At 33.8% G+C, this 72089-nt stretch overlaps 6 protein-coding genes and 1 non-coding gene across 12 annotated transcripts; 4 read left to right on the forward strand and 3 right to left on the reverse strand.

Moving 5' to 3' along the window:
• Window positions 1-10971: 10971 nt before the first annotated feature.
• On the forward strand, window positions 10972-18660 carry LOC110716525 (probable inactive purple acid phosphatase 27). The gene is made up of 13 exons (XM_021895165.1): window positions 10972-11679; window positions 12404-12491; window positions 15297-15566; window positions 15804-15912; window positions 16014-16128; window positions 16236-16368; window positions 16628-16815; window positions 16919-17105; window positions 17221-17288; window positions 17473-17566; window positions 17675-17863; window positions 18045-18125; window positions 18260-18660. Exons 1-13 carry the CDS (start codon window positions 11315-11317, stop codon window positions 18314-18316), a joined length of 1944 nt encoding a protein of 647 aa, XP_021750857.1. The 5' UTR covers window positions 10972-11314; the 3' UTR covers window positions 18317-18660.
• LOC110716495 (pentatricopeptide repeat-containing protein At3g58590) lies at window positions 16744-23750 on the reverse strand. 5 transcript variants are annotated; one of them, XM_021895131.1, is made up of 4 exons: window positions 23626-23750; window positions 19760-22400; window positions 19353-19428; window positions 16760-16839 (listed from the first exon to the last, which is right to left on the reverse strand). In XM_021895131.1, exon 2 carries the CDS (start codon window positions 22391-22393, stop codon window positions 20087-20089), a length of 2307 nt encoding a protein of 768 aa, XP_021750823.1. In that variant the 5' UTR covers window positions 22394-22400; window positions 23626-23750; the 3' UTR covers window positions 16760-16839; window positions 19353-19428; window positions 19760-20086. The 5 variants fall into 5 exon arrangements, with proteins under 5 accessions (XP_021750848.1, XP_021750823.1, XP_021750835.1 ...); XM_021895143.1 differs by having other exon boundaries at window positions 19760-22403; window positions 23626-23744; XM_021895137.1 differs by lacking the exon at window positions 16760-16839 and adding an exon at window positions 17015-17097.
• An 11732-nt stretch (window positions 23751-35482) lies between these two features.
• On the reverse strand, window positions 35483-48077 carry LOC110716537 (crossover junction endonuclease MUS81-like). Of its 2 annotated transcripts, none has more exons than XM_021895169.1 (13): window positions 47157-48077; window positions 46343-46431; window positions 46124-46202; window positions 45468-45554; window positions 45191-45316; window positions 43925-44138; window positions 40695-40837; window positions 39707-39764; window positions 38769-38927; window positions 37480-37559; window positions 36447-36684; window positions 36220-36306; window positions 35483-35969 (listed from the first exon to the last, which is right to left on the reverse strand). In XM_021895169.1, exons 1-13 carry the CDS (start codon window positions 47351-47353, stop codon window positions 35859-35861), a joined length of 1668 nt encoding a protein of 555 aa, XP_021750861.1. In that variant the 5' UTR covers window positions 47354-48077; the 3' UTR covers window positions 35483-35858. The 2 variants fall into 2 exon arrangements, with proteins under 2 accessions (XP_021750861.1, XP_021750865.1); XM_021895173.1 differs by having other exon boundaries at window positions 46178-46202; window positions 47157-48076.
• On the forward strand, window positions 47557-47630 carry TRNAV-CAC. The gene has a single exon. It is a non-coding gene; the product is annotated as a tRNA-Val (tRNA).
• Window positions 48078-50577: 2500 nt separating the features above from the next.
• LOC110716121 (heavy metal-associated isoprenylated plant protein 47-like) lies at window positions 50578-53337 on the forward strand. Its single transcript, XM_021894756.1, has 3 exons — window positions 50578-50784; window positions 50910-50988; window positions 51076-53337. Exons 1-3 carry the CDS (start codon window positions 50779-50781, stop codon window positions 51324-51326), a joined length of 336 nt encoding a protein of 111 aa, XP_021750448.1. The 5' UTR covers window positions 50578-50778; the 3' UTR covers window positions 51327-53337.
• A 4166-nt stretch (window positions 53338-57503) lies between these two features.
• On the forward strand, window positions 57504-58551 carry LOC110716127. Its single transcript, XM_021894762.1, has 2 exons — window positions 57504-57969; window positions 58251-58551. The coding sequence occupies exons 1-2, from the start codon at window positions 57621-57623 to the stop codon at window positions 58274-58276; spliced, it is 375 nt and encodes a 124-aa protein (XP_021750454.1). The 5' UTR covers window positions 57504-57620; the 3' UTR covers window positions 58277-58551.
• A 9067-nt stretch (window positions 58552-67618) lies between these two features.
• LOC110716887 lies at window positions 67619-71212 on the reverse strand. The gene is made up of 4 exons (XM_021895540.1): window positions 71030-71212; window positions 69378-70942; window positions 68369-69080; window positions 67619-68062 (listed from the first exon to the last, which is right to left on the reverse strand). Exons 1-4 carry the CDS (start codon window positions 71210-71212, stop codon window positions 67619-67621), a joined length of 2904 nt encoding a protein of 967 aa, XP_021751232.1.
• Window positions 71213-72089: the final 877 nt, after the last annotated feature.

Genomic DNA, 72089 nt, shown 5'->3' on the forward strand with positions numbered 1-72089 from the left:
AGTTTTGGATAGAGTTTGACATTTTATTCATATCTTTTCCGTTATAGCTCGGAATTGATATTATAATATATAATTGGAAAGATAATTTCAAGGGATTTCCAACCATATAATATTTGGATAAAAATTGTGGGGTACGAAAATAATATCTGTCTATCTTTGAACGTCTTTCAATTCGAATAGAATTAGGACTTTCAAAAAGAAAAGTTTTATTGAATTTCAAATTCTTTAATCTTATATTTTCAAAAAGGATAATTAGGATCTTCTAGAAAATTATAGAAGTTTCTAATTAATCCTAATTGGTTTAGGAATTGGATTAAATCATTTGGACCCTCCACATGATCATTGGGTCGTAGGCAAGGTGGGCTTAGGTTCGGTTTGGGCTCAATTTAATATTTTGGCCATAACTTATTCGTTATAACCGGATTTGGGCTTATAATATATCGTTGGAAATCTCTTTTCGAACCCCATCCAATTATTCAATCATTCGACCCAGATTATGGACCAAAATAAACTGGATTAAACGTTTTTATAAAAAGGATACGAAATGAATGATTTTAAAGGACACGAAATTTGTTCATTATCGGGTTTGGTTTTGGGGAGACTTTTTAGGTATCTACAATATTGGTGTTGTAACACCCCGACCCCAAACAAATTAGGGAGGGGCCTATTGCCACAAAATGCGCATCAAGGGCCAACAATTGTCCTCACAAACCAACACGAGTCCTTTTGGCACATTTTGTCCTCACTCATGCGCGCCCCAGGAAAACTTTCCAGGAGGTCACCCATCCCAAGACTACTCCCAACCAAGCACGCTTAACTGTGGAGTATCTTAGCAAATGAGCTCCCTAAAAGGAAGATGCACCTTGTTGATATGAGTAATATATCAAATCCTTTTAAAGCAATCATGAGGGGTATTACATACACCCCCGCAACTGGGTAGCCAAAGTTTTACATCCAGTCTGGCTATGGCCATATGGCCCCAGAATTCTCCCCTGCTAGATGACTAACATAGGATTAATTATCCACGGTCAGCACGCGGTCGCAGGGTTGCTCTGATACCATTTGTAACACCCCGACCCCAAACAAATTAGGGAGGGTCCTATTGCCACGAAATGCACATCAAGGGCCAACAACTTTCCTCACAAACCAACACGAGTCCTTTCGGTACATTTTGTCCTCACTCATGCGCGCCATAGGAAAACTTCCCAGGATGTCACCCATCCCAAGACTACTCCCAACCAAGCACGCTTAACTGTGGAGTATCTTAGCAAATGAGCTCCCTAAAAGGAAGATGCACCATGTTGATATGAGTAGTATATCAAATCCTTTTAAAGCAATCATGAGGGGTATTACAGTTGTATACTGAAATGATTCAAAAGTAGTAATGAGTATACAACAATATTGATGCCAAAGTCAACTTTCGTATTTTTAGTTTTAAACCTACTTAATCCTAAAATCTATCAAGTAAAAGGAAAGGGAAAAAAATTAAAAAATAAATAAATTGATGACATCATAAGTGAATTTGGAGGGAAATTTTTTAATAAGATCTTGACATGTACGACACTTTAAGGAATTGATGAAATTGGCACGTTTTGTTTTAGTAATAATTAATAGATGAGTCAAAAGAGACAGACGTAAAAAAATACGGGTTGCTAGTAACCAAGGTATTTTAATTTGGCTCCCTTAAATTTTGTATTTAACCTTAGTCTTTTTTTTTGGAAAAATGGAAAAGAAAAATTCAACCTTTGAGCAGTCTTCTTATAAAAATCCAACCTTCCATTAATCTTATAAAAATTCAACATTTATAGCCCACCTTTTTTAACAGGTCCATTTGACCTTTAACCTGTTAAACAAGTTAATTATTTTTTAAAAAAAAATTCTCACTTTCCTTCTCACTCCTCTTCTTTCTCTCTCCTCTCTACACCACCACCAGGCCACCTCTGCCACCACTTACTGTAGGAGATTATAGGTACTAGATGCGGAATAAACATGAATCATATTCATATAGTACCTAATCCCAAGATCTAATGCATAACACATAAAGAACATATAATTGTACCTTTGAAGCGTGATTCCACGTGCGATCGAGCAAGAACAATGGGAGATAAAGAACCTCAAGTGTGATTCCTCTACTTGGTCCATGGGCAAAAGTTAAACCTCCACTAATGCTAGTTAGTCGTGATTGAACGCTTAAATCAACCTTCAACGGAGAAGTGAGACACGAGCTAACCACGAACCACCACGACGAACACCACGAGCCACCACGAGGGGGCGCCGGACGCACGGATGTGAAGGAAGAAGGGAGGGCCGTGAGGTGAGGAGAGTATTTAGGGTTTTGGGACTTGGTTGCTTGTTTCACAATCCACTGAATGTTGATTGTTATCTTCAACCTTAGGCATGGATCTTATTTATAGATCACATCTCTAAATAAGAGTTCATGTCAAGCCCAAACACCTTATCCTAAACACACTACTCTAGCCCAACACTCTAAATGGTATGTCATAATCTCATGAGGCCCATTAATGGGCCTCTTACTTGTTTAACCCTATACCCTTGTTGTGTGACCTTATAGGATCCATTCTATTGGGCTTTGGACTATTTAACTAGCACAAAGATCATTTGTCATATCTAGCAACAAACAATAACGATCCAAAAGAACGAACTTATTATCTCCATAATAGTGATCCTTGATATATCTAATAATTGCACTTGTCGAAGACACAATTCCTTCACTTACCCCACCCTACCCAAACCCCAAACCGAAACCCTCTTCCTCCTCCTCCTCCACTCTCTCCTTCCAAACCAACGCCCCACCCAGCCTCCTCCTACCTCCCCATCCCTCTTTTATGCCCGCCATAACCACCACCCCAACATCTCCCTCACCCAACCCCGACAACTGCATCTAAAGGGTTTTTGAAATTGGGGCCGAAAATATGCAATTGAGGGTTCTCTATTCGAATTGGTGGTGCGACAATGGAGAAGCACCATAGTGGAGCGGCACCGCCAAATTGGGTGGCTGGAATGTTGACGAATGCTTGCGGCCAATTAGGGCTGCTATGGTGGCTTAATTGTTGCAGGTAGTTGCTGGTGACTGGACGCAACTGTGATGGAGTATGCAAGAGAGGAGTTGCGGCGGTGGAATTGTTTGGTACAGGTTGAGTGAGGAGGTGGCTGCAACGCCGGCTAATTTGGGTGGAGATGGAGCCGGGAGTAGCAATCGGTGTGGGTTGGAGCAGGTGCAGCGGTAGTATAATTGGTTGTTGGTTTGGGATTTTGGGCTGCTACTATTGGTTGGCCGTGATTATGGCTGGGCGGTTTGGAGTCGGTGGTTGTGGTTTGCGAGGTTGCTGCAATGGAGGGTGGAAATGGAGATATTGGGCGGTGGTGTGAGCTGGAATTTTTGATTGGTGGCTGTGACCGTTGTGGCGCGGCAGTGTGATTGTGTTGCTGGTGTCTTTGGGTTACGGTGGGCGGTGGGGATGGGGTGGTCAGGGACCGTGGGGATGGGTAGTTAGGGAAGAAGGTGGGGTTGGCTTTTCTGATTTTATTTTGTTTAATTTTTAATTATTTTATTTTGTTTTAGAATGATTAAAAAAATAATTGACCAATTAATGACTGACAAGTGACACATAACTTATAAAAATCGGTCATCAACAGATAATGAATCTGTTAGAGAAGGTGGGGTATAAAAGTTGGATTTTTATGAAATTAATGGAAGGTTGGATTTTTATGAGAAGACCGCTCAAAGGTTGGATTTTTGTTTTCCATTTTTTTTTTTAATCCACAATAATGTTACGAATGGTTAACCTTAGTCTTGTTGCATGTTATCCAATCAATTGTACGTGGTGGTGTGTAAATGTGTAATCTTGTGTAGTGTCAATAGTATACAAAATAAATTAATTGCTTGCTTTTTCGGATAGAGTATGAAAATGTAACCATTGATGTTAGACCTTTCATATCGTTGAAATGTTGCAATCATACGAAGGGCAAGAGTTTGAGCTAATTAAGGATAATGATCCAAGAAAAGGACCACCAAAAAAATCAAATTGATTTATGATATTATTGTCATTTGTACCTATTGATTAATATGTCTAAATTGGGGTGCTAGAACCTAGAAGTACTTGCCGACTACTAGGTGTTTATTTCATTTTTAATCTTCAATAACTCTATACGTATTATTACTAGAGTAATAGAAGTACTTATTGTAAATTTGTAAAGATGGCGTGATTGTCATAAAAGACAAACGTTCAAGAATTAAATTGACCAAGATTACATGATTTTCTTATTTTATTTATAATGTGAATAATAAGAGGCAATGATATAAACGACAATCAATCACTAGTATTGTTCACTAGTATTACTAGTGTGGCCACGGATTTGCCTATTAGTTGTATAATACTCCGTATGTGACTATGTACGGCTATATAAGTGGGAGTTGTGAATATGATTAATTTCAAAGTAGATGCTAATTACAAAATTTTTGGTGCATTCGGGTAAACCATACACATACATCGTTCCTAGAGCACAAATCGATCTAGGCCTATGCACATTATAGTAATATTAGTAATAGTAACATTATAGTATAATTAAGTACAAAATAAGAAGCTAAGGTTGGTGTGGCAAATATTAACACGTAACGTTTGCCTCCAAGAATTAATGAATTTATAAAAGCTGCCGTATTTAGTTTAGCAAGTTTATAGTAGTATATTGCTTAGGAGTTAGGACATCCTCAAGGCCTGCTGTCACCGTTGACTTTTATTTTTTATTTTTATTTTTATTTTTTTGTGTCTTTTTTCTTGGTTTACCTTTTGGACTACTCTGAATTTGAAGGTCAGTTTTGGATGGTTAGGTTCCAATCCCCAATCAATTATTGTTATTGCAAGGAATAAAAAGCACAATCCTCCCTACTAAATACAGTCCTAATCACAACTGCACCAAAAACCAATTGGTTAACGTGTTGAGATACTTTCAACTTAGCTTGCTTCCAAGTGCACGACTTAGTTCATAATTAATAATATAAAGTTTTTAATCCATAATATTTCCTCCATTCTTTTTTAGTGTAATTGATGTGCGTTAAATTTTGATATTAATTGCAAATTATACTTTGACTAATCATTGTGATTTATAAATGCGATAAAATTTTATCCTATGACATCTTATTTAAAATGTCTCTGTTTTTGTCCCAAAAAAAAAAGTCTCAATATAAATTTAATTAACATCAATTTTTTTTAATTAACCTTTAAATGTTCATATTTAAAAGATATTAGTCGTTAAAATTATGTATTAACATATAAAAGAAACGTATCAACTAAAATAGAATGAAGTATAAGAAAATCAGTTTGGAAAAATTGACAGGAATATTATGACCTTTACCCGGTCCGCCAAAAATAAAACCACCTTTTGATAATCTCCCAATAAAACGACCTTTGACATGCATCTTCCAAAAATAGAACGAAATTGGTTAGTAACCTGTTTAATAGGTTTCGTGTGACATGTGTCATTTTGTAATTGGTAGATTGGTTTTTTTTTCACAATTTTTTTATACCAAAAAAATTGATTTTAATTTTTTTTTTAAAAAAAAACCCCAAAACATCCCTCACCCATCAGCAACTACCACTCGACCACCAGTCCACCCCAACCAGCCCTGAACCTTATCACCGGCCCCACCATCACCTTTCTCCGGCAATCCTACCCTACGCTCACCAGCCTAAAACCCCCACCTCACTATCGGCCCGAAACCAAACCCACCATCCACCATAATCGAAACCCCTCAAAAAGGAGCCAGATGGTTTGGGATTGAGCAATTGAGCGAGGGTCAGGGCGGAGTGGTTTAGGGATCTAGCGCGAGGGTTAGGGCGGGATGGTTTAGGGTCTAGCCGAGTAGCCAAGGGTCAAGGAGAGGATGGTTTGTTGTGTGTTCTGGCGATTTGGCGAGGATCGAAATTGGGGTCAAGGTCGGAGAAGGGGATGTTTGCGTGGTTTGGCAAGGGTCGCAAAGGTCGGGACGGTGCACTTTGGTGGCGCTGTGAGGGGGCTGACCGAGGGTAGTGGTGGTGTTGTGCGGTGGATGGTGTCATGGTGGTGGCTGCTGCAAGCGAGGCTGAGATCAGGGATGGAGATTGGAGGGATGAGTTGTTTTAATTAAGTTTTTTTCAAAAAAATAAAAATTAGTTTTTAAAAAGAATATTTTTAAAAAGATATATGTTAAAATTAAAATTAAAAAATCCAAACCAATCAACCTAAGAAACATGTTACCGGTCATTTATCCTATTTTTGGAAGATGCATGTTAAAGGTCGTTTTATTGGGGGATTATCAAAAGGTGATTTTATTTTTGGCGAACCGAGCAAAGGTCATAATATTCATGTCAATTTTTCTAATCAGTTTTCAAACTTGTAATTATCCCTACAATTTTTCAAATCCTTAATCTTTAGTAATAAATAAATAATTTCTCATTATTAAGCTTCCAACATTATTTCTTGGTGCAGTGATGTATTGGCGCTGGTGTATTATAGTCTGTTCTAACCAATTAATAAGATTTATCATTTTTTTTTGGTGTTTCACCCGGTTTATCCTTTGGGCTAATCTGAATTTAGAGATTAGTTTTGGATGGTTGGGTTCCAGTCCCCTCCCAATTATTGTTGTCGGAGATTGAACGCAAATCCTTCCTACCAAGTGTACATAGTCTCAATCACTATTACACCAACATCCAATTGGTAGATTTATCAATATTGTGAATCTATAGTGAATCAAAATGGGCATTTCAATTGTAATAGTGTAACATGCATAATCAAGAAGTTCTTGTCAAATTTCATTAAATTGTATTAAAAGTTAAAAGTCTAATCTATTAACTATTACAAAAACAGACTATGCTGACGTCACCGCTGCATATATGTCACTTCCTTACTAAAATAATTTCCCGCCTAAAATGCAAGGATGATGTCTTCTTCTTCTTCTTCTTCTTCTTCTTCTTCTTCTTCTTCTTCTTCTTCTTCTTTTTTCCCTCTTTTTTTGTTTGTTTGTTTGTTTGTTTGTTTGTTTGTTTGTTTTGCAGAGCTATCATGTTTTGCAATTTTGAAATTTAAATGTTGGAACTTTTCACATTTCAACTAAAACCTATCAATTTATCCTAAGAATTTTAAATATAATACTAATAAATTACCTCCAACGTTTTTTTTAGGCCAACATTAAAATGTATATTAGGTGACGTTGAACCGATAATATTTAATTTCATAATTTTGATGAAAATTTAAAATTTTAAAATTTTAAAATTACTTTTTTTTTTTGTTTAAGGTGCATAATTCTTATATAGGTTTTATATAAACCATGCATCGCACATGTTTCAATTAACCTAGTTATATTGATAGAAGATAGTTATATATCTATTCTGTTTACCTTTTTACTTATTTCAGGTCTAATAAGTTCTGATAAATTCAATTAAGTTCTGATAAATTCAATTAAGTTCAAATAAGTTTAGTTCAGGAAATATAAAATTTAAGAAGGGCTACCAAGTACAAATTAAAATTAAAATAAGTTTTAATAATAAGTCTGATCTAGATAAGTTAAGTTTAGTTAAATTCAAATAAGTGAAAATTAGGTAAATTGAACACACCTTAATGGTCGATTGACAATTATTATTTTTCTTTTTGTGTTCCACCCGGTTCACTCTTTGAGTTAATCCATATTCAAGGATTAGTTTTGCCGATTGATGACAATATATATTAATACGGAAATTTTGCCAACAACTACCATTTAAATGACCATTTTTGAAAACAATTGCCATTTAAATAACCACTTTTGATAACAACTACCACTAAAGTTTTTTTTTTTTTTTTTTGAAAAAACTACCACAAAAACACAAAAGGTTTGAGTAGCACTACCACATTTATTATTGTCGGGAAAAATCTCTATTTTAGGGGCATATTTAATAAAATTACCCTAAAAAAATCCAAATTAAATGAAAAATATTGCTCTACATTAAAACTAAATTGGATAATACCCACTTCAATTGCTCAAAATCCCCCAATTTCGTGAATCCCTTAATTCAAATTTTTTACCATGCATAAACCCAAATTGTAAGATTTAAGTGCGAAATCAATCAATTATAATGCGAAATTAAAGATAATTGACCTACAATTGTGTTAGACTAGAAAAATCTCATGCACAATTGATTGAAATTTTATAAGCTAGACTCTCTCAACCGGAAATATTCTTGCAGAAAACTAAACATGATAGTGCTACTCAAAGCTTTTTGTGACTTTGTGGTAGTTTTTTTTTTTATATAAGAAAATTTTCAAAAGTGGTCATTAAAACATGGTAGTCGTTCTCGAAAGTGGTCTTTAAAATGGTAGTATTAACAAAATTTTATTTTAATAACTTTGTAGACTCGTATGATATAATCAAATTTGTATGGTATACAAGAAGGTTGGGTCTAGACCCGGTCTATTCTAGTCTTTGTATGTGAGATTTTAAGTTTTTAACTAATTAAGATAAATATGTAAAATCATATAGAATCATAGATCTAAATATCTAATCGTATGGCTTACATAAATCCGATAAGTAAGATCTCAAGATTTGAGTTGTGATTTTGATCCATAACTATGGTTTTCAATCAATGGCTTTCAAGGCCTTAATTATTCCTCTACCTTGCCTTAATTGCCATTAATTAACTTGAAAATTATTTTTCTCTACCTTGCCTTAACATCCATTAATTAATTTGAAAAGTATTACTCCCTCCGTCTCCAAAACTTTGACCCTTTTGGAATAATTTTAGTCCCAAAACGATCGACTCATTTGCATTAAAATACCCACCAATTTACAACAATATTTAAGAAAAATTAGTTTTCCCATAAAAATTTTATTTTTTCATATATTTTTAATATCTTATCTCTCTACTTTTTTACAAACCCCACGTGAATTTATCCTTTCAATATGTTTTTTATTTCTTTTTATTTAAGTTTCTTAATAACCACGAAATCAACCCAAAAGGGGTCAAAGTTTTGGGGACGGAGGGAGTATCTATTATAGTACTTATTTTATATTTAAACTTAGGTTGAGTATATTTAGGGTTGAAAATTAAGGTTGTCCGTGATTTAATTTAATAAGTGAATAGAGAAAGTTTTTTTTTTTTTTTTTTTTTTGACGAGAAATAGAGAAAGCCTTACTCAGCCTAAAAAAAAAAGGGTAGCCTTACTCAAAATAAAAAATAAAAAATAATAATAATAAAAAAAAAAGGTTAAGGTAGCCATGTGGTGGATTATAATACGTAGTATTATTTTACCGAGAATGTCCTTTTATATAATGTTGTTGGTACTACGTATATTATTAGTACGCATTCGTGGATCAACTCTCGGTATTATCTAACAATTTCCGTTTGACAATAAAAGGTTACAATAAATTTCGTCCAAAAAAAAAAGGGGGGTTTAATAGATCAATAATATAATTGAGTAAATTTGAGACTTTGAGTTACGTAATTTAATGAAGATGAGATGATCTCATAGTCATGACGTATAAAAGCTAATTCTCCACATTTCTTTTTAAAGCTAAACTTTTAGTCAGGTCACGAGACAACGATATTTGGCATTCCAACTTTTCGCCAAGTGTCGCACCACGTTGGATGTACTTAGATAATACCAATACCTGCTAGAATCGGGACATGGGTGAGAATTGATCCCAAGACCTGCTAGAATCGGGAGGGAAGCTCTAACCACTTGAGCTATCCCTCACTCTCATAAAATACCAATATTATTATTAGTCATTTATGCCTACTACATAGTTTAAATCGTTACAAAAACACATCAATTCCTAACTAATTGTGTATTAAACATATATTTTGAAATTTGACATTTTGATTAAAAATTTATTTCAAAATTTAAAAAACAACTCAGGCATCGCATGGGACACAAAACTAGTTTTAAATAAATCAATTCAAGCCCGTATAAATTTAACCCTTCTCTTACTAAACAATGATGAAGCTAGACTTAATTAAGGACAGGGGCCAGTCTAATAAAAATATAGGGACAATAGGGTCATATATGAGCCAATTCAATTGGCTCGAGTAGCGCAAAGCACCAATTAGGGGCCATGGCTCTCATAGGACCCAACTAAGCATCGCCCCTGTTATTAAACCCCATAAGGCCATAACTAAGCAAGGCTTGTTCTCATGTGCTCACATTAAACCCTATTTTGTGATTAATAGATCAAGACTTTAGCAGTTTACTCCCAAATACCATCTCCTTGCCTAATCTTAACATGGTATTAGAGTTACTCTAAATTAGGGTTCTAACATTTAACAATTTAGAAACTTTACTTTTTCATGATACAAGGCTGACCAATATGATGTGCAACAATGTATGTTGTGATCAATTATTTAATTGTATGCCGATGAAGGCGTTGTAAAATAAATTATATAACAATGCAAGGCTAACCAATATAATAATGTGCAACAATATACAATATATGTTGTAATCAATTACTCCGTATTATTTAATTGTATGCGATCAAGGCATGCAATGTAAAATAAATTATAAGTTTACAATTGCAAATTAAAAAAAAAAGTATATTGTTGCCAAAATAAATAAGATAGGAAGAAAATTCCACGATATTAAAAATTTAGTGTTTCATTATGTGAAATCTTAATAATCTTTTTTTATTCTCATGTTTCTTTTTGTATGTTTCTTTTTACAAAAATATCAATACACACGCATAAATATGAAAAGACAAGTAAACTAGTTAGGACCCTCAATTTAATACTTCGTATGTGATTTCTGTCCGTTAATAATTTCGAATTTGTGAGTATTCACATTTAGTATACATTGCCAAAACTAATTTCAACCAAATTTAGTTTTTACTTTATTTTTTAAAAGAAAATTTTATCTAATCAATATTATTACACTGAGTAATAATACTAGAGAACATATAAATAATTGAATATACTGTATGATAATCAACATTGCCACGGTATCGTTTGAAAATCCAAAGGAATATTTCCCATATATACACTATAAAAATCAAATTGGATAATCCCCATCAATTATGATTTCCTTATTTATTGTTGACTATAGACATATAAAAATAAATTGTGAATAAACTATACCAACAAAAAAAAAATGGTGTGAACATAAAATTATGTAAAAAGAGGTTTTCAAAAAAAGAAAAAAAAAAATATCTAAAAAGTGTTTCAAGGTTTATCACAAGCCACATCATAAAAAGGCAAATCAAATTACAACTTTACACATCACTACTCTTATAAATACTCATCATATAATTAATCTAATTACAATTTGCAAATCATTTACAAAAATAAGTGACACATACATGAAAAGAACGAGTAAAACCATGTCACTCCCTACATTTTTCAACCCCAAATTTCTTATAATTTTCACCATCAAAATCTACATTCTTAGCTCAACAATTTCTAATGCACTTCCAACATCATCTTCTCTTTCAAATGTCCAATTCGAGGCCGAAAATTCGCATAATAATGAGCATGAAATACCCCTTTTTCGAAAACTTAATAGACGACATTTGATTGATTGTCTTTCTTCTAACCCTTATCTTCAAATTAGTGTCAATACTTCTTCACGTCTCTCTAATGAGCAATACATCAATGTCACCGTCTCCGGTATATCGCGACCGTCCGATAAGTATTGGGTTGCCATGGTTTCTCCTTCTCATTCTAGGTACGTACATAATTAAGCTCGTTCTTATTTTATGTCATCACGCCATTTTCTTGTTCATGAGGTTAATTTTCTCACAAAAAATGTTAAAGAGTAACAAAATTAACCGAGTTTTTCTCTCAAAAAGAAGAAATTTTCAACATTACAACAAACTACTTATAATTTTCTTTTTGTATACCACATATAATCATTTGATTTTCCAAAAAATAATTACCAAGAGAACGTTAATTAGTTTCAACTCCATATTAGTTATGTACCACTTCGTACTTGTTTAATAACTAATACATAACATTTTAACTACTCTCTTCATTTTATTTTTTTTTAGTTCTACTCATGTTTTATTTTAAATAATCTATTAATTCTTTTTTGTCCTATTCACTCTGCTTTACCTTATTTTTGACATATTTCTTTTACTTTTTTTTTCGATCCTTTGATTTTACTTAATTACACATTTCTACACTCATTCTTTTATTTTATTCGGCTTTTTCTTACATAAACGCACACTTTTACATTTGATATTCAAACTGGATATAGACTATAGTGAAGTTAAAATAAAATTATTTATATGTTAACAATTAATTGTATTGAAAAGTATCAACCAAATTATTATACACGAAAAATTGAAAATTTATATGAATTTATGTTGTTGTTACACTTCTTGAAAGCTAAATTTATTTAAAAGAATATTGTAATAATTTGTTTTAACATTTACATTGATATTTTCCAGTGTGAAATACTGCCCTCTTAACACTTTGTTGTATAAACAAACGGGGGATTTGAGTAATCTTCCTCTTCTTTGCCATTATCCTGTCAAGGTATCACTTATTTATTTATTTACTTATTTATTTACATATTTTTCATGTTAATAATATTTGTTAGAAATGTTGAATATATCAAGGTTGCATTCATATTAACAAATTATTTATGTTGTCTATTATTCTTTCAATTATTAGAGTATATGATGCAATGTTGAAAGTTGTGGTAACCATCTTATAGATGATATATGCGTTATTTATGGATCGAACATAGTATAGAATAAAGTATTTTATGCGAATATAAATTAAATAAAGTATAACGGTTCAATGATTAAATAATTTGAGTTGCGGAATGTAGAAGTTAAGATGATATCATGTATGTGGTATGTCATGGAAAATGCCTAAATTTTATTGAAAAGGAGAGAAAGATATAAGTTAAGTTGTTTATATCCACATACATCTAAATGGGAGGCCCCCTAAAATGGTACTTGAATTACTTTTTAACTAAAAATTACGAAAGAATTGCCTAAACTTTTAGTTATTACTTACCTTAATTGGTTATAATTAGTAAGGTATAATTTAGTTTAGTGGATGAAGTTTCTTAAGTTAAGGTTTATTATATCATGTCATCATGGTTCACACGGTACGTAACATGTTTGTGATAATAATAGGAAAAAAATATATAATAATAATAATAATAATAATAATAATAATAATAATAATAATAATAGCTAGCTTAGACTTGTTAACACGTTAGATTTTTAGTACTATGTATATTATAATAATACTTCAAAAAAAATGTATATTATAATAAAAGACTTAAATATATAAATTATATTCTTTTCAAGAACTTCAACTATTAATTAATGATCTAAGGATATTTTTCTTGATTAAAATTTATTTTATTTAGTACACTGTATGTTTTTATTGATTAGAATTTTTTAGGAAGAATTGATTGTGACTAAACTTTTTTTGTATTAATAAGAATTAATTGTTTTGATCCACTAATACTTTTATATATCATACTTGTTGATTTTAAAGCTATAATTAGTTAATTACTAACCAAAAGGAATTTAATGATCGCATTTGTTAAATATAAAAATATTTCAATTTTTCTAGTTGGAGGGAACACGCTCTTAGCTAACTCAAGTGACCCTACATTGATCGATCATAAGGTAATGGAGAATTTCATAATAATAGAAGCATTGACAAAGTTGTACCAACAACTAATTAGAATGCCATCTGGCCTTAAAAAAATAAAACGTAGTTCTTCTATATATTCCAAGATAAAGAAACATTTTTATTTGAATTGCATAAAATTGAAGAGATAAACCAACATATACTTCCTCCATTATATATTACTTCAACACATTATTTTGGCAAGCTCTCTAAGATGAATATTAGACTATATATAAACATACAAATTAATCATAATAATTTTACCACCAATAAAATGAATATATTAAGTAGTTATGGTTTCAAATTTATCACTTCATTCATCGGTTAATCTTTTTTAATTACTTCCTCAAATATAAAAAGTGTTGCAAGTAAAATTTAAAAAATAATAATAAATAGTCTCTTGTTCATTTGGAATCACTAGAAAAGCTTTAACCACTTGAGTTATTTCTCGCTATATAAAAAATAAAATAAAAAATATAAGAAATTTTTTTTTAGAGTATTATAAGTTAATAAAAGTCACTTTAAATTCACTAGTTTATGTTCACACATTTATTATTGGTCGACATTATAAGTATCGTGTCTTAAATTGGTAGCACTAGATGACTAGAATTATCTTGAACCAGTTGAATGTGGATCAACTTTTTCCAACTACAAACATTGGCATCAAATGTCACATGAATTATATTCAAACTGTTTCGATACAAACATACGGAGCTGAGTATCAAAATTTTAATCAAACATTTTATGTGAATGCTTTTCATCCATACTTCTTCAATAAAAACCAACCACAAACTCTTAAAATTAGAATCAATATCCAGCTATCAACTCATGGACCAACACATGCATTGATCTTGAAAAGAAACTTTTAACTTGTATTCAATTCGAGTACTTAACTCCATCTGTTCTTTTAAGATTGTTCAATTTTCCTCATTTCACTCTACTTAGGGCATGTTCACTTCAACTTAATTTCAGTTTAGTTTAGTTTAGTTCAACTCCAATCAGTTCAGTTTAGCTCTTAATTTTCTTCTCTCATTAAATATTCATTCCAGTTCAGTTTAGTTCAATTCAGCTCCAATGAATTCAGTTCAGTAAATATGAACAGGTCCTAGACTAATTTAAATGAATCAATAATTTTGTCTTCATGCATGTGAGGTAAGGGGTAAAGTACAAAATAAAGATATGGTGTTCTTATTATGGATTAACAATATAACGTAATTAAAATGACTTTATTGTCCATAATAAAACGAGGTAAGGATAGTATTAGTTAGGGTACACATGTTAAGTTCTTATATATTTTTATTGATGTATATTTATTGTATTCTCAACAAAAACCAAACACAGAATGACCATATTTTTATGTCAAAATAAATAACGTTCATGCTCATACTCCTACTCGTACTTGATACTCATCCCACCTTTTAATCCTTAAACTCTCATTTTTACATACCAAACGCCCCGCCAATTTTCAAAAACTTCCCATAACACCCCCCCTTATGTTCCCCGGCTGCCCAAAAGTTTGTTATGAATACAAAAATGTGTGTAACCAATAATCCAATATGAACTTAGCATATATTACTTCTTTTTGTGAGAAGGGATTCCATGGAAATTGAATTCAATTTGATAAAATTGTTTCTTAATTTAATAAGACTTTTTATTCCTAACTTCATTCTTTGCTCAAAATTATAGGCGGCATTTCTGAAAAATGATCCAGATTTCTTAACCTGCAAAAAGAGTGAATGCAAGAAACAAGGAGCTAATGGAAGCTGCAGTACCAAAACTTGCACCTCATCAATTATATTTCATGTCATCAACATACGAACAGACATCGAATTTGTGCTCTTTGACAACGGCTTTAATGCACCTTGCATCTTAAAGAGAACTACACCTCTTCCATTTGCTACTCCTAATAAGCCCCTCTATGGACATATTTCAAGCGTGAACTCAGCAGCTACCTCGGTAATACACATATACAACTAAACTCGATAATTAGACAAATCGAACATTATGTAATTAATATTTGAGGCCTTCCTCTGTCTAATCTCAGAGCTAAGAGCTAGCCAATCACCATGAGTTGAGACCGAGGAAGTACCAAAGTTTACAAAAAATATATTTGGAAGTTTTCTTTGTCATCATGGATTAGTAGATTAGAATTTTAGATTATGAACTTCGTAATAATTAAAGCAAAAACTGCAGATGAGAGTAACATGGGTGAGTGGAAGTATGGAATCTCAACAAGTTCAATATGGTAATGGCAAATCAGTAACATCAAATGTTTCAACATTTACACAAGATGATATGTGTGGTAATAACCCATTGCTAATATTTAAGCAAATTTCATTATCTTTTCCTGTAAATTTTACATGTTTTTATAATCTTGGATGTCCAAATAATACAATCATATAGGTGGCATTGTGAAGAGTCCTGCAGAGGATTTTGGATGGCATGATCCAGGTTATATACATACAGCTGTTATAACAGGACTTCAGGCTTCTGCAAAATTTTCCTACAAATATGGAAGGTTGTTCTTCTCTACTGTTTGACACACCAATAGTCTTATTCCCCCTTGGTTCTTTGAGTCTTGAATTGTGTTCTCAACAAGTTTGTTTCTGCTGCGCTGCTGTGCAGTGGTGCAGTTGGATGGAGTGATGAGGTCCAATTTAGAACACCGCCTGCAGGAGGATCAGATGAACTGATGTTTTTAGCTTTTGGTGATATGGGAAAAGCTCCTCGAGATTCTACAGTAGAGCATTATATTCAGGTAAGAGCCATAGCATTTTCTCCTTTTAAGGCATGTAGGCCAGAATTAGTCCTAATGTGCTTAAGACCAAAACCTTGGTTAGAATCGTAGTTTTCTTGACCTACATTTTGACAGTGCGGGTTAGATTGTAGTTAGTCAACAATCCTAACCATATATTGCATTCATCAACATCACTGAATTTAAATAACTGCTTTTGACTGCAGTCATATAAACATATTTCTTCAATTTCCAGCCAGCTAACCTTAATTTATGGCATTAGCCAGGATCACTCTCAGTGGTGGATGCAATGGCAGAGGAAGTTGCTACAGGCAAAGTGGACTCCATCTTTCACATAGGTGACATCAGTTATGCCACAGGTTTCTTAGTCGAGTGGGACTACTTTCTTCACCTCATCACACCCTTAGCATCTCGAGTATCTTACATGACCGCAATTGGGAACCATGAAAGGTTCATTATATCTTCTTATCTGATCTGAAAATCCAAACAAACTCGCAATCAGCATCTTTATTAATGCTTCTTTCTTGTTTCAATTGTCTTGCCAAAACAATAGGGACTATGCTGATTCAGGATCAGTGTACCCAACACCAGACTCCGGTGGAGAATGTGGTGTTCCTTACGAGAGTTACTTCCAAATGCCAACCTCATTAAAAGATAAGCCTTGGTACTCCATTGAACAAGGTCCTGTTCACTTCACTGTCATCTCAACCGAGCATAAGTGGACGCCAGGTTCTGAACAGGTATAATTCAATAATTAATCCTCATTTCTTCCTAAATAAAAATTATTTTTCTTTCTGCATCATTTTCAGTAATTTTTGGTCCTTTGATTACCCTTCTTCCGTTGCACTTTTGCAGTACAATTGGATGAAATCAGATATGGCTTCAGTTAACAGGACAAGAACTCCTTGGCTAATATTTAATGGGTTAGTTCAATATTTTCCATCACTATTCTTCGCTGCGTAGTGGTTTAACTAGTCCTTCTGTGCAACTATACATATCAATGGTCAAAGAGTAATCTTACAAAACAAACTCAGGAACAGAGGGAGTATTACAGTTGTAACCTTAATGAAAGCTAATCTTGACACAAAAGTTATGGTTTCATTTCAGGCACAGGCCAATGTACACTTCTGCAAAATCGGCTCTAGTCAGTGTTGATCTGTTATTTGTTACTTTTGTTGAGCCATTACTACTCCAAAACAAGGTTAATTCTTCCCCTCAAATGAATTTATATAAGTAGTATATATTTGCACTAGTAAATGAAATTTTTGGTTTTATACAAAATTTGACAACTGTATATGATTTGTGTTAGGTTGATTTGGTGTTATTCGGGCATGTTCACAACTATGAGAGGACTTGTGCATTGTATAAAGGCAAATGCAAAGCCAAACCTGTGAAAGATGCAAATGGAGTAGACACTTTTAATAACTCAAACTATGCTGCTCCTGTTCAAGCTGTTATTGGGATGGCAGGGTTCACTTTGGATGAATTCTCACCTATAGTAAGGCCTTGTTAACTTTTTCCATAGTATAAGGTCTTACATGTTATTTGAATAATTTCATAATTTAAACAAGTATATTGTTTTGAAAAAAGAATATTTGAAAAAACATAAGTTTCAATTCATTCTAAATATTAATCTTCATCAAATTATAGAAATGTTTATTAACACTATTTTGTTACAGGCACCAGATTGGAGTTTAAAGAGGATTAGCAAGTTCGGTTATTCAAGAATACATGCAAAAAGGGAAGAATTGAATTTTGAGGTTTGTTTTTGCAAAATAACTCATTATGAATCCATTAAAAGAAAAAAAATATATTGAAGCACTCTTTAGACATTATTGGTAAAATTTCTTATGCGACTATTTTCGAATGTAATTCTTCTTTTCATACCTTGCAGTTTGTGGACTCAAATACAAGGCAAATCGAGGATTCATTTCGGATCATAAAGAAGTAAACTTAATTAAGGAAGGGAAGTTTTTGCACTTGTTTCATTTCAAACCAACCCATACAATAGAACTAGATCAAAGCTAATCAAGGAAAGAGAGTGTGTCCCCATCATGTTTCATTTCAAGTCCCGAAGAAGAAGAGTAGATCAAGGATAGTTTTTTAAACAAACTAGCTAGTTTCGTATAGAATCATATATAGTGTCTGAAATTTCAACACATACAATAGTACATTCTTGTAATTCATTCAAAAATTAAATTGGGCACTTTGTATGATATGAAATGTGTACAATATCATAAGAAATTGATAGGAAAAGGATGGTTGGAATTATATAAAGTTATGTGAATTTTTGTATGTGGTGTTTGGAAGTTTTCATGTTCATATTGGGTGTTACTCAGGTGATACTGTTTGTATTCAGTAATTTCAGTTTTTCATTATAAGATACAAAATTATGCAGCTAAAATTTTCTTTGCCAATTGTTTAGGCCTTTGTCTCATAATTTGGGCACATACGGACTTTATAATATAGATTGAGAGAAATACATTCTAATTTTTCCCTACCTAACATATAAAAAAAAATTGATGCATTAGAAACACACACATTTACACAATAATGATAGTCTCCGGGAAAATCAGCTCAGAAAATTTGAAGAAATCTGGGGTGGGGGAGCGAATTTCAAAATGACCATCAATTAATAAATAACCAAAAAATGAAATTAAAAAAATAGCCTTTGTTTGGAATCTTTGGATTGAGAAAGTTGAAGGGAAAGGAAGAGAGGAGAAAAAAAGGGATCCATTCATCCATCTGCCCTTGTTTGGATACCATTTAGTAAAAGGGAAGGGAAGGGAAAGGAAATGAAGGGTTCATTTTCACTCCATCTTTAATAAACTATATAATGTAACCATACCTTCTTCCCCCCCCCCCCCTCCTTTCCTCTCCCTTTCCCTTCCATGTTGTTATCCCAACAAACCGTAAATGAAAATCAAAAACAACAAATAAAGCTCTATTTAAATTATAAAATGAAAAGCAAGAAAGGGAGCCCAAACCTAAGCCATTAGAAGGATCTTCAATGGTGTGGTAAGTATGGCAGAAGAATGACAGTGTGAGAGGAGATATGTTGTGCTGAGGAAAAAGTGGCAAAAAAAAGGAGGAAGTTAGGGCATATTGCCAGCTAATTCACATTAAATGCGACATAAAACAATCAATCAAAATGACAAGTGTTGGTGAAATTAACGATGCCAAATTAAATTAATGGTTAATGGTAACCTATTCAATACCAGCATATAGCTTTGAGGGTTATAATATGTGGATGAGAAGTTTGTCATCTTTCAGGAAATTGTTAAAATTAACAAACCCAAAATTCAAATAATTCAATATCACATTATTCAAATAAAAATCAAAGAATAAACTCAGATTCTAAAATCTAACAGTAAAGCAAAATAAAAGAACTTACAAGTTAAAAGCGATTTCCATCAAATTCAAAAGCTTGAATTGGCTTGTGCACCGTTACTGTCTTCATATTCTTGATCACTCTCACTGTTATTTCTGGATTTGTTCTTCAATTGAGAGGAAATTAGCAGAGAGAAAGAAGATGGTAACGAGAGAAGCAGTGTGAAAGGGGAGATATATAGTGCTGAGGACATAGTGGGAGAAAAGGAGGAAGACCAACATGAAAAGCAACAAATTTCATGTGATCTTCAGGTGCATGTAGCTGCTACAGTGTTTTCACCATTTACACACTCAGATCAATATTCATAAGCATATGTCAGTTTCATACTTTTTAATTGTTAGAAACATGTCTCTTGCAGCCTTCTAGGAAACTACGCCATATAAGAGCATTTGGAGGGAATGGCATGCTAGCGATCACTTGCTCTGCTTCCTTTAAATGCCCATGACGAGCTAATAGGTCCACCACACCATGATAATGATCCATCCCTGGCTCAAGATCATATAACCTTTGCATTCGTGAAAAGAGCGCCATTCCTTCTTCAACTAAGCCTCCATGTCTGCATGCTGAAAGCACAGCCACAAATGATACAGTATCTGGCTTGATTCCCAGGAGCTCCATTTCCTTAAACCTTTCCAAGGCCTGTAATACAAAGCCATGATGCCCAAGAGCAGAAATTATAGTAGTCCATGTAATAAGGTTCTTATCTTGTGTAGCATCAAAGACTTTCACCGAATCTTCAACACATCCACATTTTGCATACATGTCTATTAGGGTGTTGCAAACAAATGTGTCACAACGTTCAAAGTTGGACTTAATTAGGAGACCATGGATGGAAATACCAAAAGCAAGGCAGCGCAGACTGGTGCAACTACACAGGACACTCACGATTGTATAATTGTCAGGATAAATTTGTAGTTCCAGCATGTGCTTAAGAACTTCAAATGCTTCCGTATGATAGCCATTATGAGAGCAAGTAGACACTAGAATGTTCCAAGAAATAATGTCAGGTTCATCCAGCTTAGAGAGGATCTCCATAGATTTATCAGACTCTCCCTTTCTACTATAAGCAGCAGCTATGACATTGGAGGAAACCACTGGAATTGGTGTCTCCGCAGAATTGGCAATGAGTAATGCATCAGATATTAGTCCATTTTTGGCATACGAGGTAATCAGCGAGCTAAACACATACTCATGTTGAAGGTATCCCGTTCTTATAATCAAACAATGGACCTGTTGCAGCTCAAAGACAGAAGATACTTTCAGCACCGCAGAAAATGTAAACTCGTTAGGACAATAACCAAACTGAAACATTTCTTGAAATAAAGATAAAGAGCTGCTCTGACTTTTAGAAGTGACAGCTGCAATCAAGCTGTTCCATGAAACAACATTTCTATCACATATTTCATCAAAGCACCGTCGAGCACAAACTAACATATCGCACTTCCCATAGAAGTCAACCAATGCACTACCCACAGAAACATAATTTTTCATTGAGTTTTTTATAACCTTAGAATGGACATAATCTCCACACAGTTGTATCCGCAGATTGGCCGAACAATTGATAGCGCCAACATAAGTAGTTTTGTTAGGCAAAATCCCTTCGCAGAGCATATGACAGAGCAGCTCTAATCCCCTGCCAGGACTGTCACTTCTCGCCAACGGCCCAATCAAGGTATTATATGTCACAACATCACGAAATGGCATCTCCTCAAACATTTTTACAGCCAAAGAAAAGTTCATGCATTTCACACACATGTTGAGAAGGGAATTTGAGGTAGAAACTTCATGAGTTAAACCAGTTTTAATAACTAGACTATGCACTTGTTGTCCTAATTCTTGCGGCTTTTCTCCCGTAAAACCAGACAGTAAACCAACTATAGAGCCCTCGGAAAGCTTATAACTTGCCCTCATCATCTCACGAAATAAAAGCATAGATTCTTCCATGAACCCATGATATCCTAGCAAAGATATAACAGAATTCCATGTGACCAGACTCTTGTGAGGCATATCTTCAAAAACTCGAACAGCCTTGTCAATACACCCATGTCTGCCAAACATACCAATTAAAGCAGTCCCAGCATGAGGTTCAGCAAATAGCAATCCATTCTTCAACATTAACCCATGTAAAATAAATCCCCTCTTCAAGTCCAAAGAAGAACAAGAGAGAAGACCACCAACAGTGAATTGGGTCGGTCTAAAACCACAAATCCACATACAAGAAAAGAGTTCCCAAGCATCATCCACCTGTTCATTGCGACTATATGCACTCATTAAAGCATTGTAGGAGACCAAGTTCTTTTGGGGTATTTTGTCAAATACCTTATGTGCACTCTGTAACTCATGGAAAGAAGCATACAAAGAGATAATGTTATTAGCAAAGTAGGTTGATTGTCTAGCATATGAACCCAGAGTAATGGTAAGAGCATGTAAGGATTGTACTGCTTTGAGGGTTGCAGCTTTAGTGCATTTATGCAGGAAATCATGAAGCTGTTCATCTTGGTATCCAATTAAAGTATGTTGGAGTGTACTGAACAATTGACAATGCCTTAAATTAGCAGTAGAAGAACAAGGTAATTTCAACAATACAGAGCACAAAGATTTTCGGAGGCTTGCGCTTGGTATATAGGAGATGATCATGTACAACCTGCTAAAGAAGAAAAGTCAGTCGAGTAGACCCAAGTTCAGAGATGAATTACACTTACAAGTTACAACCCAAAGTCAAAATTTAATAGTAAAAGGAAAACATAGTGCTAGAATGGAGTGTATTCTTAATACCAACAATGGCAAAGTTACGAGTAATACATCACCTGTTTAATTAACGATGATTTTTTTTTTCTATATCATATGGTAGCATAAAATTTTACTATAAAGACAATGTACATTAAGGACTAGTATAGTATATCTGCTGAGTACTAGATTAGAGTTAGCGCAAAAGGTATAGTATAGCAGCCTTTCCAAGCGAGCCTCCAACAAACCCCCATGACGTGTCAGGAAGGATATTACGGGAAGCAATGAGGAAATATTTTCCTGCCAATGGAATCGAATGAGGGTAGAACTTCACATCCAGTTGAGAAGGCAGGACACCCCGACCCTATAATTATTAAGCCTTTGCAATGATACTTGGTTCAACTCGATTCATAACCATTTTTTGCATTTGGGACTTTCTATCTTCTTGGGTCGATAATCAATCGACTTTCATTTGGATAGTAAGTAGTTTTTATAATACTAAGCTTTGCTAATCACCTTAAGAACATGCAATTGCAATATCAATCCTCATTGCTAATCATATCATTTAAGAACCCTCCTCAATCCTCACCTCTTAAGTTAACTCTGCAACCATCCTCAAAGCCACACCCGTCTCTGAGGTAAGGCAGCAGAGGCGGCCACCTCGGCCAAGAACAAATATTCCACTTTTATAGTTCCGCCCTAACATTAAAGGGTTTCACAACACATTAGCAACCACATTTGACACAATTATCAGATTGAATTCTTCTCGTTTAAGAATTCCAGGAAGAAAATTTCCATTTTTATAGTTCGTTACTAACATCAAAGGGTTCTGTAACACATTAGCAACCAGATTTCACTCAGTTGTCAGATTAAGTTCTGATCGCTTAAGAATATGATAACCAAAATTCTAACAACAAAACTTCTCGTTGGAATCATTCAGTAACTATAACTAACTGTTCAATTATCTACCTAAGAAGAACCCTAAACTGACTATAATCTAGCAAAGAAATTTCACGTTATAATCTTTCAGTGTTGAAAACCAATAGTTCAATATTCTACCTTAGAAGAACCCTAAATTGAATGCAATGACTAAATTAAAGATTAATACTTGAATGTGAAAATGATATTCGATGAAAGATTACCTCAGAATGAAGCTACTTCAATGGAGGAGAGAGAAAGCTCAAGAGCTGCTTTAATGGAAAACTCAGAGTATGCTTTCAATGGAGAAGAGAGGGGGAGCAACAATTTCCTTTGAATTCAGCAAAAGAAATTTTTCAATTTATTTAAAACGATCTTTCTAATGAGCGTCCCGGCGCGTTAGTTAAGGATAAATTATATTAGTTGAAATGGTATTAAGTTAGGAATTCATAATAAAATCACACGTTATGTGGTGTAATTAATGTTAATTTTACTCTAATATTTGCACTTTAATTCTCTTATCTAACTCCCCGAGGGTGCTCATTAGCTTTTGCCTTTTTAAAAATACCTTTATTACTAAGGGAAAGGCTAATGAGCACCTAGGGCGTTAGATAATAAGAGGAGTAAAAGTGAAAATATTAGAGTAAAACTAATATTAATTACATTAAACGAAGTGTGATTTTGTCATACATTCTTAGTTTAATACTTTTTCGACCAATATAATTATTCATTATCTAGCTCCACAGAGCTCTTATTAGCAAGATCTTATTACTAAAAAGGTTTTTTTTTTTTTAAAAAAAAAAAAAATAGATAACACCTCTAAATGATTGAATGTACCTTTTTGTTGAATTAATCACTTTTTTTAATCAAAAACTATATCACCCCTAATTTACAAAATCAGCAGGTTTCACTACCCCTATCTCTAATTCTCTATTCTAGCTAGTTTTCCCAATATGGATGCAGTAAGCTTTGAGTGTCAAGTTGCTAAGAGACTAAGGGTCTGTTCTGATTTGCAGAGAGGGGCAAGCCTTTGTTATATCATCCAAAGATAATTATATCATTTGACTAAATTACTTAAAATACAACTATAATATTCAAAATATGACTCATAACAACCTAATTACATAATATAAAAAAGTGATTATATCAACCAACATGTGACTATATTATATGAGGGTGTCAAAGATTGGCTTTACAATAATTTAGTGTAGTCCGGGTCCATACAAGACTTTTTAATAATGTTATCCAATACAAATAAAAGTTATCTACTTTACAATTTATTGGTAAACTCTTTTATATGACTTAAAATCAAATCTTAGTGATCGAAAATATTTATATATTGCCATTATAAAATTTAAAATTATGTCGTTGTCTATTAAAACAGGATCGAGTATAAAATTACTCAAAAAAAAAGACAAAAAGTTGACCCAATTGGCTAAATTTAAAGTTGTCATAATATTATCACAAACTAGTAGGTGTATCACAAACTATTGGGTGCGGGAGGAGACGACGTGACGATGAAGACGACGGAGACGATAAAGACGATGAAGATAAAAATGATGGATGAAGACATCAATGACGACGATGACGATACGGTCTGAAAATGGTGGTAGCAATGGTGGTTTTGCGATATAAATCTAGATTTGTGATTAGGCGAGAATGGAGGAAGAGAGAGAAAGAGGTGGTGGAGATGGGTTCGGTCGGAAGATGGGTAGTGGTTGGTGGGTGCGGTGGGAGTTGCGGTGGGTTCGGTGGGTGCGGTGAGAATAGGCGTGAGAATTTGTGGCGTGAGGAGCCAAATAGTTTGTACATAGAGGAAGAAGAGGGAAAGAGGAGAGAGAAGGAAATAAAATAAGTTGTATATATCATCCAGTACACTTAACATATAAGCCAATTAATGATTGAAACATGTAAGCCAACAAAAGGAACATATCAGCCAACAAATGAAGTGTATCAGCCAACAAAATAAAAAACATAAGCCAACAATTAAAATACACATATCAGCCAATAAAATAAATGATACGTATTGAGCAGGGGCGAAGCCAGGATTTTCAAGTCCCGGGGCTGGACTTATTAGACAAAAGATTGATGGAAAAAATTAAAGTGTACTAATATTTTATTGTCACCAAAAAAACATTACTTAATTCGTAGTTGATGACTTTTCATAGTAGCAAAATCATCAATCAAAGATTAAATATTAAAATCTACGACAATCTCTTTTTCTATGTATACAACCAAATCTCTAAGAAAATCATCTTCCTTTTTACACCTTAGTTGAATTTTGACAATATTCATTGCAGAAAAGACCCTCTTCTTGTTGAATATTAACTTTTTGTAAAAAAAATTTGTCTTTGAAGTGGAACCATCCTCTTGTTGATTATTAACTTTTTTGTAAAAAAAAAAATCTATTGTTTTTTATCTCATGAATTAATCTATATCAATACAAAAACTACAATTCTCAAATTAAGTAGAATATAACCCTAAAATTTGGTCCTAAATGTCCATTCAATAAATTAAAAATTACCCAAAATTATTAAGTAAATAAACATATTAAGCAAGTAAACAATTAATCACCCCCCTTCAAAAAAAAGTAAACTGATTTGGTTTGCTAGAAACCCACATTGAATAAAAAGTTTTAATTAAAAAAATATGTAGGAGATAGGATTCGAACCCAGTCCACTTGGAAAAATAAAACATTACCCAACCAACATGACAAGGTATATTTATTGTTATAATTGTGTGTCTTGAATATTATATATACTAATTTTAAGGGGGGCCTTAACCTAAAATATATGGGCAGCAAATCTGGGCCAGGGAGGCCGGGCATCCACTAGCCCCCCCCTCCCCCCTCCCTTCGCCCTTGGTATTGAGATGATTATATCTTATTTTAGATTTTTGCCTACGAGTTTTTACCTTTCACTTGAAAGGGTTTTTCTTGTTTTAGGCCTTAGTAATTTATTTTAATTACTTGGATATATTTGTTAGTTTAATTCGATTAGTATAAGATAGCTTAATAACTTTAAAGATCATATTTGCAAAATATTATCTTTACAAGTTAGGGATAAGTTTCCTAGTCAGATTAGAATTTGTTCTATATGATTGTAAGCTAATTGTTTAGCTTATACGTGGTTAAGAATTAATTAAAAAAAAAATCAGATTTGAATTTTGTTTATCATAGAAAAAACGTGAGCTTAGCTCGTGTTTATGGTTTGTTAAACCTTGTCGTTGTGCTAAACTTTGATTCTTGAACCGAGCCTTCAAGTATTGCCTCTCAGCTGAGCCTTAGGAGTTCTATCGTTGTGTCACAAAAATTCTTTAACTCGTTTTCCTCAAGAAAAACGAATACATACAACTATAATCGTATAATAAACATATTAAAATTCAAGAAAGGTTTAAAGATTGTTTCTTTTATTCAATAAATATATCAGCCAACTAAAGAAACATATAAGCCAAATAATGTCAGCTATCAGCCAACGAAAGAAACCATCAAAAATTAAAAAAAACATATCAACCAACAAAAAGAATATAAAAGCCAACACAAAAATCATATAAGCTAACAAATGAAACATATCAGCTAACACATGAAACATATAAGCCAACAAGTAAAACATATCAGTCAAGCCAGACGCACAGAAATTTCTGTGCGGACATTTGCATGCAATACGCTCTCAAATATTATTCAATTTACACTAATATTATTGTAAATCAGTTGTAAACAAATGTTTTGTTAATTTATTATGCTACTAATATATCTCCAATGTCTTTACTTTGTGCCTAGGTTGCAAAATAATGAGTTCGGATACGGATATGGATACAACACAAATACGGAAAAACGCCAATCTCAAAACAGAGTACACAGATATAACATGTAACAATTCACACAATATATTTAAACTATCGAATTTAACAATTTATTCAATAAAATCACTAAAATAATGTAGTATCAAAAATCAAAATTGCATTATATATTAGTCCGTCATCTAATAAGCCAAAAAAAATAAAAAAAATAAAAAAATAAATACATGCACATAGAAATATAGAATTGTAAATGCAAACGTAAAAATTACCCACTAATTGATCTCTTTCCCCCTTCTAGTTCTATATACAGTATACTCGGTATCATTTTGGTACTCTATTGGATCACACATTATATTATTAACAATATTTTTATACTCCCTTCGTTTTTTTTAAATGCATCACTTCCATTTTGGGGTGTGTTTTTTTTTTAAATGTATCTTTTTTATCTTTGGTAACTTTAAATTATATTTTATTATTTCTCTCTCTTCTATAAGAGCATGAGCAATGGTGGGTAACTCACAACCATTACAACTCATTTCATTCATTTATCTCTCTTCCAAATCATCTTCCACCTCACTTTCCACTATCTTAAAGCTACTATTATGAGTCACCTTAATTTTTATTTTTTTTTTATCTACAATGGTAAGGTTACTCACCACTCTTTCTCCTAATTTTTATCAACCCATCATCTATTCTTTATTTGAATTTGTAATTATTGAACTTACATAATTATGTAATAAAACTAAGACATTGTTAATTGGTTTATTATTTTAATTGGAGCATTATATTTACTACAAAAAAAATCTTAATAATCACTTAAATATGTAAGCTTTTTTTTTCTAATTTTTGAAATGAAAAATACAATACTAATATAAAATTTAAATTACAGTTTATAAAACAAAGAGATACATATAAATATAAAATACAATCTTCATTAAAAGTGATTTTGCTCATTGTGGGGAATAAATTCAAGCGTTAATCCCCTGCTTGAACCCCACTGTGATCATACACTAAAGTACGGTGGCGTCTAAAGGGAAAGAAGATAGAGCAAAAGAGTCGCCAACAAGTTTTAGGAACTTGTAAACCGTTCACAGGGTGAAGGTTACACCCCTTAACGATCCAAGAGATCGTCAACTCCATAAGGTCTAGAACCAAATAAGGGTTCGGGGATGAAGGTCCAAATCCAACCTAAAAGAGATTGAACCTGCCCTAATAATAGGCCTCTACTTTATTCTGATCATATTCATGTGCACTTTCTAATTAACATGCAATCAATAGGATTAACCCTAAACCTGTTTATCTATGTTGGTTGAATTTAAATGCACAAATAAACTATTATTGGCGATCACTGAAATTATAATCAAATTAACCCTAACAAGATTATTAATTATCTTATGAAGCGTGATTACAAGTATTAATTCCCTTTAAACATGCATAAAAGACGTGATCAAGCAATAAACAAAATAATCAAGCAACACAATAATCATGACAATAAAATTATAATCATCATCAAGATAATAATAATAATAATAATATTCATGATCATCATAAATTATAACAATTATAATCATAATCATAATCATGTTAATATTAAAGCATAATAATAGCAATATCCTAGGCATGATACTAACAAGATTAATAACAAATCCTAGCATGTCACTAAGCAATAAAAATCAAAGCTTTAACCCTAACATGATATTAACAATCATAAATATTAGGAAGAACATAGGAAGCATCGCAGGAATCATAATAAGCATATTTGATATTATAACCTTTTCCCTAAACATGATACTAGGAATATCATAATAACAATATAAACATGATTTCTACATCATAATATCAATAAAAACCATTAAAGCACTTACTTTGATGCCTCGTACCTCTTTCTAATAACAAAATACACACGTTAGTAACTTCAAGGAAAATAATAAACAGAACAATTAAATCAAATAATTGAAATAGAGATTTGGGACCAAACCCTCAGAAATTAAACCTTTCACGTCTAGGGCGAAGGCAACTTCGAATATGGCTAGGTGTTTCTAGATCTTGCGAATGCGGAATTTTGTATAAGAGAGAGAGATGAATGAAATAATCAAGAAAACTTGATGAGAATTGGTGAATGATTAAGAGAGAATTAGAGAATTAATGATTGCGAATGAAAACTGATTGTAGGTGAATGAAAACGGAGTTTTTAATACGTTATTTATAGAGAAATCAGCCAAAAAGATAAAATATCAAAACAGAGCACTTGGCGCACGCAAAACGAGGTTGGCGCACGCAAAACAGAGCTGGCGCTAGAACCAGCTAATTGGCGCCAAGCGCCAGGCCTGGTTCCAGGCGCCAATGCCTGGAGTCAGGCGCCAGGCCTGTTTTGGACGCGTTTTCGAAAATCAGATAAGTTTGTTGTACTGGAGGATAAAATCGTATATTTTCCTCGAAAATGCTATTTGATTTTAATTAAAACTCTGAAAAGTCAACAAAAGTCAATTTATCAATGCTAATTGAATTAAGAATGAAAAGAACCTTCTAGAATAATCTAGAAGACTAAAACCATTCCTAATTGCATTAGGAATGATAAATCATATTAGGCCCTCCCCTAGATCATTGGGCCGCATATAAGGCTCAAAACGGGCCTAGTTTAGTAAATTGGTCATAACTTCCTCAATATTCATCGGAATTGGGCTTATAATATATCGTTGGAAAGCTCTTGTCAAGACCCATCCAACTACACTACTATTGGACCCATATGATGGACCAACCAAACTGGATTGGCTGTTTTCTTAAAATAAGTTTTCAAAAACAGAGAGAAGAGAAAAGAAGTTAAAATTATCCGCAACAATAGACTTTCCACACTTTCGCTTCATTCGATTACGATTCGACGTGAAAGGTACTTATCACTGGGTTTGGTTTTGGGGAGACACATTTGGGTGTCTACACTCATCTATTCATTCGTTGCTGAAACATCCCCATATATGCTCAACCAAGTCTTTTGTTAGTGCAATATGGGTCTCCCTATCACGAACACTATATCTATTTTCCATATAACCACTTAAATTGAGTCTATCCAATCGTCCACTTCTCACGGTAAATGGTTGATTGTTGTTACCAGATGATGACCCAACTACATTTTGTAGTCGATCATTGATAATTCGGATGCATCGTAATGCAAATATCCATCTCGCTCATCTTCAACAATCATATTGTGCATGATAATACAAGTCATTACGATTTTCCATAAAATTTCAGTCGAGCATACTAGACCTGGTTGATGTATTGTAGCAAATCGAGCTTGTAACACTCCAAAGGCTCGTTCATGATCTTTTTGATAACTCTCTTGCTTCTTGGTAAATAATTTGTGCTTAGCAGTTTGTGGGTGTTTGATTGCTGGGATAAATGTTGCCTGTTTTGGATAGATATTGTCTATAAATAATAACCCATATTGTATGTATTTCCGTTGACATTAAAGCTAACCTCTAGAGCTTGGCCCTCACATATATCAAAGAATACTGGTGACCGTTGGAGGAAATTTATATCATTACAAGAACCTGGTGTACCAAAAAAGACATGTCATATCCACAAGTCTTGTGAAGCAACTAGATCACGGTTGTTGTTTTACTTCTACGTTGATACATTCCTTTCCAAGCACGTGGACAAGTTTCCACTCCTAGTGCATGCAATCAATGCTTCCCATCATACCAATAAATCCACGACTATAACTTTCACGTAGGAGTCGTTCAGTATCCGTTGTATTCGCCCTCCTCAAGTACTCCGGTCCAAACTCAGAGACAACTCCTTCAACAAAGTGAGCGAGACATTCCCTTGCGGTACTTGATGCGAATTTAAGATATTCGTCAACTGCATCGGCTGATGTGTCGCGCGTATGCTAACATCCGAATTGCTGCAATGCATCATTTTTGGAGGGGGGATGCACCTAGTCTTCCGGTGGCATCCGACCTTTGTTGAAAGTAAACATCACTTTCGCTTAGTTGATTAACAATGCGTGTGAACACATTCTTACGCATCCGAAACCATCGGTGGAACATATCGTCTGTGTACAATGGTTGGGACTAAAGTAGTCATTATATAATTGTACATCAGCATATTCTCGATCTCTTGGTACATACCACCTTTGGTACGTAGGTTTAGGAGTGATGGGCGCCTGGTGAGTAGAGGTTACAAAGGGAACAACAGCTGTATTGATCGCTTCCTCGATCAATTCGTCTTCTTTTCGCCTTTGGGTAATTGGTTACCACTCTACATAGTCGTTGACCATGTAATCAAATAACCCTGAACTAGATGCACTAGAAGAATTTGAATCAGAGTTCATTTTGTAATATTTTTTGGTTAAGAGGAGGAGAGTTTTGTTGCAAAAATGATACTTATTTTTATGTTTTGAACCATGAAGTACAACCCCCTTATACATAACTTCTAAAATAATTCAAAACAAATAACTAGTGTTTATGATATATTGGTACAAAAGTATAAGATATATGATTTTCGATAAGGTTTATAGATTTTCTACATTTGTGATAAGGTTTATAGGTTTCTTTTGTAGGACATTTCAATTCATGGGTACACATAACAGTGAAAGATAAGATTTTCTGATGATGCATATAGATTTTCTGTCAACACATGTGACATTTCAATGTAGCATTATTGTAGGTCGGTCATATTTTACATATTTTCAAAAGTTACTACAGAACATTTTTCAATACGGAGTTGATATTAATAATTTAATTATTTGCAATAAATAATTTATGAGGTTAACAAAATTAGAGAATTAATAATAAAAACTTCAAATTCATTGCATTAAGAAAGAACTAACAACAAAATATTACAAAGGAAATTTAAAACAATAAAATTAAAGTAATATTACATCAATTAAAAATAGCATAATACATGGAGTTTAATTAACTTAATTGATATTTAAACTAACCCAAAAGATGTGCAAATTCTTACTTTAGTTTTACATAAATTTCATTTTCATCTTCAGATAGAATTGGTTTTGCAAGAAGGACACTAAATAGCTTGAACCTTTTTTCCTCCTATTTTTCTAAGCTTTGGCGGCATCTCGTTCCTTTTAATACTGTAGCATACGTTCCGCTACATCAATACGCCTCTCATCAACATCTTTATGTTGTCCTATAATCACATTCATCTCTGAAAGGGCTTGAGTAAAAGACTCTAAATTTTGAATTTTAGAACTACAACCATTTTGAATTCTTGAATTAACAGCAGATTTACCTTTTCTTTTCGTTGCTTTCACCCCATCTGGACGACGACGCAAGAACAAGTTTTTGGACCATCATCAGTTGGAGTATCTGAATCTGATCTTTCTGAATTGCCACCATCACTAGAAGGTATGTCTAGATCTACCGGCCTCCATTTGTCTAAGTCTCTCAACATCTCCCAACAGCTAATTAAACCAAAGCGTGAACCATTACACGTCCCACTATATATTTCATGAGCTTCAGTCATCTCATCATGAGTGTTGGTACCACACCTATACCTTTTTTCGCTTCATTATAGCAACCAACCCATGTACTCACATCTTTATTCTTCCCCACCGACTTTTTATAGATCTCAAAGTTCTTAGGCGTATGATGGATTGATTATTTTCTCTATCTTGATCATAAAGGGATTTTATGTTCCTCCACATTATGGCCAAACTTTGATCTGTTGCCGTCTCTGGATCTTCAACTGCACATTCTACCCAAGCAGAGACGAGTGTGTCATCTTCTTTTGCAATCCATTTTTTTGCCCTCCCACTTGTGTTGCTCCCACGCGGAGCTTCAACATCGTCATCATCAACAGCACCATCAACATCATCATCATCAGGTTGTTATGAAACCCTTGGATTCTCGGGTGGGGTTAAGTTACAAATTCTTTTTCCCTCAGGAGTTGTTGGACTATTTTGAATTATTTGATTCCCACCATAATGTTGTGACATTGGAAACATAAAACCATATGGTAAATTTTGCGGAATTTGTTGTAAATTTTGGTTTGAAAATTGGTCTGGGAATTGTGGGAAATTTTGGTTTGAAAATTGATTTGGAAATTGTTGTACAAATTGTTGGTTTGGATGCGTTGGTTGGCTAGGAATGTTATAAAATAACATCCTTTGAGCATTTGGATTAGTAAGGTTACTTGGATCAAAATGAAAATTACTTTGAAAATTCGAAGAATTGGAAGTTTTGTAGTTTGAATTATTTTGAGATGAACCACTTCTATAATTAGGATTATTAAGATCCATAATCTGAAAATATTTTAGCAATAAAAAAAGAAGGGTAAAATTTTTAGTATGAAAAACTATATCAATATTAGGCTCTATTTATAGATAAAATTATAAGTAGGTCACTGGTGCAATTATTTTTTGAAAAAAAATTAAAAGCCTTGTATATTTCACCGTAACAAATATTATCGTTGTAAAAATAAAAGTGCAAAAACTAGCCGTAATTCAATGAATTCAAATATTGCTTTGAAGGTGACATTTATCATGTTTCTATTGGATAATAGCAAAAAAAAAAAGTAACTTGTGGGTCAGTTACTCATTAGTGGGGCATTCTCCTTACTATGGGTAACTTGTGACTCACTTTCCACAATGATGAGTTAACTCACAAAGAGGAGAGAGAGTGTTGCGAGTAGGGTTCTAACTCACCATTGCTCATGTTCTAATACTCCATCCAAAATATTTAAGCATTTCTCTCTCTTTTATGGTCCCCACTAAAATAATTAGGGGCCGTTTGATTCGAACGAGGGAATCGGAATGGAATGAACAAAGGGAAAGAAGAAGAATGGAATGAAAATACCCTATTTTTGCTTTGTTGTTTGTTTTTAAAACAAAGAGAATCATTCCCCCACCACACCACCACCACAACAACCACCAACATTTCATCAATTTTTCACTTCCCACCATTTCCAGCCACTGCTGCACCTTCTCCACCACTCGCCGCCTTTCACCGTACCTCCCCCTCCCCTCGCCGCGCCAGCCCCGATCTCCCCTCCCCCAAAAAAACCAGCCCTAGCCCCGAAAACCCTAGCCCCAATCTCCCTCTCCCCCGAAATCGTCGCCTGACCCTCCCACCACCATCAAAACCCTAGCCGCTAGGGTTTCGAGGGTGGTGGGAGGGCCAGGCGACGGTTTCGGGGGAGAGGGAGATCGGGGCTAGGGTTTTCGAGGCTAGGGGTGGTTTTTGCGGGGCTATGGGTAGTTTTTTTTTTTTGGGGGGGGGGGGAGGGGTACAACGGTGGTTGGGGGAGGCTCGGCGGTGGTCGGGGGAGGTGCAGCGGTGGTTGGGGGAGGCTCGGCGGTGGTCGGGGGAGGGGCGGCGGTGGTCGAGGGAAGGGGCGGCGGTGGTCTGGGCTGGTTTTCCGGTGGTGTTGGTAGGTGTGAAGGTGGTGATGTGGTGGTGTGAAGGTGGGTAGGGAATGGGAAAGTCTAGGGGGTGGGGAATGAAGTTGGAAGGATTTGGGGTAATGAGGAGGGTAAAGGGAATGATTAAAAGTGTAAAACAAACATCAACAAAGGGAATCGAGCTAGTTGATTTCCATTCCCTTTCTTGATTACCCCCAACCAAACGGCCCCTTATATAAATCAATCTCTCTCACATACTATTTATTTCATGACATACATTGTACTTTTATCAAAATAAATTAATCACCCACTTGCCCCACTTGCACAATATAATATTAAAGCAAATTACTTTCCTAAAACTCCGTGTAAATACATCAAGTGATGCATTTAAAAAAAAGGGAATAAGTACTATATTAGCTCACATTTAACAATGTGCTATATTGTAGGTATACTTTTACCCTGTCTCTCTTACTTTACTTTAATTTCCAATGAAAAAAAGTTGAAAAGGTGAAGTGACGTATCAAAAAGTAGAATGGATTGTATCATAGTAGGACACTGTTTTTAAATGTGTTCAAGACGTATGTGTCGAACAAGTGGTGATATCGAACACAAACACAACTTTTGGGTGAAGTGTTCATTGTGTCGTACTCGCAACTTAGCAATTATGGTTTGTGGTTAAGTGTGCATTCTCCTGATTAAATGTGCATTCTCCTGATTAAATCTAATTACCCTTGATTTTCATGTAATATGTAAAATTATCCACCTTTTATTTTTATTCAAGGGACCCGACTTGACCGACATATTTGTTCATTTAAAACTTTGACTAATAATACCTTTAATTATCAATAACTTTAGATTTAAATTATAAAAAATTATTTTTGTTTTTAAAATCATCCATTGAGACTGATTTTAGCAAGTACTGATATGATTATATATAATCTCATGTATGACGTACAAACATTGGTCGAAAAGGTGCATATAAATAGTGTCAAAGTCAATACTAAACACTTAAATAAAAATGAAGGGTGTGTTTCTCTAAGGCAAATAGGACTTGCCCTAAAAACTACGAGTAATATTAATCACAAAATAACCAAGTTAGACTAATAATTCAGACATTCTAGGTCTACCCTTCCTAAACACAAACTAGTGTACTGTAAAAGATGGAAGCATACAATAATTGAACTTCCAGTCATCATACCTAAGTACTAAATGACAACCTTCTCTGGGCAGTGAGCTTCAACAGATATAAATACATAGTTAGCTTGAACTATCCCAGAATTTGTTTGCATCAAAAGGAGGTTCCAACTAATCTTGCCATACAAAGCGGTAGATATTTCTACTAGCAGCAGCACTGACTGCACCCTCACTTTTCTTCATCAGCAACTCCTGCTGCGCAACAATATCCTTATCCTTATCCTTGCAGAACAGAGAAAGGCGAAAGTAATCCATTAACAAGTGTTGGCCTTAATCACCAATCATAAAGACACAAATTTAAGAAGTGCAGCTATCAGGCGTATCATAAATCAGTATTAAGTGATAATGACAATATACTCACATGTATGCAATTGAATATGTTTATGGGTTCGAGTCTTTTAACTAGAACATATCATGCACAACATAACCGAATATGGATCAGAATTAACAAAAACAAAGGAAAACTACTCACTAAATCAGCATATGCATGAGCAAGAGAGAAGAGAGTAGGATAACATTCCAAGACAACCATGGCAACCTCCTCAGTCACCTGAGGAACCTGCAAAACCATAGAAGAGTAATTCTAGATGGTAGGGAGGGGCAGCTCAGTTGATAATATAGACAATCTACATTGCTGAAAACGAAAACTTGAACTTCTGAATTAAAAATAAAAAAGGTCTGAGCTACAGCCAAACCCACCTGCATGAGCTGTATGGCAAAAACATCACTAACTGTCAGCTTATCAGCATCTTCACATGTTTTGATAAACTTGTTATACTTGGGACAAACACCTGCGGTTTTGCATCCTTCAGCTGATGAAATCAGTTTATAGTGATCAGTAATTGCCAGAGTTAAACAGCCATATCGGTGAAGAGTATCAACCAGGCTTGTTGTTCTTTGCACATCAAACCCCTCCAAGATCTCTGTAGTAAAGCAACTAAAGAAGACCACAAATAGGAAACAGTTGTCAGCACTTTCATAGATAATTTAGCAGTTAAACTTAGGAGATATTACCTCCAGAAAATTATAATGAAGTAAAACATAAAGAAAACTATAATCATGCAAAACATGAATGAAAATTATAGACCACATCAGCGCAGGAACAACCAATGAGTAAAACAGTTCAAAGTCACTTCTTTTATTTTATATAAATGCAACTTTCACTACAAAGGTGCAATATAACTTCTAATAGCATAGAATAGCACCCTTTTTTATAAAATAGATGGATAAAATAGCAACAACTCAGTGACCATAATTAATATTCTTATAGGAAAGTAACCATTGTTGATGAAGCTTCACATGTAGCTGAAGATGCTGTGACGTTCCTCTCAGAAAACCAAAAGGCCAGTGAATTCTCAATCAAGGTTATTCTGTAGATCCAAGAAATTTAATATTTTGCTATCTTCTTCTCTTCTTGTTATAATGTGGAAATGCAATGAGCAATTCTGCTTTGAACTAGACAACCCAGATTAGTTGTCTATCCAAGCTACACTCCAATATTCAATGTTCATGCAGTTTTCAGTCTTGCCATACAGCCAAAGTCTTTATTAATGAAAAAAAAAAATAAAAAAAATAAAGGTAACCCATCCAATACCCCTGCCAAATTCATCTATGGCCTGGCAATCAGCTGCTCACTTGTAGTGGAGGAGAAGGACAATTATGCTATATACATAGATGCACATTCTAGGATATGCAGAAATGCACATAGAAATATAGAATGATAAATTCTTACGCAGTTTTAATGCTATCAGCTCCTTCACAAGCATTAGGATCACCTTCCACCAAATATATAATCTTCTTCATTCCAGTTCTCTGAAAGAACAGTTAAGTTCCAGAAGCATGAGAACAAGATCAAATAACCCAAAAGCTGAAGAAAATATTTGCATAATTATATATTCTAAAATAAATTGTTATGCTACGTGGCTTAGGGAATTATATAATACCAGGATAATCAGAGTTCTTAAAAAGAATCATATGATGAATTAAGAAACCAAAGATAGGCAAAAGTGAAACAGAAAGAGAAGATTCTAACGAGATTGCAAACAAAAGAGAATCACCAGAAAATCAATAGACAGGTGGAATGGTTCTGATATTGATAGTTCCTATAGGAAGAATGCAGGATACCAACCAAAGCTTCTCTTTAAGGAAATTGCTCTTAAACATTCCAAAAGTTCTTAAAACTGTCTATATTATTTTTACTTTTTTACAGGAAAAATATAATGGAAGATTTTGAAAGGATGAATATTAAAAACAAGCCACAGACACCATCTTTTCAGGCCACGGATTATCATTAGTTAGGTATATAATTAGAGATCTCAAACTAACATAGAATAGACTACAACAGGATTCACATCATAAAGCCAATTTGGAAGACAGATTAAAGCATGGATTCAACTTCTGAATCACTCTCAAAGATACAAGAAAAAAAAATCTAAATACAAAGACACATTCTAAAATTTGTCAAGAGTAATTGAAAAAAATGATACACAAGCATATATTTGGAGAAAGCATAATTTATCAACTTAACTTCAAATGAATTCTAAAAACCACATTATATCTCAATTCTCATTAATAAACTTGACATATTTAAGACTCCTGCAAGGAAAAACACTTACAATTTATTTAAACTAAATAGCTGGATAACTATGTGACAAATCATTTATGATGAGGACCTCAAATTGTTACTTTGCCCCCTGTTCAACTCCTAAGATAAAAGCTGAACATATAATCAGCTCAGCTGCAAATTGAATCTAGTCATACACTTGAATAAAATATTGTAACATCATTACAAAAATTAGACATTCAAAATTCCAAAACAAACCAAAATGCATCACGCCACGAAGTACACTCTGCACATTATGACCTAAATCAAGCACAATTGATCTGACTAAGAGGAAAGAGTTTTAATGACCTTAATGAAAACAATGATTGGAAAAACTTACTAAGAAAACATAGTTTCATAATCACAACCCGCCACGGAATCATGAGAACCTTAAAGGTTTAGTTCTTTAGACTGAATACCTGAAGTCTCAACTTCTGATCCCTGTAGCGGTTATCTCTTATTGAACTACGTAGGTCATCAACATTTTTCCTCTCAACAATGAAATCAAGAACATATTCAGTGGAATCTTTTTTATGACGTGCAATCCAGATAGCATCTCCAACGGGCAAACGTCTGACCTGCAGGAATATCAGCAGCACCAGTCAAATGAACCGGCATCTTTGGGGCTTGCAAAGATCACTTCAAATATCTATGCATCTTACTTACAAATTATCTCTACGGTCCATTAATGGGAGGTCAGAAAATTTTTGAGACACACCCAATTAAGAAAAATGTCCAAATCCATTTCAAGTGACTTTCAGCTGATTGTAGTAAAAGCTACAAGTTGACCTTGTGCTTTTTATTATACCCAGAGAAATATAGAAATGAAAGAGGAGAAAAAAGATGCACCAAGAGTGGAAATTTACGTCCACAACATTCTCCAGAATTATCTAGCTAATAATAAAATTTATAGGACTGCATTCGAGCATACTGACACAAGCTCAAACTACCACTTAATCACCTACCAATGGTGTCATTTATAAACTTCCTTATTTACTTTTAAGTTTTGACTGCTCCACAATTCTTGATCAATAAGACCTATCAGCTCAATTACCAAGACGAGCAAAAAACTAGAAAAATACGGTCATTACTTCATTTATTCCAATCTTTTAAAGTACTGCTTGTATAAAGAGATGCAAATCATGCAATTAGTACTGTTAAACTATCTTTGATAACTATTCATCATCAAAAGATGACTAACTAGGTTAAATGGAAAATAGTGAATTAGAAAACCCAAACAATAAAAATGATGTAATTTTGTAAGAGGGTGTAATCTCAGAACATCTGAAGTGAGAAAAAGACCAAGTTTTATGACAGTAGGACAAAAATATAGAAATATTAAGAAGCAAACATTTACCTCTATTTGAATTTTATATTCCTCAAAGATCTTTTCTTTAAGATTTCTTGACTTTGTCCTGAAACCAGATAAGACAAATCAGACTAACAAACAGCAAGTACACAAATCATATCATTAAGAAGCTAGGAAGACATCAGCAATGAGGCTACAGTATATATGCATGTCTACTACTAAATTACCCTCCCACAGAAGAAGAAGAAAAAAAAAACATTATGAGAAAAATAATTTATTTGGAAATTGTGTTCTCTTCATTTGAGTTTCACTTATCTTATTTCTTATAGACTTATACTTCATTTCTTTTTACTTGCAACACTTCTCATTTCACGCTCACCAATGCATTATTTCATTCACGAATGAGGCAAATTTAACTAACTCCCACATGACTATTTTTCTTAAACTATAGATCATTCAAACAAGTTAAAGAAGAGTATATGAACAGTGCATAAGTCAAAGGGTTGCGAGTAAAAAGAAATGGAGGATGTATTGTCTCATCTGATTAGCCTTAAACCTATCTTTATCTAAACGTATTAACCCTTATCTTATTTAAACTTATTAGTCCATACATATAATATCTTATTTTATACAGTATTATCTAATTCAACCTTATTAGAGCTTATAATGAAGTTTTATTATACCTTATTGAACCTTATTAACCTTAAATTGATATTATCTTAACTTTCCAATTCTTGTCTAATTTTATCTTATCTGGATTTGTTAGCCCTTATATTACCTTATGTTATCTAAATTTATAGGCATTATCTTACAGAAACTTAACTTAATAGCTTTCAGATAAGTAAAACTAAGATGAGGAGAACAGAGCCTTAATATTAATGACTAATGACCAATAATTCCATCATGAAAGTACAACATACAATCAAAAGGAAGAAAGAAGCCAGAACCACCACGTTGTGAAAGTAAAACGAAATTGAAATTGTATAGGAATGAATACAGTCACAGCCCGAAGTATACAAAAGAGATAGTGACCCACTTGGCAAAGTGTTCTCGGTCATCCAAAATCAAGACGATTTCGTATGTATCTTCGAACTTCTGCAGTACTTCAAGTGGTGGCAGTCTAAGATCAACTGGACTGGTTTGGCAAGCAGGTTGACTAGCCTTTTTTCCCTGAGAATCCTAAAACATTTTCAAATAGAAAAGGTGATGAAAACCAAATTCACAAAATTAGTATATCCAAAGTAGCAACAGAATTTCCATAGAGCCAATAGAAACCAAATGTAGCAAAAAGAAAATATGCCTCCTCAAATTTTAATAATTCCAGACGTGCAGCCCATCCACTTCAAACAGACATAAACACACTTTCCAAATATAATCCAAAATTCAGAAGGAAAAACGCAGCATGAAGGATTAAGCTAGTTGCTTGCTTTTAATTTCTAATATTTTTTTAGAGATAAACATGAATGTGCAATTGGCAGCTTTCAGCAATCCTCTACAAAAAAAAGGAAAATTCGTTGATTACTGACCAAGGTTGATGAGGAAGTAAGACCATTATGATTAACTACACCAGTCACCTTTTGTTCACCTTCAGCATGAAAGAAAATGGAGGAAAAATATAAACAAAAATGACAGTGAAATTTGATTTCTGAATTAATACGGATGCAAAAAAGATCAATGATATAAATTATCCAAAATCCAAGACTTATGGTATGGCTTATTATGGCCCTTTACCCTCAACATATCTACAGCTAGTAGATGCATCATCAGAATTTCTTCTTCCAGTTGGCTGAGGATCAGAGTGAAGACCATAAACTTCATTTTCTCGCAGTTGGCAAAGAACTGTGGGTCAGATTGTAGATAATTCTTGGGTTGGCGAACATACAGAAACTTCAGCTAAAGCATGTAAAACTTGTTCACTTGTGTAGCCCAAGGTTGTGAACTACAAATGCAAGATTACAGAAGAAATACACATTATTTCTTTTGCTGAAAACAATAGGCAGCCAACCTTTTTTTTTTTGTTAGGTGGAGGGAGGGGTTGTCAAGTATTATGCTTTACACTTGCATCCAAAACTTCAATCATGAATTATCATATAACATAGCACATAAAACACAAAATCAAGATTCACAGAAAAAACAAAGCTATTACTGGTGATCTTCAACCTTAGAGTCAATACGCAAAAACATAGCTAAGCCTCCATCACAAAATTATAGTAGTGACAAAAGAAGATTTTGACTTATGAATTCATCAAATAGAAAATGAAGATACACAAAATATCGACTTTCTGAGAAAATCATAAAACCATCAATCCTCCATGTTCATGAGCAAATAACAAAGTTATAATGCTCATTAATGAGCCTGAAAGTTGTTTTCACAGTCCATGTAAAATAATTTATGCAACTTTGCTTTCATAAGTTTGGATTTATGGTACTCTTAAGCAAGTGTATATGAAGCTTTTTACAGTTAATTATCATAAATTCTCCTCTTTTATTTTTAGTTCAACCACTTTTTTTAGGCTACTATATTAAGAACTTGTTCTTTTCAACTTATTTCATTAACTTATTATTTATACTTACAAGAACCAAACAAGATCAAATCAGACTAAAAAAACAAAAATCAAACTAGAAGTTCTAATATTTGTTTACTTACGCATTGGGACAAATCTAACGGGATACATTGATGTAAAAATGTTTATTCAGACCATGAAACAAGATCAAATCAGACCAAAAATCTGAAAATGATAGAACCAATGTCAAACATCCCTACAATATATGGTCAAACTAAAACAGAACAAAGAAAGTACAAAAAAAAAAAAAACAAAGCAAATTACTTGTCATCACAATAATTAGATTATTTAGATTAAGGTTATAGTTCAATGATATAGTAATTTCAATTAATGAGCTATTGGTAAGACTAATAATAACTAGGGTTTCAAAGCACTGTGACATTTACAAGTCCCCAAACAAAAGGGAGAATCAACGAAAAGGAAAAGGGATATAGACAAGAAATTAGAATATCTATGTGCATTTGCAAAACTGTACCTTTTTCAACAATATATTAATATAATTTTCTAAGGTCTTTTTATTTCACCCTTAAAAAAATCGTGAAAAAATTAAAAACGTGAAAAATAAGTTCTAATAAGGACCAATAATGGCAATAAGGGGTACCAAATTCATTTTACAACTAAACTTAAGCTCATTCAATTTGCTAGGATTTAGCACAGAACAGAGTAGTCAAAGCAAAGAAAACAGAGTAACAATGGCAGCCAAGGGATAGTTGTATTGCAAATCAAAGTAACTTACAATACACGCCTTCTTTCGAGAGGAAGGTTCTCTCCACAACAAACTTCTTAACAAATTTTTGCATGCATTTCCCTTGACCCCAATTCCCTATTAATACCCAAAACTGAAGCAAGCAACCGACTCTAGAAGCTGCCAGCAAAAGGAATCAAATAACAAACTCCATAACTAATTTATTTATGGATTACTATTTTACCCTCTCCCATCCAAAACTGATTTTCTAACAAAATTCCCTTCTCAAGCATTGCTAACATTCTTGGGCCTCCTTGCATAAGTGAAGCGGATACTAGGCCTAGTCTGATTCCTTGCACAAGCCAATATATTATATCATATTTTTTCAAGTAAAAAGAATGTACTCCAAGACAATCAAAATAAAGATAATTAATATAGAACTCCATGTGTCCTGCAATATATTTCTTCATAGGAAATAGCAGAATTTTAAAGAGTTTCTTTCTTTGGTGGGACATGTAATTCCTTGTGGAATAAAAAGGTACACAGATTGAAGATAGTGGGTAATTTTATGTAGAGGAAAGAGAGAGTAAGAATATGTTATTGGAAAGAGTGTGTAGATTTAAATTTAAGGAGCATAATATGCAGCATGCAAGGAGTAGGTGCCTCCAAATGAATTTCAACTAATGCGCACAACCTAATATTCCACACGTTTGCAGTATCCTACGTAGAATGAACCTCAACTATGTTGACTGCAATTTCACCTCAAAAGACTTTTCACACTTTTACTGATAAGTCATGCAAAAAGATGCCACTGTATAAGTTATTACTGCCAAGAGTGCCAACATTATCACCATGACTACAACTAATTACATAATACTAACAAATCCGGACCAAAGAAAGTGATGAAAGGTAATATATACGGAGGCAATGCACCAAAGACCTTACAGTTATGAATGTGATATAATTTTGATATCTTTGAGTGAGAAGTAAAATCCAAATGAGATTAATAAAATGTACCCTCTCAAGAAACTCCAAAGGAATATCATCTTTCATGCCCTTGTTCTGATGAGGAGATGTGGGTGAAACAGTAGCTACAAGCTCCATAATCTCTTCTTCGTCATCTGAAATTGAAGCTTCTTCTGTGTTGCTAACATTTGCAGCAGAATCAAGCATACCTGATCGAGACAAACACTCGAGCGCTACTTCACGACCCTTGTCAGATAACATATATCTGTACAATAGAGATTTTTTTAATACTCCCAAACAAATTCTGCCTAGGAGTCCAATCAGTCCATGTCATGACCTTTATTGCACATAATATGAAATAGAGGCAGTAATAAAAAAAATATAATTAAAAAAAAAAAAAAGTGTACAACAAAGTTACAAAAGTGAACAGTCCCCACTAATATAGTTAGTAGTAAAGTAATTTCACCTTATAGATTTTCATTACAGAAAAATGATGCATGTATTGTAAAACGTCCTAAAACAAAATACTCGTATATTTCATGAATAGAGAAATGATAAATTATTTCCTTACTATACCCAAACTATTGTTTCAAATTTTTTAGTAATAACTAAAAATAATATTTGACATTCCTAAAAAAAATAGGCAGCTAAAAAACCAAGAACCCAAGCAAGCCACGCCAATATGCTTTCCTAACAGTTTAACATTGCCTTGTGCAAAAGTTCATAACATAGCCAGCTTACTTTTGTGCTTCTTTCTCAGCTTTACTTCGTTCTTTCTTTAAACAATATTTTGCCCAGAACCTTCAGGGCCCAACTACTACATTCCTCACACTTATTCGACTTTCAGGTTTCAACTCTAACACAAGTACACATTAAGTTTAAATTGCATTTGAATGCCAATTATTATACTAATCATATTTTAGATGCCTATATCTAGAAAGAAAGTCAAATGCCAATGCAAAAGGGGCCATTCAACATTCAAGGCTATACAGCTGCACATGTGTGTGCAGCACAAGCATTAAGACAATTGCAACAATACATGTCATATCACAGTCTTATAGAATACAGTAAACATGATAGTAATGAAAAAATTCACAAGACTATCCATTTCCACAGGGACAACTACAAAAATGATGAATTATTTCCAAGACAAAAACATCACATACAAACATCAGCTAGTTTTCTGCTTCATTACTAGAGCACTTAAAAAGAATTGACTAAGACCCTAAGAGAAGCTATGCAAATTCATATTTACATAAAATAAGCATAGTAAATACATATGACTAATTGCAAGGAATAAAAGAATAGAAGCCATACTTTGCCGGACAACTGTTCTTATATACAAGATCTTTGTCAACCAATGTCGTCATTGCACTCCATCCACTATACCAATCCCTAGGGGAACTACCAAATTGCTTCTGCTTACCTCTGCCTGCTTCTGGCCTAAGTACATACCAAATGAACCATAAGGTTAGATGTCTTTCATTAATAGCCATCCAAGAGTAAATTCAGCATAAACCAGACATAAGGATTAAGGAGTATCAATAGTTTACAAAACAAGAAAAATAGAAACAGGGTATTCAGATCATCGTACGCTATTGGCACTCGTGAGAGACCACTAGCTTCAGCTGTATCAATCAGCTCTTGCTTATGCATAAATTCTTTTCCATTAGTAGTTGCCCTGATGAGGAAAAACACAGGAAGTAAGTCTACTTTGCAATAATATACTAAAAGCTCAATAAATTCCACTTATCTCTTTATTAATTTAGAATGAAAACCAAACAAATTTTAAGGCTACATTTTTAAAAAGGAAAAAAATGTTTTCATTTTCCTTTGTTTTGTATTGTTAAGAAGTGGAACACAATTTTTCTAAAACTTTTCCATGGTGGATAACATTTTCCTTTTGTAAAGAAGGAATGTTACATTCGGCTCATTTACATCTTTTTTTGGCTCCTCACATCCATCCTCTCCTTTTCCACTTCCATTTCCGTTTTCCTTAACTTTTCTTTAACAAAACTAACAAAGGCGAAACCCTTTTACAATTGTGTTTACTCTTGATCATTATTTTCCATGAAAAATGAATTTTGATTGAAAATGGTTTCCATTAGAACAAACAAAGCCTTAGAAGAAAATCAATCCTTTCCAACAACAATGTGAATATTATAGTATGGCTAGCAAAATCTAAGAAATCAAATAACTAACAAAGTTAGTTTCCAAGAGCATTCTAATATATCAAAAGTAAGTCCATACCTATGTAAAGAGATCAACAATGCATAAGCAACAGAGTTTTTATGTGGTATATACCTTCTGGGGGCTTTAGCCTTCTTACCTGGATCATTCAATAAAATTAATAAGCAATGTCCTCTCTATATAGTTAGAAATTTATCAACAGAACTCACACCAATATTCAACAAAAAAAAAAAAAAAAAAAAAAAAAAAAAAAAAAAAGGCTGAAAAAGAACGCAGTACCTCCATTCGCCAAATTATCATCTTGAGAAGCATTAGAATTACTGTTGAAAAATCCTTGCATCTCATTCGCAAGCCACTTCCCAATACCCCTAGCCAATTATTTTAACAAAAAATGACAACACAAGTATTAAGAGGGGAAAAGCAAACAAAGTATTGTCAAAAATTTAACTTCACCCCATTAATTTTACCCTAACTAACCCATTCATGAAATTAAACTTCACACATCCCTAATTTCCTTTGGCTAAAATCCATTCATGAAATGAAACTAAACCTGCCTCAAAATCTCACCTAACTAAATCATTCATGAAATGAAACTTAACCCGCCGCAAAATCTCACCTAACTAAATCATTCATGAAATGAAACTTAACCCGCCGCAAAATCTCACCTAACTAAATCATTCATGAAATGAAACTTAACCCGCCTCGAAATTTCACCCTAACCAAGACCATTCATGAAATGAAACTTAACCCAACTCAAAATGTTCACCCTAACTAGAACCATTCATGAAATTAAACATCACCCACCTCTAAATTTTACCCTAACTAAAACCATTCATGAAATTAAACATCACCCACCTCCAAATTTTACCCTAACTAAAACCATTCATGAAATCATACATTTAAACAAAACCAAGTCCCAAAATTCACTCAAACTAACACCATTCATGAAATTATCCATCACCCACCTCCAAATTTCACCCAAACTAACCACCATTCCTAAATTTAAACTTCAATTATCAAAATTCCAGTAAGCAAACAGTAATTATAACAAAATTAGACAGAAATTTGAGATCAACAAAAAGATAAAACTCACTTAATTGCTTTAAATTCCTTGAGAGTAGTAATGGGGGCTTTATGATCACAAACACTAATGAGAGCTTTTTTAACAGTTTTCTCAATATTTTGGGTATGAGCTTGGGGATTTTTCTCCATCCTTTCATTCCGCCATTGTCGCATGTACGCAACCAGCGCATCGTTCTCTTCACACACTGGTCTCTTCTCAATCGCCATTTTCGTCGAGGAGAGAGAAAGATTTGATCAGAAATTTGGTGGAGTTTTTGTAAATTGTTAGGGTTTTATGGAAATTAATTTGGGGTTTTTATATTCATGTTTTTGTAGAGCGAAAAAAACCCCGCTATTTTCTATCTTAATAATTTCAAATGAAAACATTTATTTGTTATAATTTTTATATCAATGGAAAATTAGACATGCAAGTCTGGGTGGTGTAGTCGGTTATCACGCTAGTCTCACACACTAGAGGTCCCCGGTTCGAACCCGGGCTCAGACATCTTTAGAGTTTTTTAAATATTATGTTAATTTTAATTTTTTTTTTTTTGAAGAAATATGTTATTTTTAATTTGTTCTTTCTTGTTCTTGACAATTTTTTTTTAACATATCTTAATTAAATTTTAACGGAGTGATTTTCCTAAAAATTGTTTAAACAAGCAAAAAAATCCACAATAACTATACTTCCTTACATACCGTCGATGTCAAACAAAAATAAATAAATATAGAAAAAAAAACAAATTTTTTTAATTAAACCCCAGTGAAAGCACTAATTTTGTAATTTTTACATGATCTGAATTGTATTAAAATCTAAATTGAATAAATGTATGTGTTCTATAGTTTTTTTCTTAAAATTTTAAATTAAAGTAGGCCGAGTGAAAATAGAATAAGGCTATGTATGTGATGTTAGTTTATTTTCCATAAGTTAAACATTAGAATTCGTTTATTTTCTTATGATTTTCCACTTCTCTCCTCTTTGGTATTGTACAATTTAAATGGAGTTTTTGTCCAATACTCCAATATATTTTGGGTCTATTCTACAAGATAAGGTATTCTTTGTTTAATTTCACTCTAATTATAAATCAATATTTTCAATTTGTATTTTTTTTCAATGGACTATGAAATGAAGTTTAATTTTGTATTTTCTATTGTTTACTTGTAGCTTACTATGTAGATAGATTCATCATCACTTTGTATTTTTTCGTGTGATAATTTTATTTTGGATTAATTGATTTTACAAAAGGTTTTGTGTGAGACCTGACTCACATGAGACCGGGCTCAATAACAAAAGTCTAACAAAAAAGTGTGGGCTAACAAAACCCGAACGCGAGGCCCGCAACACCAAATACATGACATGACAGTGATATTCTAATACTTGACAATAATATTCTTATACATGACACTAATATTTTAATACCTGACAATAATATTCTATTACATGACAATAATATTCTAATACCTGACAATAAAATTCTTATACATGACACTAATATTTTAATATTTGACAATAATATTCTAATACATGAAAGTAATATTTTAATATCTGACACTAATATTCTTATACCTGACTAAAATGGTCTTATTCCTAATAAAAATTATCTTATTCCTTACTAAAATTATCTTATTCCTAACTAAAATAATCTTATTCTTGACTAAAATTTTCTAATTCATGACAAATATAAACAATATTTATATTAATCTAATACTGACAATACTAATCTAATACCTGACAATAAACATTTAATACCAAACAATAAACATTTAATACCTGACATTATTTTCTCCTTCCCCACTGACCTCTTCTTCCATGGCTACAATATTTTTCTCTCCTCATTACATCATTGGAAACCCCTCCAAATTGGGATTTCCCACATTAAATCAAATTGGAAGTGGGTAACGAGAATACTTCTCAGTCTCAGAGAAGATTCTAGAATGAAACATTGGAGTATAAGCAGAGCTCCATACTTGCGGCAAAGCATCCTAAACGAAAGCTCAGAGCAATCAACCATGGTCCATGGGAGCAACTATCAATTTAGGCCGACCCAACTTCTTCTAATGGGCCCAAGCCCGACACTGTGAGTTGGGATTTGTTGGAAGAAACTTTTGAAGAGCTTAAGTTTCCTACAGCTTTTATTAATTTCAGATACGAAGTCCAATCAAATCAGTGAATATCGGCCAATCTGTCACCAACTTACTTAAACAACCTAAAGGCGGTAGCGTGTAGTTAGAGTAGCCATGAATGAGAGCTTTGGAAGTTGAACAATGTGATGGTTATGGCGGAGGAGAGAGAATCTCATTATCAGATCATTGCTTGCCGACAGTTTCTTGTTGCGGGGGAAAGCAGCGGTGGTGGAGGAAGAAGGTGGAAGTGGGTAACGAGGTGATAATGATTGAATTTGGATTTTAGTGAGAGTTGGTGAATGAATGGTGTTGTGAGTGTTGGTAGCGGACTCATGGTGAATCCGTCTCACCCAAAACTTTACCTTGATTTTATATTTTTTGACTTTGAGATTGCATGATATAACTATATTGTCCATTTTTTATCAATTAAGTTGTTGTCATTTTCAATTGTACATTTTTGCATTATAATTAAAATTCATAGTTTATACTTCTTATAATTGTGCCAATCCTGTTTTAAAATCATGGATACTAGCACCAACTTGATAACACCCTAAGTTTACCAAGTCACAATTCTTAAATTAGATTATTTTATAATATAAGAAACATTCTAGATATTAATTTCATTCTCAATAGTATGATAGTATCATAACCATTCAAATTAAAATAAATTTGTTTTCAATAAAGTCTACTAATGTACAACCAACATATAATAAGATAAAATAAATTATTAAATGTCAATGCATTTGAACCTCAAGTGATGATACAATAAATTAACAACGTAGCAAATCCACTTTTCTTACATTGGTATTCCATTTCCTTCATTCCAAGAATGAAGAATTAACAAGGGCAATTGAGCATGTATGTTTTTTACTATTCTTTAAGTAAATATCTTCTTAAACATGCCACTTCAAGCAAAATTGCAACTCAAATCGAGGATGATGTTGAAATTCTTTCATAAATAAATATGACTTATCTTATTTATTTATGAAAGAATTGAATAATATAACAATTACGGAGTATATATTTTCATACGAACAAGGTAAGTAGAATGAGACTCGATTAGAACTACACGTCATTAGTGTGTATTGGTGAGCTATATAAGAATATTGTAGTATATAATTATCTTGGGTGTTGACTTCTTAATTCTTATTTACTTAGTCAATTGGCCTTTAAACATTAGAATATATATCATCTTAGCATGTTTGCTACTTGCCTCATTTACAGTTCATTTTACATCACTTCTAAATAAAATTATAATTTCCAAATTCCAATTAATACAACAAAGTACATGCCATTATATAAAATAATGCTCCAAATCTACAAAGTCTTCTATAGAACGTGGAGAATTATGTTCTAGAACGCAAGTTAAATTCCACAACTTCACAACACAGCAAATGTTCATGCCAACATTGTTAATATATTGTACCTAAAAATTCTACTTATCTTAGTTAGATTTAAACTTACAGAAGTTCCTAGCTAAATTTTCGACTCAAAGCGAAGATTTATAAGTTACTACATTACCTAAAAACATGAAGGTGAGTTAATAATTTCTTGTTCAGCTACTAATTCGTTACAAGATGTACTTGTGTACTTTTTTTTTTCCTATGTATTAATTCGATAGAAGTTGATTCAATGATCGTAAATATGAATTTATTTTCAGCAAAAGATTGTAGTTAAAGTACAAATGCGGTGTGGAAAATGCAGGAAAAAGGCGATGAAGATTGCTGCTAGTGCAGAAGGTACGATTTCTTACTCCGTCTAATGGTCTTATACGGTGGATCATGTAAAAATTTACCAAAGGAATTCTGTTCTGCAATGTGATGCAGGGGTGATATCAGTAGCGATACAGGGGAACGACAAGGACGAGATTGTTGTGATAGGAAACCGGGTGGATTCAGCAGGTTTATGCACGGCGTTAAGGAGGAAATTAGGGGATGCAAACTTGGTGAGTGTAGAAGAAATCAAAGATCCAAAGCCGGAAGAAAAGAAGAAAGACGAAAAACCCGAAGAAAAGAAACCAGCAGCAGCAACTGCAGAGGAGAAAAAAGTCCAAAAGAAATTTGAAATTCATCATTGATAAAGTGGGAGGAAAGCTATCCTCTTGGAAGTCCAACATGCTTTCAAAAGCCAGGAAAGCAATTCTCATTCTAGCCACCCTTCAATCAATTCCCGAATACTACATGCAAGTGCTCCCCTTTCCCAAATCCATTTGCAAAAAGTTGGACTCCATATGTTTAAACTTCTTATGGGGGAGCTCAAATGAGTCCAAAAAACTCACCTGGATATCTTGGGATAAAGTTTGTCATTCCAAGAATGAAGGGGGTTAGGCTTTACTAAGCATGAACATATCAATACTATCTCCCTAACAAAATAATGTTGGAATCTATACAATAAAAAGGGATGGGCAGCCTTGTTACTTAGGGAGATATATATTGATAATAAGAGATATTCAACCCCTTTCAATAAAGGTTCTCTTGTTTGGAAAGGCATAGGCAGGGGATGGAATCTCTTTGAGAAAAATCTTAGTTTGGGATGTGGGAACGGGGAGAGACATTAACATCTGGAATGACAGATGGCTTTTGCATCAGTCCCTCAGACAGATGCAAATACATCCCATCCCCTCAAACCGTTTGCCCCTGAACCTTGTTGACTGTTATTCTCTCTCAAAATCTATCAGAGCTGGAGCAGCTTATCTTATTCGAGATTACTGACTCCTTTTTTTGAGCTGTTCAATTCAGTTTCAATCACTAACCATCCTGATAATGCTTACTCATGCTGGAGTTATAAGGGTAAATTCCAGGCTTCCAAAGCAAGATTAGAGCTCACAAATAGCACCACAAACTGACACCCCTTGTTCGATTGGGGGAAAATATGGAAACTTTAAATTCACCTCAAAATAAAAATGTTCTTATGGCAGCTTGCTTGGGACAGAACACCTAATAACCTTAACCTGCACAAAAGAATTCCCAACCACCATCCTTTTCTGCTCCTTCTGTCCTTCTCAGGAAGAATCAAACTTCCACCTTTTCCATTCTTGTACTCGAGCTAAAGAAATATGGAATTTGATCCCTCCTCCTTCACCTCTTCAAACTGCAACTTCATGGCAAGATTGGCTTCAGGAAAATCTTTGCATCTCTTCTCCTATTCACAATGGAATCCCTTGGAATTTCCTTTTCTCTTTTACCCTATGGCATATTTGGCTCAGAAAAAACGCATGGATTTTTAACAAAAAAACAACAACAATCACACAAATCATCCACCAGTGCATATGGGTTGCTTTTGAGTGCCATTTCTCAATTGCCAACTCGAAAAGTCTAAAGCCCTGCTCTCCTACCTGGTCTCCTCCCCCTTTTCCCTCCCTTAAAGTTAATTGTGATTCTTCCTTCATTGAGTCAAATAAGCAAGTAGGTGTAAGCGCAATCTGCAGAAATCACTTGGGTGATTGGATAGAAGGGATCACATGGAAAAGCTATTGTCCTACCAGCCACGATGTTGAGCTTAATGCTATATACCAAAGTCTGCTTTGGGTTAAAGACAGAGGCTGGGAGAAAGTTACTATTTATTTAGATTCTAAACGAGCGGTTGAAGAAATTAATTCTAACTAGACTCTTGCAAATTCATTTGTTTTGATTACAAATTACAGGGCCCTGGTAAGGGAGCTCCACCCTTTGGAATTGCACTTTGAAGGGTGAGAAGCAAACTCAGTAGTTAACTTAGTGGCGAAAGATGCGAGGATGAACCTGGAGATTATGAACCAAACTTGTTTTTTGTATAATCCACCTCCCTATGGTAGCTTTTGATAAAGAGCGTAGCTCAGAACATGTTAACCAAACTTTTAATTTGGCTGGTGATGTCCCAGCGTTGAATATTGGTGTTGTAACAAACCTTAACTTAAGTAATTAATCCTCGCCTTTCGTAAAAAAAATGGTATGGAAAAAAAATATGCTACTTAAATCACATGTTAGAAAATAATTCACTCGAGGGAGGAAATGAGAAAAATCACTCAAACGAGTCACAAGAGGTTTGAACTCTTAACCTTAACACTAGTAGAAAAAACGCTATTTGTAACTAACAAAAACGGGCTTTTTGTAACCAACATTGGCCGTTACAAGCACTGGGGTTACAAATAGTCATGTCATTTGTAACGGACAAATAGGTACCTATTCTACTATCTTAACGAGACAAACCACCTTAACGAGACAAACCACCTTAACTTTTGTTATTTTCTCTCTAATTGAGTTGTATCACAGTTTCATAACACAACTAGTATAAATAATATAATAATATAGTATTAGTATGGAGACGTATAGAGTAATTAAATATTATTGAAGAATGCTTTAATTGCCAAGCTAGCCTAGCTAGTTTCTACTCTGTGGCTGGCTGCCTTCATTCATATGGGCTTTGGGGTGCCTTTGATAAGCACAATGCTTATATTATTGTATGAATTTAGTGGAACTAACCATAACCATTACTCCCTCCATTTTATTGACTTCGCATACAATTTAATTTTGTGAGCCAAGGTTGGTCAAAGTGAGAAGATCAACATAAAACGGATAGAGTAGAAAACATATTTGATTACCCATATTTGGTTTCTAGCAACATATTATGACCTCACCTTCCTAGAATAATTGAATTACAATATAATGACCTCACCTCCCACACTTCAAGCCCAATCGGATCTTGTGTGAGGGGGTGTAGACACCTACTTTTGGCCTCTTATCCCGAAAGGAAGTGCAATGATGTTACAAAAATCCGTTCTTCATGCTAGATCAAAGTTGAAGTGTTTATGGACTATGAAAAGAATTATGAAGTAAGTTGAAACCCATATTTGAGACCAATTTATCTTAGAGCCTTGTCCCATTACTAATTAGGCCTAAAACGTGTTCATACATGTTTAAACTTGATTAATAACGGACCCAAATGCGTCAAATGCAATGATTAGATTCAATGGAACCTACATTGTTAAAAAAAACCGAGCCAAAAAGATGAAACAACTATCAAATTCCCATGAAAAGACTATACAGATGAATAGCCCTTTCAAAGAGCTTTCCAACGGTATATTATAATCCCAATTCCGAGCCAAAACGAAGAAGTTATGATCAAAACACTAAACCGGGCCCTAAAACCGATACCCTTGCACTCCAACGGTCATAACTTTTGATCCATAACATATTTTAACCTAATTCTAACGGAATTAAAAAGTAAACATTCATAGATTTCCAATGATGTCTCACACACCTTAATCTGACTTTGCAATAAAAAGTTATGGAAGTTTTAAAAACGCGTTTTCGTATAAGGCAAACCGCAAACCAACACAACTCAATCAGTTGTGCGCGCGACTCATTGAGATGCGCGCGGCAATAGCGCGACTCCGAGAGTTGCGCCACCACCTGACGGCGTGGCTCTAAAACTCTAAACCTATATCCCTACGCCTATAAATAGGGGTCTTCGTTCAGTATTATGGGGACCGAAAAATCAGAATTAAAAACCCTATTATTTTCAAAACCCTAATCTCTCTACTTCTCTTACTATCATACTACTTTTCCCTCTTTCTTCCCAACTACTCTTCAACCCTAATCCATCCATTGAACCTCTTGAAGGTACGAATTGAAGAAGAAAGAAAGTCCATAAACATATTAAAACGGAGATTTAACATAAAAGAAGAACGGTTAGTATCCTGAGCACTTAGATAAATCACTTTTCTTTTATTGTTTAAATAACTTTAATTGATTAATTAGTGTTTTTTTATCACTTTAAAAAAACTTTTAATTACTTAATTCACATAGTATTCTTTTGTTAATCAAGAATAGAATTTGATAATTAATTGTTGTTTTGTCACTTAAGACAAGTTGAATCTTGTTTATTTATATTATTGTTCTTTCACAAATATTATTAAATAAGAATAACGACTTTCGCAATGTAATTCCTACGTGATTAATGCGTGTAAATAAAATAAACTAACTTAGTTTTAGGTATCGCGTTGCATATATTGTTTGGTAATGAAATTGTGAAAAATGAAGAGCTGGTAGAGGCCGTACTAGGGCTAAGATAGCGATTCCCCTCTAAAGGGAACGTTATCTTAGTACCCTTGCTCCCGAACTCATTTCGGGTTTATGTAGACCAATTTGGGCATGGGTAAACTTATGAATCGTGCTAATTATTCCATGAACTCCATATGGAAGAAAGGCATGAACGAGGTTTATGAGTTTTTCTAAAACTCTTTGGCGACTCCTACTTGTTTCTTACAAAAAAGCGTGATGAGAGTATCATTTCTAATTCAAGGTCTTCCAAACAGTCAGGAATTCAAATCCTAATACACCCTAACAAGTGTAAAGTCTTAGGATTTTAAATGGCCATGGACATTTAAGGAGAGGACCCCTTACGATGGGAACCCCCTCCTTACAGGGGGCAACATAGAGTATAAAACATATTATTAGACCTCAACTATCAGCTTATGATTGAGTTAGCCCTTTGACATATCTCCATAATCAATCTTCTTCTATATATCCATATTTAGTACGGAGTAAGTGTTGGGAGAGGATTCTTAGCAAGCTACAAAATAGGAAAAGATCAATCAAAGAATACAATAATTGACTTCACTCACACATAATAAGGAAACAAGTTGAAAATAGAAAGATGCATGGTCAAAGATACCAAAGAATATTCAATAAAATTATAGCTCATCAATCAAGAACTTGATTGGGCTAATCAAGGAGTCAACAATCAATTAAAGATCTTATGAAGACTATGGTATCAATCAAATAAAGCTAAATAGTGAAATGAATAACTTGATTGACGGAATATTATCCGCGTAGTGGTCCCACCTGAGTACAGACAGTACGGACTCAAGTGCACCTTTCTGAGTAAGTCGATCACCTTACTGAGCCTTTTTGAGTAAGGCAGCTTCCCTTCAAAGCTCGGACCATTAGAAGACACGTAATGAATGCTTGGGCAACAAGCACAATCAAGTCCCATGATTGAAGGAGCGAATCAAGGAAATATCAATCACCAAGTCAACATTTCCTAAGATATGAAGATTCCAATCAATATTGTCAACATTACCATATATAATAGCAAGGATTTGTCAATATTTACCTTTATTAAACTTACAAATCATTATAAATAGGATGCTCTAACTTTGTAATAGAATTCATTCACACATTCATACATTGGCTAATACAATATACCACACTTTTTATATTAAAATCTCTAATTTATGTCGTCTGATCCTTACTAACACCAGTTCGTCCTTACTCAGAAATGCCTCTCTTATCTTGATCTTTGTTCTTTTATTTATAATTATAATTATAGTTCTATTGTTTTATTGCTCTTGACTAATTCATTTGGAGGTTGTGTTTATTTTCTTTTGGCAGATTTGATTACTAAAACCCCATAAAACCTTTAACAAATTCCTAGCTTAGAAACCCTTTTCTAAGATTTGTCCTAAACAGTAAGTGGACTCTAATGTCTCTAAATGAACAACATTTCCTTCAGCTAGGCCTTGGCAGCTAGTGTTATGGCTAAACTAAGATATGAACTAGACTAAGGGCCTGTTCTATTCAGCTTAATTTCAGTTTAGTTTTGTTTAGATCCTAATTTTCTTCTCTCAAAAGCAATTCATTTCAGCTGTATTAAGTTCAGTTCAGCCCCAATCAGTTTAGTTTTGTTCAGTTGTTTTCAGCAAATCGAAACATGCCCTAAAATCCTATATAATGCGCGGAGTAATTCACCATGATTCTCTTGATCTAATCTAAATTATCGAATATACTTGTACATTTTTTCTATTATTTTAAAATTTGTTTTCATAATCTTATATATGATTTGAACTCGTTTATTCTAATTAAAAAAATCAACTTTTTTTTTTTTTTTTGTTGAGGAAAACTTTTAAAATTTTCTTTTTTTTTTATTCACGTCCGCATTTTATTTCATTTTATTTTATGAGAGAAACACAGTTTGCCTCACATTTTCAAGATAAAATTATAATTTTTCTAAATGTAGTAAGATATAAGAATATTACTATACAATACAAGTATACAACTCCCTAGTCTTTGACCATTAGATTAAAGCTGGCTTTTCCTATAATTTGGGTTCACAATTTTGTTACCTTGTAGATAGAGTATTGTTCATATTAATAGAAAAGGATAAGTATTTTAATTTGCTGTAAAATCTCGACAACGTTCATTTTTTATCCTTGCCAACTCCGTTAAACACGAGACATTTACAACTTCACATCCTCGACCATTATATATTAGTCATTCTCCCTTAAATCAAATTACGGCAAATTAATAAACTAATTTTATTATTTCTTTTAGTTTTTTTCTTTTTATTTTTTATTTTGAGGGGGACAATCTCACAAATCTACATTATATCAATGGCATCACTAGTAGCTCCTACGGTCCGTTCTACCGCAGTTGCCCTTCTTATGATAGCTTATGTTATCGGGTTTATTGAAAGTCACAACTCTATGGTTTATGGCCAGTCATGCGACGGTTATAGGCCCGATATGACGGGTCTAACTAGCTATTGTAACATGTACGTGAGAAAAGACGGCCCTAGTATCCAGCCCTCCGAAGATTGTTGTCGTGTGATAAGGAATGCTAATATGCATTGCTTATGCAAGTATGCTACCAAAAGTTTAGAAAGTATTATTAGCATTCCTAAAGCCGTTTATGTTGCTCAATATTGTGGTGTTGTCCTTCAAAGTGGAGCAAAATGTGGAAGTAAGTATCTCAAATTTCTAATTATATATTCTCTTAAATATGTATTATTGATGACCCTTAGAGATTTTTTTTTTTAAATTTATTTCAATTACTACATCCATCTGTTGATTTTTAGTTGCAACAAAGGAGTATTATTTGAGAAATATAGAAAATATCTTTGTTGCAACTAAAAATTAACGAAGGTAGTTTAAAACTTATTGGATTTCACCTTTTTATCTTTTAATGCAAGATTGATACATCCATTGGCACTTCTCTAATAACATCCATACTTTTTTTGGCAGGCTACACAGTTCCAAATACACCATGAACGCAATTCAATTGTGGTGTTACAATATAACCGGTTGTATCTTGTATGTTATGTATGCACTATGATGCTACTAATCACATACGAGAATAATGCATTATGATGCCAGAATGTAAATGGGATGTTATAATCTTTGTATTTGATAAATATTGAACTCCATCAAAAGTTTATTAGTAAAGTGATCATCTAATTAATTGGAAATTTGCCAATAAATTTTTGTACTTAATTTTGAATAAAAAATTATTGTTCATAAACAAATTGCATCATTTGCATGTGTCAAAAAGTCAAGTTAGGAAATATTGTATGATCCTTTTTATCTATGATCAGTATGGAGCAAATAATACAATTACTTGAATTTTCAAAATTGCATACCCAGGCCAGATCACTTATCAGAAATTTTAAAAATAGATTCGAAAATATATATATATATATAATATAGCGCTAACAAAGTAACCTCTATAATGACTGGCAGTGCATCTAGTCACATACTTCCTCCGTTTTCTTTTAGATGCAACACACCCTTTAGCGCGGTAATTAATAAAAGTGAGATTTACATGATATAATAAACTTTAAAATAGGATGAGTGGTTGTTAGGAGTGTAATTTAGTGGGCCATGTGCTTTAAATAAGACATATAGTATAATTTTTCCCTAAAGTAACTTTCCTTTTATAGTGTGTTGCAAGTATTGTGACATTTTTTTTTAGGAAAGTGTTGCAAGTAAAAGAAAACGGAGGAAGTATAAGATTTGGTGTATAACTTTACATTAATATCTATTTAAATAACATTTATATGATAATTTATTATTACTATACCTTAGTATAAAACCAAAATCAAAATTAATATCACATACATGAATAGTAAAAAAAAAGATCAAGTGTGTCAATTATTATGGAAAGTGAAATGATAAGAAAGATAAATAAAATTGGAAAAAAAAAATTCTCATAAATTTTAACATAAGCTAAGTTACTCCATATCATAAAGAAACTAGCTTTTTGGCCCGTTCAATGCACGAGTTGTTACTTTGGTTAATTATTTTCATCTGTAGGTATGCTTTATTTCTATAACTTAAAAGGAAAACAAAAAAAGAGTGAGGATAGAACTGTGAAAGAAGATGAAGGAATTTAGTTAGATATATATACATAAAGATTGTTAGATATGAAATGACATATTAATTAAGATTCTATTTAAAGTCCATAAGATGAAAAGACAATTTTTATTATAATTCATATATTTATGTAATGCGTAGTTGTTGTTTTTTTTTTTTTTTTTTTGAATAGATGTAATGTGTAGTTGTGTACTAATTAACTGAACTTTATTTTATTATGGTGGAAATGAAATACTACACTTTTTTAATTGAATTTGAAAGTTGTAGAATGTATAAGGACTTAAATATAAATATTAAGGGAGGTGACATGTGGCATATGGGGTAATGAGTGACTTATGATGCCACGTGTCATTTATAAAAGTTGTGGTTTGTATCTTAATGAGTATAGATAATTACGAAAAATTTTACTATTTAGTATACAAAATCGGGTTTGTATCTTAATGAGCTATTCTGAAATGACCTATAATTGAAAATTTTAAATGGGTAGGAGTAATATTACCTCCGTTAATTTGTAGTTTCAATAAAGTAACTTTTAAAATCTCACAAATAAGGTCATTTGTTACAAAAAAAAATTAATGGGGTAATTTAAAGAAAAATAATAAAGGAAATGCAAGTCAATTCCTTGTCAATGAAGTCCAAGTCAACACGCGCCAAACTCGTCAACGGTCGAAACTAAAAGTCTCCAAATGACCAAACCTTATTCTTTCTCGCCAACAACCCCAACAGAATAAAAATTATCATTCACAATTTAATTCACATCATCAACTACAAGTTATTCATTCCCCCAAATTAAACCACAACATAATTAGATCCATAAACCATAAATTATATCAATATGGTACCATTAAAATTCCCAAGAGTACGATTTACCACTATTACCCTCTTAATGATCGTTTATGTTATCGGGTTTATTAATAATCACAACACTATGGTATACGGCCAGTCGTGCGCGGGAGATATCCCTAGCCTCGTTAGCCAATGCGCTAAGTATGTGCGGAAGGTGGGCGCGAAATCCCCACCTTCCGCGCAGTGTTGTGGTGTGGCAAGGAACGCGGATGTTGTATGCTTATGCAAGTATGTTACTCAAGGAGTCGAGAAGTTTGTAAGTGTTGATAAAGCGGTTTATATTGCTCAATATTGTGGGATTCCATTTCAACATGGTGCTAAATGTGGAAGTAAGTTTTCGTATTTTCACTTGTTCTATTTTAAGTATTTTATACCTTTTTGTTAATTTGTATGTTTATGTATTGTGTCTATGATCAACTTTTTTTCCTTTGCTTGTTGTGGCATGAGTTTTTTTTTTTTTTGGTGGTGGTGTTTAGAGAGCCACAAGAGGGGAGTGAGAATCGATTTCAGGTAAGTCGGGAGGGAAAGTGTCATAAGTTTCTTAAATTAAAGGAAAAATTGTTCCCATTAATCTGAACTTTGCCTCGTCCGCCGAAAATAATCCCAACTTTCGTTTATTATCTATTGCACCGAACTTTGGGGGTATTAATTTTCGTTGCACCCAACAGGTCATCTAACCTGATGTAGCAAGTTACCTAGACACGTGTCAGCGTATGATTGGCTTAATTTTTTTTTTAAAAAAAAAAAACAAAAAAAAAAAAAAAAAACCCACAAACCACCCACACCCAGCGGCTGCCACCACACCCCCACCCCAACCACGCCGGAAAATCACCTCCACCCTCGAAAAACCCCTCCCCTGCTGCCGGAAACCGCCGCCCAGCCTTCCCCCTACCTCGAAACCCACCCTTTCCCTTCCCCCACCCCCGAAAACCCCTCCCCCACCCTTATTTCCTCCGTCACTCCCCTCTCCCCCGCCGTTTTCCGACCCGAATCCCCTTCCCCTTCCCCTTCATTTTCGCCATTCCCCCCTCCCCGTCGTTTCCGCCCCCTTCCCCTTCGTTTCCGACCCAAATCTGCCCTCCCTTCCTATATCCTCCCCCACTGCCATTAACGGTGGCTGCCGTTAAGGGGTGGCTGGGGTTTTTTTTTTTTTTTTTTAATTTTGTTTTTTTTAAATTTTGTTTTTTTTTTAAAATTTTGTTTTATTTTTTTTTTAAATTTTTTTTATTTGACCATTCATATAGTGACACGTGTTCAAAAAAATATAACACATAAATGTTGACCGGATTAACCGGTTGCAGGTAAGTTGGGTGCAACGAAAATTAATACCCCCAAAGTTCGGTGCAATAGATAATAAACGAAAGTTGAGATTATTTTCGGCGCACAAGCCAAAGTTCGGATTAATGGGAGCAATTTTTCCTAAATTAAAATATAGCATTGCTTGTTTTATTTGGTGATGGTTAAAACTTTTGTTGAAATCCTTGTGGATGGTTTGGTGTCCAATAAATCAATATTAATAGGAGTAATTTTTTAATTATATTTAAAATTTTGTATGATTATCTGAAATTAGCTATATAACCAAAAATCATAAGGAGTTCTAGGTTCTTTAGTTTTCAAAAAGGTAAGTACAAATGTTGTAAAGATGGCCCATAAACTAGATGTCTCTACTAGGAAGGGCATGAAATTTGCTTTCTTGGCTGTCAAAAAAAATAAAAAATAAATAAATAAATAAAATTGTGTCTTTATAAAAACTTGAGCGAAATAAACAAATAATACTTCAAACCCTTTAAAGTTGAACCAATATAATTTGTCACAACTGAAACTTATTGTTTATTTAAAATCAAGAAGTGATCTACGAAGTTGGGAAATTATGCAGTTAGTTATATACTTATATCATATCCTTAAATTAGTGAATACATGTTATATGATCCAACTTCAAATTCAGTGGTATTTTGTGTATATAGAAGGACAATCCATATTGTTTCAAGGTGTATTATATATATATGCACTAGTGTGTGAAGCACGCACGCGTTGTCTTGAATATATCTACATAGATGATGTTTTTATTAATACATGCAAAATGCATAACATATATAGTCAAACATTTGTAAGTATATACTTCCTCTGTTCCTTATACTTAAAACAATTCTCATTTCACATATCCCAACAACAAAAGGTATAAAATGAATAAAGTCACATATATGCTTATTTGATTAACATGAATTATATGAAAGTATTAAACTAATTAAGAAACGACATGAAATGATATTATTTGGTTTGCAATTTTGCAAATATCATATATTGAAATGTCTAGGTAAGTTGATTTTTTCATAGAAATTTATAGAACTCATACTAAAACTAATACATTTGGAAGAAATTAAATGAACTTATATATATGTGAAAAACCACTTTATTAGAAAAAATCTTTCTATATTCAACCAAACAAACACTACTATGTCACCTTATTTAAAATGGCCTACATTTCATATCTTCTTTCTATCATATTCCACACGTTATAAATTTCATCAACTAAATGGATACCAAACAAACACTTGTTAATCACATTCCACAAATTACAAGGAGCACACGTTGTTTTAACCCATCTATTATACCATGAGCATGACTACATAAAGCCTATTAAATTTTCTAGTATATCATGAATATGTTTCTGATAGAACAATGTATACTACAAGAGGGGGGGTGAATTGTAGTGTATGTAGACTATGGTAAATTTTGCGGAATTAAATCTACTACTAAGAGAAAAGACACTGATATAGGCAATGAATAAATTCACTCTGTAAAAATGATTTACAATCACTAATACGTTGCCTAGACTCAAGTTCCGTGAGGAACTCAAGTTACCCAACTGTGATCCCTCAATCACAGTTTCTCACACTTTGTGATTCTACTCCGAATCACTTGTACAGTGTAAACAACTCTCTCAAGTCTCACACTTTACAACTCTCACAACCCAAACCCAATTACACAATGATTACAAGTATTTCCTAAAGAACTTAAGAGACTAAGGATGGAAGGAACTTCTCTTTTAAACACTTTGAAACTCTATGCTCAGAATACTTAAGATTGTTTTTCCACACTTTCAAAACTTAACGTTGATTTGTTTTTATAAGGAGTTAAACCAAGCTTCCATCAAGTTCTCACTTCCCCCTTAATCCCACGTTCTCTTTGGCTGAGAAGTTGGGATGTAGGCAGAGGAAATTTAGGAACATGATTTCCTTAGCTTGACTCCCAAGTTCAACGTTCTCCTTAATACTAGGAGCCAGTATTTACCAAGTCAAAAAAATCAGTTATTCAAAAAGATAATTATTTAATAAAAAAGATAATTATTTATTTATTAATTAAAACATAAATAATTAATTAATTTTAAACTTATCTTTTTAAATTAATGAATTATTTATTTATTTATAAAATCTTTTTAAATCTTTTTCAAAACTGATTTTTATCACTTCCTTAAATTAAGGGTTTTGAAAACCGTTTTAAAACTTGCGTTTAAAACTTTCTGAGTCATTCGTCAAGTTCCTTCAGGAACTTCAGGTTCCTTCAGAAACTTCGAGTTTCTTCTTAATTCCTTCCAACACTTTTGTTTCTTAAGTTCGTACACTGAGTAACTAAGAATATAGAGTTGTGAGGACATCTTGAAAGCTTGCATTCATCGTCAAGTCTTCCAAACTCTGTCGTTCCTACTCCGGAACATGTATTTGTGTACCTGAATCTTTCTGTTCAACCAAGACTCATAAACATCATTAGTCAGAGTTTGTTTTATGTAAGTCAATCATCAAAATATTAAGGTAGTCAATTCAACAATATTCCCCCTTTTTGATGATGACAAACAAAAACAAACTCGGTTAAACAAAACAAACATCCAAGCAATCAGAGTAACCAATACTTAAATAAAACAATTAAATTATTTAAAGCAATAAAATAAACTAAGGATAAAGAAGTCTGCATCATTCATGAAATTAATAAATTGTGAAATTTATACCTTTACTTAAATGATGAAGACTGAAGGGAATCGGTTTGAGTCCAGCTTTCTGAGTTTGTTCTTCTCTTCCCCCTTTTGACATTATCAAAATGATAGAAAGAGCATGCTGTATATAGTATTAAACTACGGAGGGAGTAGTAAATCTGAATTCATGAACGATTAAGCATGCGCACACAGTTCATATGCAACCAAAATGAAAACATCAAATTCAAAGACAAACTTAGCCAGTTTAATACAAACCGAAATAAAACAAAACAAAATGTGTAAAACAACCAAAAAATCCAAAAGAAACTAAAGAAAAACTAAACAAAAGAACATTGTTCATAAATCACAAGAAACAGTGGGGTAGGTGTGTTTGGCAAAGGCTAGGAGATGGTAGTAGCTTCATGGTAAGGGAACATCCTTGATTGCATCAAGAATGATTTTGTAACAACTTTGCTTCACCTTAGCTTTGAGTTCCTGAGTCGAGGAGTCCATATGAGCGTTTACTTTATCTTCCAGAGAAAGCATCTGAGTTTGCAGCCCCTCAACTTTAGTAGCCAGGTTATCCACTTTAGAAGAAAGGTTAGTTATACTCCGTGTAAGTGTAGTGGACAAAAGCTGAAGTTCCTCTTGGATTTGCAAGGAACTTGGACCAGAGCTAAAAGCACTGAAGCCAAAACCAGAAGTACGAGGCTGTGAAGCAGGTGGAGAAGGTGTGGTTTGGTGAACAGAGGAAGGAATAGGGGGTGGTGATGGAGTTCCTTCAGAAACAAGGGAAGACGGACCCTCTTCAGAAACTTTAGATGTATCATCATCCAATTCAACAATAATAACAGGCTGAGATCTCAATGTTCTGGGTTTAGAAGAAGCAAGTCTAACGCTTCTCCTTTTTCTACCTGTTACAGGGACAGTTTGTTTAACAGAGCCTCCAATTTCCTTGAGTAGCTCTTTCACTAACTCCTCTTTGTCATCTTTTTCCTCCTTCTCACTCTCTATTTCTTTCTCTTCTTCTGTTTCCCTCTCTACTGCACTTTTTCTCTCTTTTTCACTCTCTTTTTCCTCTTCTTTTTCACTCTCTATTTCCTCTTCTTTTTCATCATTTTTCTCACTGTCTTTCTCTTTCTTTTCTTTTTCTTTCTCACTGTTTTCTTCCTCTTTTACTTCTTCCTTCTCACTGTCTTCCTCTTTTACTTCTTCCTTCTCACTGTCTTCCTCCTCATCAATGATTTCCCTCTCATTCAGTTCCCCCTTACGTTGATCTCCCTCTTCCTCAGATTCCGAGTGTACATCGGTAATAAAACAAACTTTTCCACGAACAACTTTAAGGCTTAATTTTGAGAGGGATTTTTCATGGAGTATGTTTTCTGGTTTCAAGGGGTGGGTTTCTCCATTGGTTAGAGGAACTTTGAAGGTTGGAAGTGGCGGTTGGTGTTTTGGGGTTTTTTGAGGTGAGTGGGTGCGTGTGGTAAGTGAGGTAAAAAGATAGGTGACAGTTGAGAGTTTAGTGGGATAGAGAAAAGGTTGTGATTTATTTTGACAATGATAAAAATTAAAAAAATAAGATAAAATCTAATTGAGAAAAAAAAAATCTTTTTGTTGTTTTTAAATTTATAAGATAACAAAAATAATAAAAAGATAAAAATAAAAATTAAAAAATAAAGAAAAATAAAAATTACGAAAGAAAAAAATTCCAGCAAGTTACTTCAAAGTAAAATACTGGTTGACATGTACAGAGCTTTACAAAAAGGAACTTGGAAAATAATATGGCTTAATTTGTCTTCTGCATCAACATAATCATATGCTCACATACTCATTAGAATTACACACTCTTTCATTGCAAGATTCGAGGTTATGTTTTTCACACCAAGGTTATATATAGCAATGCTCAGTCGTTTCACTAAGACATACCTTGGGGTTCCAAGAAGAACTGCTCAATTCATCTTTATCATTTCGAGTTCCAATCGCATCTTTTCGAATTTTTCTCTACTCAAAGGCTTTGTTAGAATGTCAGCAATTTGATATTCAGTTTGTACAAATTCTAGTTTAATAGAGCCTTTTTCCACATTGTCTTTTAGAAAATGATGCCTAACATGAATATGCTTTACACGTGAATGATGTACTGGATTTTTTGATATGCAAATAGCACTTGTATTATCACAGTATATTGGAACACATTCAAGAACTATGCCAAAATCACGTAATTGTTGTTTTATCCACAACAGTTGTGAGCAACATGCAGCAGCTGCTACGTATTCTGCTTCTGCTGTGGATAGAGCAACTGTATTCTGTTTCTTGGAACTCCAAGAAACTAAACAAGATCCTAGGAATTGGACCATACCTGATGTACTTTTTCTATTCACCAAATCCCCAGCATAGTCAGCATCGGCAAATCCAGTTAGATCATATGTGTCACTTCTTGGGTAGAATAAACTCAAGTTGTCAGTTCCTTTGAGATATCTCAGTATTCTCTTGACGGCTGTTAGATGCGATTCTTTGGGGTTTGATTGGAACCTAGCACACAGACCAACACTAAAAGAAATTTCAGGTCTACTTGCAGTTAAGTATAGTAAGGAACCAATCATCCCTCTGTACTTTGTCTGGTCCACACAAGTTCCTGAGGGATCTTCGTCTAATCTAGAGTTAGTTACCATAGGAGTGTGGTTAGTCTTTGCGCTGTCAAGGTTATACTTTTTCAGGAGTTCCTTGACATATTTTTGTTGATGTAGAAATATTCCTGATTTTGTTTGTTTGATCTGCAGTCCTAAAAAGAAATTTAGTTCCCCCATCATGCTCATTTGGAACTCACTGCACATCAAGTCAGCAAAGTACTTGCACAAAGATTCGTTAGTTGCACCAAATATAATATCATCAACGTAGATCTGTACAACTAAGAGATGAGCTCCTTTAGATTTTAAAAACAAAGTTTTATCAATTTTTCCTCGTTTAAAATAATTTTCCAAAAGGAACTTGGACAGTCTTTCGTACCATGCTCTTGGAGCCAGTTTTAGCCCGTAGAGAGCCTTATCAAGTTTAAAAACATGGTTTGGAAAGTTTGGATTCTCGAATCCAGGGGGTTGATCGACGTAAACTGTTTCTTTTAATAAACCATTCAAAAACGCACACTTTACGTCCATCTGATACAGTTTAAAACCCATAAAAGCAGCAAAAGATATTAAAATTCTAATAGCCTCAAGTCTAGCAACAGGAGCAAATGTTTCCTCAAAATCAATACCTTCCTGTTGGTTATATCCCTTTACAACCAACCTAGCCTTATTTCTTACAATTGTACCATATTCATCAAGTTTGTTTCGAAAGACCCATTTTAAACCTATGACCTTTTTATCTAGTGGCTTAGGTTCAAGATGCCATACCTGATTTCTTTCGAATTTATTCAGTTCCTCTTGCATGGCTATATCCAGTCAGGGTCTTCTAAGGCTTCTTTATGGTTGCGAGGTTCCAAAGTAGATAGAAAAGCATTGAAGGCACAGAAGTTCCTCATTTGCGATCTAGTCTGAGTTCCTTTGCATAAGTCACTAATAATTTTGTCCAGTGGGTGTGACTTTTGGTGCTTCCAAGGTTTGGGCTGGAAGGTTTGGATAGTAACTCGACTATTCTTATTTTCTGAGCCAGTTGCTTCTTCTTCAGTGATTTCCTCTTGTGTTATTGGTTCCTCGGCAGGTTCTTCAATCTGAGGCTGTTCTATCGAAGGAACTTCAGTCAGTATGTCGAGTTCCTTCTCCGGATTTTCATGATTTTCATTTACTCGAGTTGGCTGCTTATTTGGAATTATTGCATCTTCTTCTTGTTCTTGAGAACGTACTAGACCAATTTCAAAGTCATAGTCCTCATGTTCCTGTGTACATGGAAGTGGATTAGTTTCATCAAATATAACATGCACACTTTCCTCAACACACATAGTACGTTTATTGTAAACTCTATACGCTTTACTGTTAGTAGCATATCCAAGAAATACGGCTTCATCACTTCTTTCATCAAATTTCCCTATGTTTCTTTTACCATTATTATGCACAAAACATTTACAACCGAATGCTCTAAGATGAGATATGTTCGGTTTTCTGCCTTTCATCAGTTCATAGGGTGTCTTATTTAATATAGGCCTTAGCATGACACGATTTATAATATAACAGGTTGTATTCACGGCTTCTGCCCAGAAGTTCCTTGGAAGATCGCTGGCTATTAACATGGTTCGAGCCATGTCTTCTAAGGTTATGTTCTTCTTTTCCACAACTCCATTTTGCTGTGGAGTTCTTGGAGCTAAGAAATTATGACTTAAGCCTTGTTCCCTGCATAAATCATCAAATTTAAAATTCTCAAATTCAGTGCCATGATCGGATCTAAGGTGTATCAGTTGATGACCTGTGGACTTTTGAATTCTCTTGGAAAATGTAACAAACTCGTCAAAAGTCTCATCCTTACTAGACATAAAAATAACCCATGTAAATCTAGAATAATCATCAACAATTACTAAGACGTACTTCTTTCCACTTCTACTTTGAATTCTCATAGGACCACATAAATCCATATGAATTAACTCTAAGGGTTTCGTGGAACTCACCATCTTCTTGGATTTAAAGGATGTCCTGACCTTCTTTCCTTTCACACAAGCGTCACAAATTTTGTCACATAGGAACTTGATTGAAGGAAGTCCCTCTACCAAGTTCCTTGTTCTTAACTTATCAATCAAAGAGAAACTTGCATGACCAAAACGTTTATGCCACAGTAAAGGATCATCCTCAATGACACTGAGGCAAGTTAAGTTGTTCCTCGGAACTGTATTGAGATCCACTGTATAAGTGTTTCCTTTCCGAGTTCCTTCCAGCAAAACTTTCCCAGTGTCATTCTGAATGATGCTACATTTTTCAGAATCAAAACTTACAGAGTTTCCTTTATCACAAAATTGTGATATGCTTAATAAGCTGTGTTTGAGGCCCTCGACTAAAAAAACATTATCAATAGCTTGGGAACTTGACCTTCCAACTTTTCCTACCGCAACAATGCTGCCTTTCTTGTTATCACCAAAGGTCACTGTTCCTCCTGTATAGGCCGTCAGTGAGAGAAATCTTGATTTATCTCCTGTCATGTGCTTGGAACAACCACTATCGAGGTACCATTGGTTGTTCCCCCTCACTACGACTTGCAAAAGAAACTAAGGGTTAGATTCAGGAACCCCATCTTTCATAGGTTCCTGCGTTGACACAGTAGACTCAACTTTCTTTTGCCATACATAGTTCATGTTTTTAGCAGACTTGAGTTCCTTCCTTTTACATTCAGTGTCTTTGTGTCCTGACTTGCCACAGAAGGAACACACAATCTCACTAGGGAGTTCCACATACTTTTTCTTTTTACCACTATTCTTCTTTTTGTGGTTGAAACCCAAACCCTCTGTCCTTCTGGTTTGAGCTTCAGATATCCACTTTGGAACTCCCATGTGGATTGCACTTTTGTTGTTTCTAGCTCTTTCTAAATCCTTTTCAAGGGATTCATTTTTGTCTTTAGTAACCTGCAATTCTTTTTTCAAATTTTCAAGATCATCATTAAAGGTTACTAAAGGCAATTGAAGAGCATTATTAGAATCAATGTTAGTGCATAACAATTTATACTGAGTCAATTCAACATTTAACATGATATTTTCATTTTTGACTCTTTCCATTGTTTCTTTAAGCATAGTGTTTCTATCTAGCAAATCAAAGAATCTTCCCTGAACATCTGTTCTTGAACTATTCAAATATTTCATATGATCCTTATAGATTTCTAGAGCTTTTTCATTTTGTCCAAGTTTAAGACATATTTCTTTATATTCATCCAAAGTTTCTATGAGCAAAGAAATTAATTTGTCTTTTGACAGGGATTTCAGAAATTTAGGTTCGAGATTTACCTCCTCTGACTTTTTAGCAGACTCACTGTGTTTAGCCATCAAACACAGGTTTGCCGTCTCTTCTTCCGTGGATTCTTCTTCATCCTCGGAACCTGTGTCTCCCCATGCAGCTATCATGGCTTTCCTGTAATCAGATTTTGAAAAGTTTGGAGTATTAGATTTTCCGTGTTCCTTCATTTTGCCTTTTCCTTTTTCTGATTCCCAGAGAGGGCATTCCTTGATGAAGTGATCTGTGTTCCCACATTTGTGGCATCCTCCAGTTTCCTTGGAATATTGGTTTTTCTTGAAGTTCCTTTTCTTTTGGTCACCAAACCTTTTGTTGCGGTACAACTTTTTTAGCTTCCTGACTAGCATGGCAGCTTCTTCCTCTCCAGATTCGAAATCCTCTTCACTTGGTTTGACAACCTTTAGAGAAATTCCTCGGCTCTTTGAACTTTCTTGGCTTTTGTTTGATAGGTGAAGCTCATGAGTTATTAAGGAACCTGCAAGTTGTTCAAGGTTGAAAGTTGTAAAGTCCTTTGATTCCTGCAAAGCTGCCACTTTGGATCTCCACCGTTCATCTTCAGGAAGACTCCTTAGAATTTTGCGTACCTGTTCATCCATAGGAATAACTCTACCAAGAGAAACTAATTTATTAGTAATATTTTTAAAACGAGTAAACATTTCTTGAATAGTTTCTTTTGAACCCATTTCAAAACGTTCATATTTAGAAAGCAGTATATCAATTTTAGAACGTTTAACTTCATGAGTTCCTTCGTGGGTTATTTCTAGTAAATCCCATATTTCTTTTGCTGTTTTACATCCCATAACACGAGTGTGTTCATCTGGCCCTAAACCCTAAACTAGGAGTTTTTTAGCAGTAGCATTAATCTCTTTCTTCTCAAAGTCGCTTCTATCGTATTCAGAAATAGGTTTATGAATTACCTCGTTTTCTACATTGGTCTTTGTTACCTCGTAATCTCCTACCTCGATAGCTTGCCAGACTTGATAATTCTCGGACTGTATGAACATCTCCATCCTCGTCTTCCAATAGGCGTAGTACTTCCCATTGAAGAGTGGAGGTCTTTGTGTAGAATAACCTTCAGCTAGTCTCTCGTCCATCGACATTGTTCCTCCAGGAACTTGACTCGACAGGGCTTCCTGCTTTTCCGAGTTCCTTGCTCTGATACCAACTGATAGAACAATGTATACTACAAGAGGGGGGTGAATTGTAGTGTATGTAGACTATGGTAAATTTTGCGGAATTAAATCTACTACTAAGAGAAAAGACACTGATATAGGCAATGAATAAATTCACTCTGTAAAAATGATTTACAATCACTAATACGTTGCCTAGACTCAAGTTCCGTGAGGAACTCAAGTTACCCAACTGTGATCCCTCAATCACAGTTTCTCACACTTTGTGATTCTACTCCGAATCACTTGTACAGTGTAAACAACTCTCTCAAGTCTCACACTTTACAACTCTCACAACCCAAACCCAATTACACAATGATTACAAGTATTTCCTAAAGAACTTAAGAGACTAAGGATGGAAGGAACTTCTCTTTTAAACACTTTGAAACTCTATGCTCAGAATACTTAAGATTGTTTTTCCACACTTTCAAAACTTAACGTTGATTTGTTTTTATAAGGAGTTAAACCAAGCTTCCATCAAGCTCTCACTTCCCCCTTAATCCCACGTTCTCTTTGGCTGAGAAGTTGGGATGTAGGCAGAGGAAATTTAGGAACATGATTTCCTTAGCTTGACTCCCAAGTTCAACGTTCTCCTTAATACTAGGAGCCAGTATTTACCAAGTCAAAAAAATCAGTTATTCAAAAAGATAATTATTTAATAAAAAAGATAATTATTTATTTATTAATTAAAACATAAATAATTAATTAATTTTAAACTTATCTTTTTAAATTAATGAATTATTTATTTATTTATAAAATCTTTTTAAATCTTTTTCAAAACTGATTTTTATCACTTCCTTAAATTAAG

The sequence above is a fragment of the Chenopodium quinoa genome, unplaced genomic scaffold, assembly GCF_001683475.1.
Source record: "Chenopodium quinoa cultivar QQ74 unplaced genomic scaffold, ASM168347v1, whole genome shotgun sequence".
NCBI classification, from domain to species: Eukaryota; Viridiplantae; Streptophyta; class Magnoliopsida; order Caryophyllales; family Amaranthaceae; genus Chenopodium; species Chenopodium quinoa.

Coding starts and splice junctions, on each gene's coding strand:
- LOC110716127 (XM_021894762.1), top strand. CDS start 57,621: ATGGCATCACTAGTAGCTCCTACGGTCCGTTCTACCGCAGTTGCCCTT. Junction 57,970..58,250: donor AAGTGGAGCAAAATGTGGAA/GTAAGTATCTCA, acceptor TTTTTTTGGCAG/GCTACACAGTTCCAAATACA.
- LOC110716537 (XM_021895169.1), bottom strand. CDS start 47,353: ATGGCGATTGAGAAGAGACCAGTGTGTGAAGAGAACGATGCGCTGGTT. Junction 44,139..45,190: donor AAGAACAGTTGTCCGGCAAA/GTATGGCTTCTA, acceptor TCTATTGTACAG/ATATATGTTATCTGACAAGG. Junction 38,928..39,706: donor AATATAAAATTCAAATAGAG/GTAAATGTTTGC, acceptor ATATTCCTGCAG/GTCAGACGTTTGCCCGTTGG.
- LOC110716525 (XM_021895165.1), top strand. CDS start 11,315: ATGAAAAGAACGAGTAAAACCATGTCACTCCCTACATTTTTCAACCCC. Junction 12,492..15,296: donor TTTGCCATTATCCTGTCAAG/GTATCACTTATT, acceptor TCAAAATTATAG/GCGGCATTTCTGAAAAATGA. Junction 18,126..18,259: donor GGGAAGAATTGAATTTTGAG/GTTTGTTTTTGC, acceptor CATACCTTGCAG/TTTGTGGACTCAAATACAAG.
- LOC110716495 (XM_021895156.1), bottom strand. CDS start 22,393: ATGATCATCTCCTATATACCAAGCGCAAGCCTCCGAAAATCTTTGTGC.
- LOC110716121 (XM_021894756.1), top strand. Junction 50,989..51,075: donor GATTGCTGCTAGTGCAGAAG/GTACGATTTCTT, acceptor AATGTGATGCAG/GGGTGATATCAGTAGCGATA.
- LOC110716887 (XM_021895540.1), bottom strand. CDS start 71,212: ATGTCGATGGACGAGAGACTAGCTGAAGGTTATTCTACACAAAGACCT. Junction 70,943..71,029: donor AGACCAATGTAGAAAACGAG/GTAATTCATAAA, acceptor CTCCTAGTTTAG/GGTTTAGGGCCAGATGAACA. Junction 68,063..68,368: donor GGAACTTCTGGGCAGAAGCC/GTGAATACAACC, acceptor CCATGTACACAG/GAACATGAGGACTATGACTT.